This window comes from Polypterus senegalus, chromosome 17 (genome assembly GCF_016835505.1).
Source record: "Polypterus senegalus isolate Bchr_013 chromosome 17, ASM1683550v1, whole genome shotgun sequence".
Lineage (NCBI taxonomy): Eukaryota > Metazoa > Chordata > Cladistia > Polypteriformes > Polypteridae > Polypterus > Polypterus senegalus.
In genome coordinates, this window is record NC_053170.1 from 42,130,807 (window position 1) to 42,202,895 (window position 72,089).

General features: G+C 39.9%; 2 protein-coding genes across 2 annotated transcripts; one reads left to right on the forward strand and one right to left on the reverse strand.

Moving 5' to 3' along the window:
* Positions 1 to 403: 403 nt before the first annotated feature.
* Positions 404 to 51,636, reverse strand: maneal (mannosidase endo-alpha like). Its single transcript, XM_039740207.1, has 4 exons — positions 49,000 to 51,636; positions 44,585 to 44,694; positions 15,616 to 15,692; positions 404 to 2,048 (listed from the first exon to the last, which is right to left on the reverse strand). Exons 1-4 carry the CDS (start codon positions 49,505 to 49,507, stop codon positions 1,412 to 1,414), a joined length of 1,332 nt encoding a protein of 443 aa, XP_039596141.1. The 5' UTR covers positions 49,508 to 51,636; the 3' UTR covers positions 404 to 1,411.
* Positions 51,637 to 51,880: 244 nt separating this feature from the next.
* Positions 51,881 to 57,406, forward strand: LOC120518099 (general transcription factor II-I repeat domain-containing protein 2-like). Its single transcript, XM_039740702.1, has 2 exons — positions 51,881 to 53,318; positions 57,346 to 57,406. Exons 1-2 carry the CDS (start codon positions 52,871 to 52,873, stop codon positions 57,357 to 57,359), a joined length of 462 nt encoding a protein of 153 aa, XP_039596636.1. The 5' UTR covers positions 51,881 to 52,870; the 3' UTR covers positions 57,360 to 57,406.
* The last annotated feature ends 14,683 nt before the right edge of the window (positions 57,407 to 72,089 follow it).

Genomic DNA, 72,089 nt, shown 5'->3' on the forward strand with positions numbered 1-72,089 from the left:
CCGTATTCTGTCCTTCAGGTCATCGATATCACAAACTTTCCTGCTATACACGTGCTCCTTCACCATACCCCATAAGCAGAAATCACAGGGTGTCAAATCAGGGGAGTGTGGAGGCCATGGCAATGGTCTACCACGACCTATCCATGGACCTGGAAAGGTGTTGTTGAGATAAAAATAATCCATTAGTGTTAACATAATTTTGACTCACCCTGTATTTTTGAGAAGAACCAGAAAGCCGGGGCACCTGTAGAAAACCAGCCATAACACATGAATAATAAAGCAGCTGCTATAAAGAATAATGCTCCTTGATTGGCTCCAGCAGACCCCCGTGACCCTGTATTTAGGATATAGCGGGTTGGGTAATGGATGGATGGATGGATGACAAAAAAAGATGAGGCCAACATAAAGGTAAATAACACTTTATTTTTAAAATTGTCCAATATATCATCTTTAGTTATATTTAAATAAGCTTATTTATTGATCTTCTCACAAAACTATTATAAATAACATTTTAAATACATTTTTTTAAATAGTATCCAGTGTTGGTACCAAAAACAAGAGTTAAGCTCAGAACCCTCAGCAACATTCAATAAATGACCGACACACTTCAGGGCGTTGCATTGAAATGCAGAGATGGTCAACTGTATGTCACAGCAATCCTTATACAAGAAACGTTACCTCGTTTGAAGAGCAAAAATAACCAAAGGTTAAGGAGTATTTGTTTTCAATGACGTTATTGTGATAAATACAAACGGGTAATACTGTATTGAATTATTATAATGCTGATTTCTCTTATTTGTTCACAGTAGATACCATTTTGTTTTTTTTTTTTACAACAGGTTAAATGTCTGCTAATTTGCTTTGCTTTGTTCAGATTTAGTAGCTCAAACAAATACTTTCATGATATAGAATAGTTTAAATGTCATTTTTCAATTGTGTACAAATACATTTCTATTAAATGTATCCATTTAAGGGATAACATACTGTAACTAAATGATCGCAGCTTTCGTTATCACATTTTCATATTTTATATTCTTTTCCTCAACAAAAACATGATTTTATACGTTAGCAGGCAAACTCTCGTCACTTGTTTCCTTGTGTCTCGGAAAAGCAGTTCAGTCCTTTTTTGCTCTTTTACTTAAGAGATTTTATAAAGACTGAAGTGGTAATGTCTTCTTATTGTTCTTCCACCACCCCACCTACTCTAATCATCGTAAAAGCATACAGACAATCTCAAAGGGCTGCATATATATTTCAGGCGCCATCATCTTCTTTGCAGGAGACTTCTTACTAAAGTTCCTGGTCTTCAAATTCTAGTTTTGCTGACGATCATTTCATACTACACAGCAAAATATCTGCTCTGGACACCCTGTCTGTTTTGCTTCTTTGAATTCTAACCAGATGTCTTTCTTTACATGAGCCATTGCTCCTTTTCTTTGTTGAACTGCTCGGCCCATTTGCGTGTGAGTTCCAGGTATAATTCTGGTTTGTGTGGCAGATAATCTAGATACATGCGCGTCTGCGTCTTTTTAGGCAGCGCTTTTTCAATCTGAGTTCCTTCGTGCCATTCGTTGAATGATGTTATGGTGACGATTTCTGGCCGTACCATGAGTGCAGCCTGAAGAGAGGTTTCATAGTATTTGCCGTTGACACGGTTTCTTGTATTGTGATTGTTCCACGGTCGTATACTTGTATCAATGTATCCTGGGCCAACACTAGGTATGAACATTAAGTTGTTTACATCACAGAATGTTTTGATAGCCTTCCAATTCTGGTGAGATGAGCCAAAAGAAAATCCATTGGATGCAAAATAGGTATACATGCCATCAAAACCTCCAGAAAGTATATCATGTTTGTGTTTTTCCTCCACAATTAGTGCAATGAAGACACCATCATATGGTGTGTTACGGATACTGTGGGATCCAGAGGAGGACAGAAGGTTTGCCCAAGATTCAGGTGGTGTTAAGTAGGAGTCATAAATGTAAAACAAAGGAAGGTTCTTGCCGGTGCTCGATTTGTATCGGTAGAAGGCTCCATGTTTTCCATATCTGTAAAATGAAACAATAGATGTAAAACATTGCAGGGAAAGTGGACAAATGGAGAAAATGGCAGGGCATGGGGCAAGAGAAACAAGGACAGAAGATGAAGATGAAAGTTAAAAAATCAGGCAAAATAGCAAAACCAGGAGATCTACATAAAACTAATTTTCTTAACAAAAATTTCTTGAACCCTAAGACGACAAAAAAAGCACCTACAAAGGTTTGATTTTTATCCATAATCTTGGACAAGCTGGATGTTCACAACATTGACCTTTATACCACTGTGATTAGTGTCGTGTGTTGTGACTTCCTTCTGTCAGGTGACAGCAACCACTCAAAGCCCTCAAGAAGCTTTAAAACAGGGGTGTCGAAAAACAACAACGTTTGCAGTTCTGCCCTCAGGCTGTAAAATGACCAGGCTGTCTGCTGAGCTTACTCTTGAGCATGCAAAGTACAGTTGGCCATGTGAGAAGCAACCACGTGGTAGGTGCGCAGACAGCGGCTGTGCGGAAAAAGGAAAGGGGACCAGGGGTGGCCCTTGTGCATCTCTGCCGTGAAATAAATAGTCTGTTAATGGAAATTAGGAATGAAACCGCCAAAAGGAGAGGTCAGTTCCGAGAGTTCCTTACGGCAAAATGGTGAGAACCGCCAAAAAAAAGACATTATTTTCGAAAGTTCATTACGGGGCACAGCATGAAATGAAACATACTTAACGTTTGTAAGTACAGTGTAAAGGATGAGCATAGGAAATTTGGGCTTCCCACGTATATTGGAAGTCGCAGAAACAGTGAAGAGGGGTTTCCCCTATCTATATATACAGTTTAGGGGGTAAACACCCGTTGCAATAGGACATGAAACATACCTAACTTTTGTAAGTACACTGCAAGGAATGAGCACGCAAAATTTCAGCTTCCCACCTATATGGACAGTGGGAGAATTAGTGATGAGTCAGTGAGGGCTTTGCCTTTTATATGTATAGACTAGCAAAATACCCGCGCTTCACAGCGGAGAAGTAGTGTGTTAAAGAAGTTATGAAAAACGAAAAGGAAATATTTTAAAAATAACGTAACATGATTGTCAATGTAATTGTTTTGTCACTGTTATGGGTGTTGCTGTCATATATATATATATATATATATATATATATATATATATATATATATACACACATATATAAACATATATACATATACATATATACATATACATATATACATATAAATATATATATCTATATACATATATATATCTATATATATATATATATATATATATATATATATATACACATACAGACACATATATATACATATGTATACAGATCTACATATATATATACATATCTACATATATATATCTATATATATATATATATATATATATATATATATATATATATATATATACACTACGCAGCGGCAAAGTACTGCCTTAAAATTTTTATTAAGAAGAAAATTAAACCTTTTTAAACTGAGGGAAAATATACCAATAATTATTTGCTAAGGATCTCTTTGTATACCACATTGTGAGATCGGCCCTCCAGTTGTAATATGAACAAGTTGTGCGCTGAGCTTACTCTTGAGCATGTAACGTACAGTTGGCCATGTGAACAGTAATCTTGTTTCAAATCTTAAATCTGCTGTCATAATCGGTTTGAGTTTCATGGTTTGTTTCAAGTGCGACAGTATTTGTAGGACTTGTGTTGAAGAGACATTCGGCATCTGTCAAGCGTTGTAAGTATACAACCTGTTTCATCGATAACTTCACATCCAGCTTTTGAGAATTTATACATTAATAAACATCAAAGTGTCTACTACTGAAATCGTCACCTGTCAATCTAAGATGTTTAAGAGGCATTGGCGGTTGTCAAAAGGCGTAAAATATTTGGCCATTTTGGTACACTTGAAAGCGACAACCAAACAATTCACCGGCAGCCATCAACTCACATGCAGATCCATAGGTGAAGGGCTTAAGCATTTCATTCGTATAGTGCTCCTGTGTAGTATAATTATCTCCTGTACCGTCATCAGTCCACACCTTGAACCTGTCCCAGTCATTCAATACATAAGACACAATGTTCCTCAAGAGTGAGCCTGATATGGCCGTGCAATATGTAACAAAGAGAATGGAAAAGATAGATGTTGTCACCGGGCATGGAAACCACTCGGTAAGTGACAGTTCTTTGATCGATGGTGATCACCTCGATAGACATGTTAATGGGGGTACGGTTGGAATGATAAAGTAAATGGGTACCTGAACAATGTAAAGTAAGTCTAAAATACCTACACAATAACTATAATCGTAATAAATGAACAATAAAACAGCGGAGAAGCCGTGGATTAAATAAAAAGGCTGTAGTTATCAGCAGTAAGATGTGAATCCCGTGGCGCAGCAAGGAAGGGAATGTAGAGACTGGAGCGACAGACGGCCTTATATAGGCAGGCAGCCAATAACGTGGGAGGCGTTGGGATGGGGGACCCAACAGCACCTCACACAGTGACCGAGCTGCAGGCTATGGACGTATATATGTACGTAAGTAGGATTCAGTTAGCGTTGGGAACCCGCGTACCAAATTTCTTGAAGATGAGCCCATAAGTAACAAAGACCGTTGAAAAGTTCAATATGGCGGCCAACAGTGGCATCATACCACCGAAATAAGTACCAGATTTCAGCCTTCTACCTACACGGGAAGTTGGAGAATTAGTGACGTTTGGAAAGTTCAATATGGCGGCTGACAGTGGCGTCATACCACCGAAATAAGTACGTACATCGGTTTTGGTTAGCGCAGCGAAGTCACCTACCAAATTTCGTGAAGATGGGGCTATAAATAAGAAAGTTCAACATGGCGGACATTGTCAACCGTTATCGACCGTTATGACCGTTACGCGTAGAATTTCGAAATGAAACCTGATTAACTTTTGTAAGTAAGCTGTAAGGAATAAGCCTGCCAAATTTCGGGAAGTTGGAGAATAAGTGATGAGTGAGTGAGTGAGTGAGTCAGAGAGGGCTTTGCCTTTTATTAGTATAGATTAACAATGTTAAAAAAACTGTTATAATTCAGCAGGAAACCCTCCCCTTTTGCTTGTTCTGTTCAATGTTTATGTTAACATTGTTGATTATTTAGTTTATTTAGATTCATGTGGAATGTCTTTTGTGAGTGGTTCCTCAAGAGGCAGGACGGACGGTCATTCCATCACACCCAGAAGTGCTGCTGGAAATACACCATCAAGCACCTGGAGGACTTCCGGGGCTGTTAGAAAAGGGGCCAGCAGACACTATTCGGTGATTCGGGAGGAGGGAGACGAAGTTTGCCAAGGAGGAGTGGAGGAGAAAGAAAAGAATTGTGTGTGTTTGTGCTTAGTGGGACTGTGTTGTGCCTGTGGGAAATGGGCCAGGCGTTTCCCACGAGGTGAACAGTTATGTTTTTATAAGTGCCTCCTGTGTCCTGTCTGTGTTGGTTTGAGTGGCTGCTATGCCTTTTACACTTGTCACAATGGTTTTACCATATTGTTTGGGACTTATTGTGCTTTTGGACTCTGAAGTTCATATCAAAAATAAAACCAAAATACCCAAAATGTAAAATGAAAAAAAACGCAAAACCTTAAAACACTAAGAGAAACATATATTAAATACAAAATTAAGTATAAGGTTGAATCATAAATCTGTTAAATCATAACATTAAAAATCTGTATGTTTGTGTGTATGAAATAAACATGTAGATTCAGTTTGTAGCACTCTGGTGAGCTTTGAAAGGAACATTTTACCCAAGATTTACAATTTTACAGTCATTTTCTTATCTTGAGAATCAGTGGAAAAGAAGAATTTTTAGCATTCAGTAGTTCTTTCATTTTCTAAGTTTATACCTGAACCTTGTAACATTTACAGTGTACCTCAAGGTCTGTTGAACGCTGGGAAGTTAAATCAAAAGATCTCCACAAATCTTCTTATTGGTTATCTAAAATAATTGAGGATTTCTGCAAGTCACAGAATTAACAGTATACTAATATATGTCAAACTTGAAAATAGTCCTTCACTGAAGGGTTGCCACGGCTTTATTTATGCTGCAGGAAGATGATGGCGTTTGATGCAGTGCTGTGTTGAACAGTCCCCAAGAACTGTATGTGCCGATGTTGTTTTAGAATGTTAAGGATGTGTTTTGCTCGCACCAGGTTCTCAGTTTGTAACCTCATGCATCCAAAGTTAAAATTGGTATTTACATATTGTACGATATTTTGAATGAAAGTTCAAGATGATAAACAAAGATATGTTTTAATTTAACAACAGAGCCCATATTAGTGGTGGGCACTTTAAAAAATGCCCAACTTGTAGCAATTGACTTTCTATAAATTTCATCTCCTTTGGACATTACATTGAATTTATTTCTTTCACTATAAATACTAGCAAGGTAAACTGAACATGGATGCGACTTTCTGGAACACTTTTGCATTGCTGTCTGATTTGGAGCAAATGCTACCGTATTTCATCTCTTCTACCTTGTGATCAGGATTCTGATTTGGTTCATGAACACTTGCACCTGGATGCTTCTGATAGATCCCGTTTTGTAGTGTAAATGTGTCTAATAATTCTTTGAAGACCAGGAGGTAGCGGAGTGCACTGACTCTTTCTCTCGCTATTCTGTAGACCCTTCATGGGAAATTTCATCTGGCCCTGATGACGTAATTCCTGGTTCTGGCCCCTTTGACGTCACTTCCTGGTGTGAGCCTATGGATGAAGACCCTTTCGGTTCCTGCCCCTTTGAGGTCACATCCTATACTGGCCTTTAAAGCTGCCACCTTTCCTCCATCCCCTCAGTTTTGTTTTGGACTCCAATCTGTACACATCAGTTCAAACCTTTAAACCATTTTGCAGCCAGGGAATAATATAACAACTAATAGCCTACATTGACCCAATAAATCTACTCCGTTACAGTTATTTTGTAATAATTTTACACACACTTTACATGCTATTTTTCAAACAGATATGTCTTGACATTTCTTGAGTAGAGGCATTCCAGCAAAAAAGTGCCAGTCCCATCTTTCTTATAACTACCCATGTGTGGTACCCACTGCTGACTTTCACTCATGAAGTTGGAAGTGATGGCTGAGAAAAGTTTATAAACTTTTGCTTTCCTGGAGAATGGAGATAACAAACTTTCTGACAGAAATACATGTAAGTGTCTATGGAGAACAATGCTGGACTACAGCAAACGATAAACTCCAGTTCACACGTCAGGTCTTCTAATCATATGCTGCCAATGAGCGAAACGCATCTTGTGAAATAAATACGTCTGGAAACTCGGAGCAGTGCACACACATGAGTCATATTTACATGGAAATGTGCTTTTGAGTTGAAGACAGAACACATGACAAATAAATGAGGGGAAGAGGCAGCTCTTTGTTCTGCTAGCAAGGATTAGCTGGAACGAATAAAGTGAGCAGAAGATAAGACACATTTAGTACCCAATGCAATGAAAATGAAAATGACAAAACCTGGAAAATTAAGCAAGAATCTGTAATAAGTGTATATGTTTAATATGTCTGTGTTCTGTACCAAAAATATTTTATAAATCAGCTTCTTTTCACATGTACAGCTAACACAAGGCCAGATTTAGCACTTAGGGGCTCATCATTTAGAACTGCTAGGCAAGCATTAGTACTGGACAACTACGAAAATGGGCATTGTACTATTTCTGTGTGTCAGAGTCAGCATGACATTTGATCTTCTTTTCCTTGTTTGGAATGGCATGATTTACCTAAGTGGGGGCCTGCACATGGAGAAAGGGTATAAAACCATGGAACACTGCCTGGCACACCTTTGAAGCCGACAGACGGATGGGAGATAATGTCATCCGATCCTGAAAATCCTTCCAGCGCTGAGACAAAGATGGCAGACTGTATACCAGTGGTTCTCAAACTGTGGGGTGTACCCCCCGAAGCTGTACAAGGGGAGGGCGTCGATTAAATGAACAAAACATCAAAATTAATTTTTTACATTTTTATTTTAAATTTAAATTTTGCAAGCATATAATTACAACGAATGCATTATAACTAAGATTATAATAAAACATTTCTAAGGCCTAGATCTAATGACTAATATGTGCCTGCTTTAATGTACACAGCCTGTCCAGGTTTGGTTTGATATTTGAGATAGACACTCTGAGCTCCTCTTCTATTTGAAGTTTGTTTCTATGATGAGCGGCGCCACTGCTGCTGCATTTATAGTCGCGTATTTTCAATGCAGAAAGTTCGAGACGTATCGGTATCTGTCGCGAACATTCGGGTAACAGTAGATCATGTGATAATGCGGTGCAACTGCACCACATTGGCAGCGTAGCCAATATTTCCAATTTGAGTTAAATAATTTACTGTGTATTGGGTTATTTTCATGATACAACTAACAGTGGTATAATATTTGTGGGACGAAAATACGTTCGCCTCGCACAGATTGACTTCAAAAGTGTCCTCATTTACGAGATATTTAAAACTTAAAACATATTTAATCGTTTCTTTACATAAAAAAATTAAATAAGAATAAATATTTTATTCTTTGTTTTTGGGATTAGAATTACTACCAAAAACCACACAAGGCATCCTAACAGTTATTAAAGCACTTAAAAAAAAATTGCAAATATTTCATCGAAGTTAGCTGAACACATGCAAATCTTATGGAAGTAAAAATGTTAGGACACCGCACGAGTATCATACCTTTGTTAGTTGTATCATGCGTTATTCTCATCTATCTTGTATTATGCAGGGGGCACATAATTATTCCAGGTAGAAAAGGGGGGGGGGAGCGAAATACGAAAGTTTGAGAACCGCTGCTGTATACATTGAGCCCCCACTTCAATGATAGTCTTGCCATTGGCTTCCTCGTCTGTAATGCCACATAAATCGTCATTAAAGAAAGCAAAGTTATTTTCTCTTATGTGATTTTGTACCGCCGTATCACTAAGGGAGGGGTATTGCCACTTTATAATATATCTATTTAGGTTCAGGTTACTTAAGACGCCACAACTAAAAAAGGAAGCTAGCGCCCCATGGAGGAAAAACAGTCAAAAGTACAGATCAAGAGTTCAAAACCAGAGAGGTACTTTTAGAAAGCAAAAATCGATGAGGAAACAACATTAACTGCTGAGCTGTCAGCACATTGCATCATGACATCAAGGTCGCAACCTCAGAGGACACGCCCCCTTAGATACCAAAAGACGCCTCCTGACAACGAGTCCATAAAGCGGTGTCAGCCAGCACTGAGACAAAATGGTGTTAGAAACAGTACAAAATAAAATAAACTCTAAAGTAGTTAAATTCAGGGCGAATGAACACCATAATTAGAAAGTGTAACCTTGATAAACACCAATCAGATAATACAAACAAGCCTCCGTAAGGTAAGAGTTGAATATGATCGTAAACGGTCGTCATCTCAAATACATGATCACGTGTAAATGCGTTTTCTGTGTGCGCCCTGCTCCCGTGTCCTGCAAGTTTTTATTTACCAATATTTCAGCAAATAAAATGCATGCCTTTTGCAATCTGTGAGCATACAACTGGATGACTTGTTGTATGAATTATGTGGGATGAGATTTTTTTCACGCTTGTTTGCTGTGGTCCAGCGTTAGTCTCCATAGATGCCCATTCTACATTCTCAATGAAAACATGGCATTAAAATTTGTTTCTGCCATCGCCACAAACTACACATCAACAAAAATAATCTTGGATGGTGTATTGCTTAAACTATGGCGCCTTTTCATCACTTCTACATATTATTCTGTACAAACTGTAATAGCTTAAAAGTGATCATCTGAAGGATTGTGTCACTTGAAAGTAGCAAAGCAGTTCATAAAATGTAGCAGTCTATTCCTTTAAAAGACAGAAAAGATGTCAAGGTCACTCCAAATCTAACAAATTATTGCTTATATGCATTCTACAATCTTAAAATATACTGTACTTTGCTAAGAGGGCCATTTGTAGTGTTGCAGGTTTTACTGGGCTGAAGATAAATTTGATGCCTCAAACAAAGTGGCATATTGACATGCCATCAGCCCGTACATTACAGCTGATTTATCAGCCTGTCACGGCTTGAGTTGTGATCAGGCATACAAGAGCATTGTCCATTAATAACGCAGAAAGCCACCGACGTCTGGCTTCTCCATACATCATCATCTTTCAGTAGAACAAGTTCCTCGGCTGCTGCTGCTGCCATAAAAATTAAACTGAAGAGTTGCATTTACAAAGACAGGCCTTGCTGTTCATATTAGGTGCTGCATGTAGTGCTAACTAAAAAGAGACTAAAACACACATCATATTTGACAAAAGACTATGCATTTTTGAAAATTTCTGCTGCCACAGGCCTTGGCTTGTTATACAGTAGCTACGTGTAATTGTACACATGTGATGAAGAGAGGCGTGAGTGCATCCCCTTTAAAATGTCATGGTTTAAGATCCTATGTCTAATAAATATCACATGAGATTTGCACTTAAAAATAATAATGAAATGACACCAAGCTTAGCATCAATACCTTTGAATTGAATGTTTTTTGCAATAACTGATCAGTCTGTGATGCCAGATGTAACAAATATTGCTTTAATTTTTCTAACTTGACTGCTTTAACTCTGACATGTTTGAGGGCTTTCTTGACTTTTGGTATATCAATGGGGTTTATATCTGGACTCTGGCTAAAATAAATTCATTTTTACCATTGTTGTTGTGCTTTGGAGCGTACTACTCTTTTGAATCCATGTTTGGTTTGATTCTAATGTTTTTCTACTATAACAGTGTGCTCTACTGTGGAATTTAAGTTGTCCGAGTCACAAAGCAGTACATTCCTACCACACCTCAGTTGTCACTATTATGGACACTTAAAAAATGGGATCAGAGAGATGAAATTAATTGCAGGACCAAGTGCACATCCTAGCCATGAGAACATTCTGAAGCAAATCCAAACTCTTGGATGCCTGATGTTGTACATCTTAAACAGTCAGGGAGTGAAGTCATTAGAAGATCAGAAACATTTTCATGAGAAAAGGCCATTCAGCTCAACACAGCTTGTCAATCCTATCCACCTAATTTCTCCAAAATAACATCAAGTCTGGTTTTGCAGTTCCATAAAGTCCTATTGTCTACCTCACTATTTCAAGCATGTCGCCTCTTAATCAATATATGTTAATATTAATCAATATTACCGGAGGAGGTCTGTAATTTTAGTCCCATCTGAATCACTCAAATGATGGAATTTTACTGACGACATGTCAGCTGACACAGAACACCTTAAACCTGGGGTTATTTTTTTTTGAACATTGTATAGAAGGTAAAGGAGTCCATAATCTTTACAGAGATGTGAATGCACAGTGCGTAAGCAGTTACTGACTAAAATTAGAGGTCCTCAGGAATTCGTTACGTCACATGCCTCCTGTCTGAATCTTGCTGATTAATGGAATGAATTTTGACATTTTTCATAATGACCTGTAGGTGCTTTAAGAATATGATGAGATCTTTGTTAGGACGGCTATTCTTTGGTAGATTATCAAAACATTAGAATTTTCTCTAAGTTTAGCATAATTTCCTTTCCTTGAAGTAGTTGACTTTACGTTGTTTGGAAATGGTTGTATATCCTAAATCGATAAACTGAAACATTTCCTTCGAAGACTGAAGTACTAGGTTGTTGTACCGTGTTAGCCATTATGAATGTAGAGAAAAGCCAAGCAAAATGACACCTTTTATTGGCTAACTAAAAAGATTACAATATGCAAGCTTTCGAGGCAACTCAGGCCCCTTCTTCAGGCAAGATGTAATATTGTAATCTTTTTAGTTAGCCAATAAAAGGTGTCATTTTGCCTGGCTTCGAAGACTGACAATTTTTTAAATTTGGATCTAAAGTGAAAGGAAAAACTGATTAGCAAATAAATATGTATTTTCTAGTTTCTGATTTTAGATGCGAATATCCATCCATCCGTCCATTTTCCAACCCACTGAATCCGAACACCGGGTCACGGGGGTCTGCTGGAGCCAATCCCAGCCAACACAGGGCACAAGGCAGGAACCAATCCTGGGCAGGGTGCCAACCCACCGCAGGACACACACAAACACACCCACACACCAAGCACACACTAGGGCCAATAATCCCTGTTAATGGGGCGGCACGGTGGCGCAGTGGTAGCGCTGCTGCCTCACTGTACGGAGACCTGGGTTCACTTCCCGGGTTTTCCCTGCATGGAGTTTGCATGTTCTCCCCGTGTCTGCGTGGGTTTCCTCCCACAGTCCAAGTGCATTTCCGATCCTAAATTGTCCCCAGTGTGTGCTTGGTGTGTGGGTGTGTGTGCCCTGCGGTTGGCAGGCGCCCTGCCTGGGATTTGTTCCTGCTTTGCGCCCAGTGCTGGCTGGGATTGGCTCCCGTGACCCTGTGTTAGGATAAAAAGGGTTGGAAAATGGATGGATGGATAATTCCTGTTAATTAGGTAAGTATTAGTACACTATTTAAACAGGTGGGACAGGTGATTTTGGGAGCTCCATTCCCTCTCTTTTTCAGATTACAATCCTAAGGCATTACCACTACCAACTACCCCATGTTGGAAGATTTGTTTTTTTCAGTAGAGCTGGATTTGCCAGTGGAACCTGAAGTGCAGTCTTCACACTCCTGCTAGGGCTAAAACTAGTTATTCACTCTGGTATTGATGGTTTCTACTGCTGCTCAACACGACTAGCCTCCCTTTTTCGCTTTTCCCCCACACTGCCCCTACATTTTTAATCTTCAAAATGGAGAGTTTTGAAAACTCTCGCCAGAGCCTTATACTTCTGAAAATGTTGGCTTGTCGTTACAAGACGGTTGGGTGAAAACATATTTTTGAAATCCTAGATTCTAATCCCGCTAATTAGCTTGTTACGTAGCCATTCCCTGATTGAATCCTGTGCATTACAATCTTTAATTGGTCACCCTTATACCCCAACATGGCGGACACAGAAGAGTTGTTTCCATTGGGGTGTGTTGTGTTGTTTGCCTCTATGCATCTAAATTGTGTTTTGTACAGTTTAAATGCTGCATATGTGTGCAAAAGGCAAATAATTTACCGTTCATTACAGTCTGGTGATAAATCCCATGGCCAGCAGCATACTCCGTCCTTTCAAGGATTTATCCTCTGATGTGCGGATTGTGCGGATGCCCTGTGCGTCATGTGCGATTCTGGTTATTCAGTTTGTACTTTTATAAACAATGTGAATATGATAGTGTGGCAGAAAATCATTTTTGTTTAAAAATATCATTTTGAAATAAAAACATAGTAGTGTGGAAATAGCCATAGTAAGCTTTTGTGACTTAACATCAAACATTAGATTGACATTGAAATATGGAGGCACAGAGTATTAATCAAACAACTCAGAAATTGTCAAAAGACTTTGCTTGTTAACTGGACTGTATGAGTGCTAAGGAGCTTCAGCACAATCCAGCATTGTGGAAGTATGAAAACTGAAAACCAAAGTGGAGACAGCAATAATAAAAGCTATGCTGCTATATGGTCAAATGTCTTCATATTAGTTGAATTGCCTGATCATGCTGAGACAGACTATGCCCCCCAGACCGTACTAAATTGGATTAAGCAGTTTTGAGTTTGTGCTGCTTGCTTTGGACAAAGATGAGGCCAGATAGACTTAAGAATGAATACAGCGGCAGGGAATAAATGATTGCTTTTAAGGGTAAACCCAAAACAGTTTATATGTCAAAATATATAGTAATTCAGGCCAGGTTAGGGAGCATGCCCTGGTACAATGCGTTGCCGCACCCTCCACATGACAAAAGAAATGACCCTCTATCTGATGCAGCCAGGTGTTATGTGGGTGTCCCCTTGGCCTGGCCCAGTCACTCGGGTCCTCAGAAATGAGGATCCAGTGAGCCGCATCACTCTTGGGGAATCGTGCCACATGGCCATAGTGCCATAACTGAGGCTCCCTCACAATGCAGGTAATGTGCCTCATTCGGGACTCTGTGAGCGACCAGTCATTCGACAGAAAGTCAAACCAGTGGTACCCAAGGATTCACCGAAGAGACACAATACTGAAGGAGTCCAGTCTTTGTCTCAGGTCACTGGATAATGCCCATGTCTCATAACCGTATAGAAAGACAGGAAGCACCAGGACTCTAAAGACATGGATCTTTGTCCTTTTGCAGAGATATCAGGAGTGCCACACACCCCTTTCCAGTGACCTTTATGACCCCCATGCTCTCCCAGTCCATCTGCTGACTTTCAGGCAGAGTGATGACTCTGAGGCTAGGGATCTGTACTGGCAATCGGAAGGTTGCCGGTTCGAACCCCGTAAATGCCAATAGGTACTCTGCTCTGTTGGGCCCTTGAGCAAGGCCCTTAACCTGCAATTGCTGAGCGCTTTGAGTAGTGAGAAAAGCACTATATACAGTAAATGCAAAGAATTATTATTATTATTTATAGGAAGAGTCACCAGAGACATGAATGTCATTGCCGAGGTAAGTAAACCTCTCGACAAGATTGACACTCTTTCCACAGACAGACACACTGCTGATGGCTATGACCAAGAAGTCATTAAAGGCCTGGATCTTCTGTTTTTATCCAGGATGCTCGTAAGCCCAGATACTCAGACTCTTCGTTCAGTCTCTCGAGAGCCCCGATCAGAGCCTCCATTGACTCTGTGAAAATCACAGCATTATCAGCAAAGTCAAGATCAGTGAATCTTTCTTTACCAACAGATGCCCCACAGCCGCTGGACCCCACGACCCTGTCCAGCACAAAGTCCATGCAAGCAATGAACAGAGTAGGAGCAAGAACACACTCCTGATGAACCCGAGAATCAACTGGGAAAAACACAGAGGTTCTGCCTCCACTCTGCACAGCACTCACAGTACCAGTGTATAGTAATAGTAGTATTAGAATAATAATTAATAAACAAAAAATAAGAAGTTATCCCAAAAAAGTCAAAAAGCAATATATTGTTGTTACCAAATTAAACACTAAAGATCTTTGTTTTTGGAGATACTCTAGAGCTTCATATCATTGGGACGTTCCTTTGTTTTTATCCAAAGCTCAATGCTCCCCACTAAAAGCACGTCATCTTCTATTGGTGAGGCGATGATATCACACACAACACATCATTGGCACAAGCGACTTGCAATGGGCATTATTTACTATAAACAATATGGTGGCAGAATGTACAAATGGTGCTGCCAACAGAAAAACAGTGTGATGAAGTTACAAAATAACACAAAATAACAGTACAAATAGCAGTAAATATTATTTAAAAAGTTAAAAAAGTTAAGGGGTTCCTGACTGAATGTAATGTAATGTTGCTAGTTTCATCATAGTCAGGTTTATTTTGGTTTAAGTAGAGCCATGCTGATCTTATCTTCAGGTATCATTGTGCTAATGAAACATTGAAGACGTATCTCATTATTTTTTAAGCATGTCTTGCTTTCAAGGCTCGGTTTACTACTAGCACATTCCCCAATGCTAAAACTACTAGATGAATAATGAATGAGCTCAGAAATCAAGAATTAGAAATAATAAATACAGTATCATGTCTGCAATGTTTTATGAATTCATTGACATTAAAAATGACTTACTTGTCTATAATATATCTGATGTTGTCATGGACAGTACGGTCAGTCCTTCCCTTGTATGGCTGGATGTGAAATGCCACCTGTAATAACATTTTTGTGTTAGACATGGAGGAGGTCTGTTAAAGATCACTACATATGCTAAAATATTCTGTCATGTAAGAAGAAGCAGACCAGTTTCATTAGCAACGGTCGGTAACAATCCTTCATTGCTATTTTTCCAGTTTCATCTCACCAGAAAAGCAAATAACTTGCTAATAACTATTGCAAACTATTTGGCACAATATCACTATATGAAAGGCAGTTGGAAAAATAAAAGACTCTAAAAGTTCACAAAATGACTTCACAGAGCAGAAATTTTAAGTAAAAATATAGGCTTTTAGAATTTTAATTAAAATGAGAAGAGCACTGCTAACAATGTAAAACAAAATCAATACTATAAATCAAACAAAACAACAACATGCAGCATCACCCAGGGGACAGACCCTTCTTGTAAAACCCCCAATATTTGTTCTGTTTGGTTAAGGCCGATCTTTTATGATCTGAAGGACAAACAAGCATTTGTCGCATGTGACATTTACCAGAATAATGGCTCACTGCTAAAATTACCAACATTCCCGAGGCTAACAAGCAAGCCATGATAAAATGAATGGCTTTTTCTTCTAAACGCCATGCAAATGTGACCAGTATGCTTTTTGACTAGAGTGAGGGCAAAGGAGTTTGGGGTTTCTTTTCTAAAAGGCCATTCTAATTGAGCTGGTGGATACACGTTTCATGAGATGGTTACCTACCACTGTGCCTGCTGCTGCTGTGCCTGATACCAAAGTGTCTGTTCACTCCTAAAGCAAAACCTGCCATTTACTACACTACAGAGGTTGAGGTCTGGGCCAGTATAACTGTATAAATATACATATAAATATACGTATTTTAGCGCCCGACTTGGCACAGACTCACACTGAGGCACGTGTAAAAACACAAAAAGACACCTGTTTTGGCACCACCACTCCTCCCTGGCAACCTTGTCCTCTTCCTCCCGATTCAGACTCCTGAGTGGTGGTTGCTGGCCCTTTTAATAGCCCATCCAGAAGTGCTCCAGGTGCTTGATCACCTGTTTCTGATTGCACTTCCGGGCGAGGCTGTATAGTTGTCCAGGCTGGCTCAGGGACTCATGCAGCACCCCCTGGCAGCCACCCCAGATCCCAAAAGGGTTGGGGGAGAACTCCATCCCCCATGGAGCCCTGCGGGAAACTGAGGCACCATCATCAGCCAGGGAGGCTGCCACCAAGTGCCCTGCGGGGAGGTACTGAGACGCCCATGGTTGCTCCCTTGGGACATATGTAGAAGGGGCATCCCGGCAGGGCATGGGATCCGGCTGCCCGCCACAATATATATATATAGTAACGGAACACCCCTGTAGCAGAAGGACGGGAGAAGAGACAGTGTTCTGGGCACTAGAGAGCAGCTGCCCTGGCTTGCTGTACGGCCACGGGTTTGGAGCTTAGAAGCTTCACTCTGCCACCAGAGGGTGCCTGGAGAGCTATGGAGCCCTTAATTGCAGCATCTCTACCACACCCAGAAGTACTGCCAGAACTGGGTCAACGAGCACCTGGAGCACTTCCAGGTACATTATAAAAGGCCAGAGGCCAGAGTTCAGTGGAAGAGGACCAAGGCTGCTGGAGGAGAAGTGGTGGCGTGAAAGGGCTGTGAGGAAGGAAGGAAGGAAGGAAGGACTGTGCTGTTAGGGTGGGAAGCAGGGGGAAGCCATCCCCACATAAAAATAAAGGTGTGTTGCACCTGCACTTGTGTCCGTGCCTGTCTGTGTCAGGTAGGGTGGCTGGTACACCCCTTGATGGTCCACAATATATACATATAAATATAGCTAGAAATCTAAAAAGGGAGAAAATATAATGGAACATTGCAATGTGGTCAGAAAAAAGTACCAATGATCTCTGATTTTGCACACATACAAGTTTGACTGGACACACATTTAACTGGGACTCAGTGCAAGTAAAATTCAAGGCCAATACTAGCAGACATCTGGACATGAAGCCAGCATATGCAGGCTTGAAAATAAGAACATATACATAATAAATAAGACTTTATAACCAACACCCTCCGAACTCCACCTCATCAATCCCCAATCCACCCCCAGCCATACCTACATCCACCTGCCCTCCCCTCCTTATGTGCTATATATTGCCTTGGAATGCTGTAAATCTAATCATTTGCCTCTGATGATGATTCCTGATAGGAGTCAAGAGCTTTGGAATAAGATTTCTGATTCATTTTCTCCCTTTGTGGATTTCCAGCTACAAATATGCAAATCGTATCACAGACCTTCACTTACATATGTGTACACATACAGTATATATTATCAGTGTTTGTTACAACCTGGCCATGTTTGTGAGGGTTGTTAGAGTTCATCTAAGTACTATATCTGTGTCGAGCGATGTACCTCCCTCTATTTAGCAAACTATTTATTGTGGTAGTATGAGAAACAATGCTCTTGATGCACCACAGGGAGTTTTTCTTTCCAGTACATGAAAATGTAAATAACATTCTGATGACTCCAGCTTCCCTCTCACAAACAAGGAAACAATCAGTCTGAGTTGACTGACGAGCAAAGACATGTACAAGAACGGGAGAGACAGCCAAGCTTGTGAGGTGAAGGTACTACAGGTTTAAAATGTTGAAATGAAAATGATGGCTGCGGCACAAGAATGTGATCATTTTCAGGGTGTTATGAAGGGCAATTGAATTGGGTTGGGGTGTTTGCTGTATGCCGTATACTAAAAGCAGTTTCAGTGGGCATGGAGAAGTGTTCTTTGGTTCATTGTGTGTTTGCTGTTACAACATACTTTGAATCCAAATCTGTCACAGAGGAGCAAGGCAGATGTTGCATTAGGTTTAATGTGCCTTGGCGAGGAAGAACTCCTTCTCCTAACAGTGTTTTAAAGTGGTTTGATATCTAAAGATTGAGACAGGCTGTAGATATTCGGCATGATGTCAGGCAGTAGCACTAAACATTTCAAACTAGACCGTTGACCAAATTATTCATCAAGATTTACCAACTGATAAAATACAAATAGTGCATTCATTTTGTAGGAATACTTATGCTTCTTTTTGGCTCAGTTTATTGAATTGTTAAGTGAAAAGCAAGATATGCGGAACTATTTGTGAAGTCGTTTACAAAAATGTATTGTTAATGGTGGAGCTCATTTGAAAAATGTTATTTTAAGATAAGGTAAATAAACTGCATTGATTGTTTTTTGACTAGTTCATTTCTTATCCGATGCCATGAATGAAGTTAACAAATTAAATGATCTGATCATTCATACTGTCTTTTCAAAAATGCAAAACTAGAGAAGAATCAGTCAGGAAGAGTAAGGAGAGAGCAACTGTCTGTGGCCACCACCTGCAAATCCATTCTCTTTTTTGGGGGTGTCTTGCTGTTGCTTCTCCAGTACACCTGTTGTCACTTTCCTTTGCACCAAAGAAGATCAAACTGATTCACAATCGCTTATGCTTCCCAACTGGACAGATCGATATCCGTGGAATACAACTGACTTGGTGTTAGATTGGGATGATTAAGTCCGGGTGCCTTTGTGCGAATGTTTTGAGCAGTGTACTACTTCAAACAGGATTATACGGTGTTGTAGAGTCGGGATGTATAAATAAAATTTAATTTCAACGATTATATATATATTTATATATATATATATATCGCAATCCCGTTGAGGAACGTACGCGTCTCACTGAAATCTATCAAAAATGCAAGTTAAAGGAACACTTTGAAAACACATCAGATCTCAATGGGAAAATCGCTAAATCCTCCTGGATATCTATACTGATATAGACTGGGTAATGTGTTAGTATGTAGCGTGTAAAACAGTTTGCCATGGAGCACGTGGTGGACTGCTCACTTCATTGTGTTTTAACCTCAGTTGTAAAGGAAAGGATGCCACATCGAATTTCCATAACATTGAAAGAATTGTTGTTTCCATTGACGTGGCTCACAGCTGAGTTTGGAAATGAAAATGCCTGCGAGGGTAGACGCGGGCGGTGAAAAAGGAGTGTTGGTGGGTAGGAAAATCAACCATACTTACTTCATTGTGTTTTAACCTCAGTTGTAAAGGATTGTTTTAAAGAGCGATTCACCTCCGAGAAACCTGCACCGCATGTGGCCTCCACGACAGACGACTTTTTCTGTGTCCTTGTGTCCGATTCAAACTGATTTAAAGGAACACTTTGAAAACCATCAGATCTCAATGGGAAAAAAAATGCCACATCGTTTGATGGAAATGAAAAGAGCCCTGAATTCAAAGGCGCCCCAAAAATCAGAGTGAAAAAATGATGTGGCAGGCTAGTCCATTTTGCCAAAATTTAATTGCAGCAACTCAAAATTGTACGCAGCACTTTGTATGGCCCCTGTGTTCTTGTATACATGCCTGACAACATCGGTGCATGCTTCTAATGAGATGACAGATGGTGTTGTGGGGATCTCCTCCCAGATCTGGACCAGGGCATCACTGAGCTCCTGGACAGTCTGAGGTGCAACCTGGTGGCATGTCCCAGAGGTGTTCTATTGTCCTGTACACTACAGGAAAGTGTGGTGGCCAGTCAATGGTATCAATTCCTTCATCCTCCAGGAACTGCCTGCATACTCTCACCACATGAGGCCAGGAATTGTCGTGCACCAGGAGCCATTGTACCAGCATAGGGTCTGACAATGGGTCCAAGGATTTCATCCTGATACCTAATGGCAGCCAAGGTGCCTTTGTCAAGCCTGTAGCGGTCTGTGTGACCCTCCATGGATATGCCTCCCCAGACAATCATTAACCCACCACCAAACTGCTCATGCTGAATGATGTTACAGGCAGCATAATGTTCTCCATGGCTTCTCCAGACCCTTTCATTTCTGTCACGTGCTCAGGGTGAACCTGCTCTCATCTGTAAAAAGCACAGGACGCCAGTGGTGCATCTGCCAATTCTGGTATTCTATGGCGAATGCCAATCGAGCTGCATGCTGCTGGGCAGTGAGCTCAGGGCCCATTAGAGGACATGGGGCCCTTGGGTCACCCTCATGAAGTCTTTCTGGTTGTTTGGTCAGAGACATTCCCACCAGTGGCCTGTTGGAGGTCATTTTGTAGGGCTCTGGCAGTGCTCATCCTGTTCCTCCTTGCCCAAAGGAGCAGATACTGGTCCTGCTGATGGGTTATGGACCTTCTATGGCCCTCTCCAGCTCTCCTAGAGTAACTGCTTGTCTCCTAGAATCTCCTCCATGCCCTTGAGACTGTGCAGGGAGACACAGCAAACCTTCTGGCAATGACACATATTGATGTGCCATCCTGGAGAAGTTGGACTACCTGTGCAACCTCTGTAGGGTCCAGGTATCGCCTCATGCTACCAGTAGTGACACTGACTGTAGCCAAATGCAAAACTAGTGAAGAAACAGTCAGAAAAGATGAGGAGGAAAAATGTCAGTGGCCTCCACCTGTTAAACCATTCCTGTTTTGGGGTCATCTCATTGTTGCCCCTCTAGTGCATCTGTTGTTAATTTCATTAACACCACAGCAGCTGAAACTGATTAACAACCCCTCTGCTACTTAACTGACCAGATTAATATCCCATAAGTTTCATTGACTTTATGCTATACTCTGATTAAAAAGTGTTCCTTTAATTCTTTTGAGCAGTATATATATATATATATATATATATATATACTAGCAGACCTCGTGTGCTTCGCTGCAGTCGCTATAGTTGGAATAATTATGTACCTACATGGGAGTTATAGAGCTTGTTTATATACAACATTTTTGGTTTGTCCTCTTGGATCCAAAATATATAAATTTTCTCTATGATTAATTCGTGAACATGCTACATATAAAATAGAAATGGGAAAAATGGCAACACCGCCAGGAACAACAGTAAATGAGATAAAGTTAAAGTCTAGCAAACGATAAATGAGATAAAGTAAAAAAGGGCAACACCGCCGGGAAGAACAGTAAAAAACAACAGTAAATGAGATAAAGCAAAAGTCTACTAAACACTAAAGTACAAAAACAAAGTAGAAAGTAACAGTAAACCGCAACATTGCCAGGAACACCGGCACACCGCGTCTACTAAACAATAGTAGAAACACTAAAGGAAAAAATACTATTCAGTAAGTACAGCGTCTAGTAAACAGTAAATCAGTAAAGGAAAGAGGACTAAACACTAAGGAAAAAGAACGGAAAGACTGCGTCAGCTGCGGAGCTAAGCTCGGAGCAAAATGAAGTGAGTGAAATGAAGTGAATGGGAGGGGAGATGATCACGTGACTCCCCCACCCGCCTTAACTCTCCATCCCTCCACAAACACACAAACACAGTCTCTCGGATCCCAACTCTCCTTTATATATATATATATGTGTGTGTGTGTATATATATATATATATATATATATTTATTTATATATATATATATTTATATATATATATATATATATATAGGTCAGTATATATAGGTAGATTGATAATATGATAGATAGATAGATAGATAGATATGGTATCTTTTCCACATTTGCATGTGTGTAGCAGTCCTCATATTAACATTTTTGTAAGTGAAAAAGTTATTTAATAAAAAATTGAATGTACACTAATGATGCCAAGAGGAAAAAAAACTTCCAAATGTCCCACTAGCCAACTGTAAGTATACATCATAAATAAAATAGGACAGGGTTTGAATATGTATAAAAGAGAAGTGTGTGGTGACCAGCTGTCTCTGCTATCAAGATGTGCCACCTCTAAATTAATAATGAGTGATTCACAATAAACTAACCTAAAGGAAAATGAACTTTTGACCACTCAAGAATTTATTTGGAATGCGCTTTTACATAATGATTAAAGTTTAATCTCTGTATTAATTTCCACATTGGCATTTACATTACTACATAGCGGTTTCTATTTCAAAACTGCTGTCCTTGCAGTGTATTACAAGAACATAACACTCCACATGTAAAAACTGCACAACGTTGAGTGTACTTGTCTCTGCCCACAAGCAGGAGGTCATCAAAACTGGAGCTTTTCTTATTATAACTCGCTGTGGACTTTATTTTCTCAAGCACTGGTGTCAACTGCAGTTTATGTCTTCACTTCCTCAACTAACAACTGACTGTATCTTAATTCTCCTGTTAATGGGACTTAAAAGGTCCATGATTGTGCCATTCATTCTGTTGTAGAATTTGATTAATCAGAACTCATTGAAGAGTGCTATATAAAAGTAAACTGAACTGAACTGAAGAAAGAGCCAAGACAGGGTGTGCAGTGTACCAGGCTCCAATTTCCCATGATACTGCAATGAACAAAACAAGCTCAGGCGATGGATTAATACATGGAGTAAATGCCATAGGCACAGGTTACTGCTAACCATGTAGTCCTTGTGGGTGACTGTCAATTAATAATTGGATATCTCGGAGGGTTTTGTTTTCCATGAAAATGTATGGATCAAAACAGATGTACCTTTCTGTTTCTTTTTTTTATTTTTTTGCCATATTAGTAGTATAGATAGATAGATATGAACCTTGGCCTTGAACTTTGGTGTTGGTCTTAGTCGAGAGCTTCTGACTTGATATGTGTGACACAACCCTTGAATTAGAGGTGCAGACTACGATGGTCACATAAATAGCAAGCGGCAAAACAGCCAGCCACTGTGGCTAACAGAAAAGGAACAACGGCTGACAAGACAAGAACTGCTTCAATATCTGCAGGCTGTGAAGCACATTGCACTGACTGGCTGATCATTTTCATTGCAAATGCAAGTCATACACGCTGAGCGCTAAAGAAAGTCATACATGACCAAAGAACTGGAGGTGTGGGCTACTTCCACCCCATAATGAGGTTGGGTTTCTCCTCACAGCAAGTGACAGGAGAACAACCAGCTGACAGTGTAACTCACTGCATGGGCCGACACCCTTGCCAGAGGGACCCAGAGTGCTGTGTTTCGAGAGCAGTGCATGAACCACCTTTCTTCAAATACTGCAGGTTTGAGTGGTTCCTAGTAAATAAATAAAAACACAATGACATGTGAGAATAATTAATTAAATGTTTTATGAAATAATCTTTTTACTTTCTCATATACAAAGTATAGGAAAAGTATTGCAATCGTCCAAAAATTTTCGAAATTTTGATGAATCTGGACGTTCTTTGAACATACCATTTTTGGAATTATGCCTGTGTGTGTGTATGTAAACACGATAACTTGAGTACACTTTCACGTAAGTCAACTAAATTTTGCATACAAGTTTTAGGTACAAAACATAGATTTCTATTAACTATTGAGCTATTTCTGCTAACCGGAAGTGCTACTTTTTTATTCATGCAGCTGTAGAGTCTGATTTATTCAACTTTACTTTTATAATAATTGTTCAATACTGTATATTACTAATTTGGTTTGTTGTTGATTTTAATTTAATATACATAATATAAAAATATAATCATTGTCTTGTGGTTTATCCATCCCCATATCTGAGTATACGAGAAAGTCTAGGGGAGACCACTCCTGCTTTTTATTGCTTATTTCTTTAAGTATTTAAGTAGTTCATTATTTCATTTATTTAATTATTTGTTCATGTACTTGTTTCAGTGACACTGTACATACATTTCAGCAGTTAAAGCTGAGAGGGTGGGCTCTAGCAAGTCCTACATTTATCTGGGTCTTCTTCGATCCCTAGCTGGCGTTTGGTTTATTTTGACTCCTAAGCCCATACACACTGATATGGGTGCCAATAGTCGTCAGATTTCTCATAATGCGTTTCTGTGTCTGGCAGTCCATGGCCGTGTTTCTAGCCTCCTCAATGTCAAGTCTACGATTTTGCACATCTTCTTTGACCTGCTTCATCCAGGTTTTTCTTTCACTAGAGGAGTTTATGCACTAGTCGATTGTGGTTCATTCGGCACATGTGGCCAAACCAACATAGTCATCGCTTCTGGATCTGCTCGTCAATGGTCGGCAGTTTGATTTCTTAATTTCTGATATGATCTCATAGAGAGACACATAGAATCTGGTGTAGACAACACATTTGGAAGACCTCGAGCTTCTCTAAATCTAATTTGAGTAGGATCCAGGTCTCTGATCCATACAGGAGAATTGGCAGAATCAGAGCCTGGAATAGGTGAACTTTGGTCTTGGTCGAGCTGTTGGTTCGTTTCCACAGACACCACTTCAGGGAAGCAAATGCTGCAGCTGCTTGACCAATTTGGCTGTGGATTTCTGCTGTTGACTCAATTTACATGGACACAATTTGCATTTAGCTGGGTAAATCATCAGAGAAGCGCAAGTTCAAAGTAATGACTGTGCATATCTGTGGAGGAGGAGTGCAAGCATAGGCTGCCCAGAATTTCTTCATGCAGCGATTACTTTAAATCATGAAACTCTGACTTCATCATTGGGAGTTTGCATATGAAAGTTTTGCTGTAAATATTACCCTTGATGATGGAAGACTAACATTATACCCTACCGACGATACACCAATCAAAACCCAGTAGTCTCAGTAGGGCTCACCATCTCAGCTTTGATGGGTATGGTGGGATTTTAGGTAGGAGACTGGCATCTCCCCTGCTACAGTTCCCAAGAGAGAGCTGCCAGTTAATATGTGTGGCTTTACAGTACACAGAAATTAAATAATGAAAGTTGAAGTGCTGGTACTAATTACTTGGCGCAAACTGGCTGACTGAAGACATTACCAGTACACAGAGAAAACTCCCAGTACTCCAAGCAACAAACACTGAAGCACTAAACTTCATCGATATGCATAGGTTAAAGGACACCAAGCAAGTCAAACCAGGATCAAATCATCTTACCATGCACACAGTAATTATGCACAGTAGTTTTTCCAGTAGGATTTGCAAGTTGCCCTGAGGAAATTATTTAAACATTTGCAGAAAACAATTCTGACCTGAAATGTACATCCTCCGGAAGACTCCAGGCCCTCCTGTGAGTTCTTTTACTTTATTTTCTAATTAGGCTTAAGCTACAATGTATGTACAACATCTGTCCTTCTTTCTTTTTCTCTTAGTTTTAAGAAATTTAAAGCATTTTTCCCCTAATTATCACCTCCCATGCTTTCATCATTCGTGCATGACATTCAAAAACTATAAGCAACTATAAAGCTTTTAAAAAAATCAATCATTTCAGTTCATTAGGTTTTGCACAAGTATTGATTGTTTTTCTCCTCTCCATCTTTAACATCCTTTTCTGCTGTTATTGATTGATGGAAAACAATGCACAGTAAAGTCTGTTTTCATTTAAGATCCACCTGAAGCCCACAAGTACTTTGTCTCACATCTCTCTGAATTTTTCTTTTTAACATTTCAAAAACAGAGCAACAAAACTGTGGCAGAGCTGTTAAAGTGTGTTTGTGCCTCCATTAATAGCTTGCATTGAGTCATTCCTTTCTCCGACAGGATCATTGATGCAGCAGCTTCATTTAGCAGAAGCACTGATTGAGGCTGACAGTGCCTCCATGTTCTTCATAAAACCTGCCAGCGCCAATCCTGAAGCCTTTTGAACATCACATCGAGGCACTATACGTGTGCATTCAATCACTGAAACGTACTGGAGAGAAAATGACTAGTGGCTACACCTTTTTTTCTTTTTTTTTCATGGTGTACAGCACCATAAGTGGCTGCTTCTATCTAAAACAAAAGTTCCAATATGGTAACCCTTCAAGTTGTTGTCTTGCATTGAAGCTTTGGAGAAAAGTTGCTGGTGACATCATTGAGTTCTTCCGATAAGATGTGAAGGATAAATGTGTTAACAGCAGGAGAAGATCTATTAGTCCAGAGGGCTGACTGTCCAGTTTCAGTTAAGAAATATAGGGTGAGCCAAAAAGAAGTACCACATTTCAAACATTTATTCTACAAAAACGCTACAAGATAAATTAAACTTCATTACGACACAAGAAAGGGTATACAAAATAGATTTTTTTCCACTGTGTTTTAAAAATGATGTCTTCAAGGTGGTGTCCATCTTCGAGACGATTTCTGAACACTCGCATGACTCGTTCGGCCTATTTCAAAGGAAATAACGGTGATTTCATGGCGCATTGCGTCCTTGAGGGCTTCAAGGTTTTGAGGTTGGTGTGTGTATACCTTTTTCTTGAGATAGCCCCACAAGAAGAAATCGCATGGAGTGAGATCAGGTGAATGTGGTGAATGTGAAGGCCACCTGACATCGCCACGCAGGGAGATCAGCTTCCCCAGAAACATCTCCCGCAAAAGTCACATGGATCTCCATGCCGTATGAGCTGTTGCTCCATCCTGTTGAAAGCAGGCATCCACCACATCCATTTCTTCCAGTTTTCTAGCATTTCAATGTAACATTCTGAAGTGACGGTGACCATTGCTCCTCCCCCCCTCAAAAAAGGAAGGGCCTACAATGCCAAATTCTGCAATGGCGCACCAACATGCTCACTGTGCACAGGTCTCTGATGAAGTTCACAAGGGTTGGTTTCAGCCCAATAGTGAACATTTTGCTTATTTACACAACCATTCAAATGGAAATGTGCCTCGTTGCTGCACATAAAGATGGATCTTGATGAACGATTTGCAGAATGTTTGCGCACAACTCTCTATGGCTCTCCCAGTGAGTTTCTGCACTACCATCATTTTGTATGGATGGAAATTAAGGTCCTCATGCAAAATCCTCCTCGAAAACATGTTGGAAATGCCTAAGGCAGAAGCGCGTTTGTGCGCTGAATGTGTAGGAGACTGCAAAATTGTTGCCCTTACAGCTTAGATGTTTTCAGGCGTTCGTACAGCCCGAGGACGGCCTGGAGATTTTCTGTTCAATGTTGTACCCGTCTGTCTTAATTTAGCCACCCACTGAAGAATTGTTTTCTGACTTGAGACATCACCATTATGAGGAATCCTGAAGTGCATTCAGAAGATTCGTTGCGTAGTGATGATGGATTAATTGTTTTTGAAGAACGCTTCAACAGCGAAAGCATGGTGCGTACCTGACCAAGGCATGTGGCCAACTGAAAACAACAAGGGATCGCCTATGAAAAGACCCCCACCCACAGCCCACTTGGATGCCTCTACCTCACACAGTGACCTTGACAAATGTGGTACTTCATTTTGGCTCACCCAGTACAAAAAAAGATTTCCAGAGCTGTAGATAAAAAAACTAACATCAGCTGTTTGCTGTTTCATTTCATAAATGATAATTTCTTAAACACCACTGCCATACAAATATCTCCTTCCAAAACATCCATTTATATCCATTTTCTACCCTGATTTCTAGGTCATTGGAGGCCAGTGCCCATTCCTACAACATCGGGTGCCATCAATGAAAAAGCTGCTTTAGATGGAGGGGAATAGAACTAACTTGCCTGTGAATTCATTGTATGTTGTGTTGCATTGTGGAATTGTAGTTTTTGGATTGGATGGCTCTTTTATTTTATTTTCAGTAACTTTTCTGTAAAAGCAATGTCAGGTGTTGTCTTAATTTACACAACCTTAGTGAGTTGGAGGTAGTTGGCGAGATGCTCCTTTGAAGATCATTCTCCTAGTATGACAAACCCAGCAGACTCGCTCCAACTAGTCCACGACTCGCTCTACTAAAATTACAACTGGTTTGCTATTGTCTTTAGCCATAGGGGTGGGCTCTGTGTGCATGGCAGCTGACAACCAATGAATGAAAGGTTACGCAGAAGTGCCAATCATATAATGTAACAACAGAGAATGCCTCAGATATCACAAACAGAAGAGAAGCTCGTCTGTCTGACATCTCAGGTTTTACTTACCACGGCAGAATGAAAAAAAGAAAGCAGAGGGCAGAGATTGTGGCTGAACTCACCATACCTGTTAACGTTAACCCTTTGGCTCTGTTAGGCAGCATATTATTGGTTATCACATAAAGGGACGAACACGACTGTGCTGGAAGGTCGGCATAGCGACAAGATGAGCAACTGCAAATGGTAAGTCTGACATACCCAACGACTAGCACTGTTATCATGTAATGCACCATTGTAATTCAGTATTTTCCCTTAATTGTGCTTTACGGCCTACAATATATATATATATATATATATATATATATTTTAGCTTTGAGTGAAATGGATGTTTATAACAAAAGCAGCCACGTTATATAGGGAAGCAGGCTGATGGCCATCTGGAATAAGTGTTGCTGGTGACAATTACTATTCAGCCCTGACTTTATTTTGCACTCAGAGGCTTCTGAACACCCAGTTGCCCTTTTGTTGAGGTGCACTTACAGCATAAAGCAAAGAAAAAATTAAAATAATTTCTTGCTAGTTCTAGTTAATGACTTTGACAAACTATGAAGTATTTTGAATCTGTATTGTTACCAGGTATTCTGCATAGTCTATCTGTTGATTTTCAGAGGTGATCCATAGTGTCCAACTGTCCCTCAGGTTTTTGGGGGTATTGGTGTAGAATTTATTACAGCTGGATGACATGCCTGACACCAATCTCCGTTAGCCATCTTTTATGACATGCCAGAGGGACGCTGATCTTATAGATCATGAAGGTAAGCCTTCTGCATGATGGATGTGTCCTACAAATGATTATCTACTACCCAGTCACACTGTGAGATCCAATTTGTCAATTTGGAGCTGTACCAGCGTCAACTGGACATCCTGAATGGCTTCTCTTGTTGAGTGAGTCTTCTTCTCTCCGCCAGCCCTTACAGATTTGCACTATTTCCAGGCTGAAAAAGCCTGCAGAAAAATCAATAAATGGCTGGAATGCATCCAACTAACCTTTAGCTCTTGTATTTTAGAAATGCCAATGATTTCTTTTTTTTTTTTTTTTTGTTCCGTAACATGCTGGTAAATCCAGGATGGTAGCCCGATTCTCAAGCCGTACAAGCCATGTTTCAATATTGTGTAACTCCGAAAGGGTCTGGGTGCACTGCAAATAGATGATATGCGATCCCAAGTCACATTCTCCAGAGGTGTTAAATCAAATTTTTAATACCTTTTTATTTAAACAAGTCCTGTTTTGGAGTAAGTCGCTCTGATGTTGTACCAGACAATCAATCCATCACACTCTTGGCAGCATTTGTTGCAGCATTTAGGCTATTAAAAAGCTGTTAAAGTATAAATTTATGGGAATGTTAAAATGACATTGCTAAAGTTATTGTGACTGGGATTTCAGTGTAGCACTACTGGAAATTTCTCTCTGCTGACTTCATTTTAAATATCACAAATAGTGGCACATGGGCACCGAGTGGCTGGCACTGATTTTCCTCTCTGTGTGGAGCGTGGACATTCCCCATTCTATCCATGTAGATGTTTGTCCAACTTTCTGCTCACATCCCCACACTCTGGATGTTAGGTTAGTGCTTTTCCTACAAACTGGCTTATTTAAAGTGTGATCATGAATGAGCGATGGTGCAATCCTGAATTGGTCAGTGTGAGCACAGATAATGGATAGAAGAGCAATTGTTGTGAGCGTGTACCATCACAAAGTGCTTAACAGAGCAAATAAGATCAAAGTGATGCAATCATATCAACCCAATAATCTAAATAAAAATAAAATATACCAAACAGTCACACAACAGTATGAGATTCAAAGGATACTTGGAAAAAGTCTATTGGCAAATATCAAAACTTATAGTTATACAGTAAAGCTAAATACAAGCTACCACAGCAGAAGAGACAGACAACAGAACATCACCGGTGTGGATGTGACCTTTCTAGTGGTGAACATTCTGTTAACCCATCAAAAAGAAATTAGTCTTGAGCAAGCACCGGGCCTGATAACAGAACAGATATCGTGTCAGAATAAAGAAGTGAGTAACAGGTGATGGTGTCGTTTTTTTACATATATAACTAATGACAAAAGTGAAACCAACAGCGCAGTGGTTAGCAATGCGGCTTTGAAGGTTGTGGGATGTGGGGTTGAAAAGCAGCCTGATAGCTGTCTGTGTGGAATTTGGGCATTATCCCTGTGTCCATGTGGATTATCTTTGCAAACTTTATTTTCCTCTAACATCTAAAAAGTGTGCATGACTGAGTGTGTGTGAGTGTGTCCCATCTAGCCACCCCATCTGATGTTGCCTCCTACTTTGCACCTAATTCTGTCTGCTTAACAGATTTGGAAACTGGAAGAACTAAAGAAAAATAAGATAAACGGAGATGTTACAAAGTACTGTTGTTCCACTTTTATGCTCACTGCAAGGTGGCATTATGATGTGCAGTGTACTGTTGTTACCATAATGGGTGCAAGATAGGAACCATTTTCATAGTTATCATCAATCCATCACATCAATAAACATGCAGGAACCATTTAAAATTATGAAAGGAATCAGCACAGTGTACTCTTAAAATAATAACCTCTTCAGTTGCATTTTATGGTTCATTACTCAATTGTGTGGTTCCTTGTAGAACCATTGCTTGACAAAGCAACATTTCATTCTGGTAAGGGTGTTTTGCATATGAACTTGTTTTTCTGTGCTTTGAAAAATATGTAGAGAAAAGCTAAAATCTTGAATGTATGGTAAGCTACCTAGCAGGACACTAACAGATTAAGAACTCCTGGACTTAGCCTGTGTGGTTGTATGCAGCAAGAGTCCTTTTAAAACCATGACCCATTGGTATTTCACAAATCTGTTACCACCTATTCATGATTTATTACTGTGGGGACCCTGTTACAGATCTAAATAAGTAAAGGTTCTTTCTGGAACCTTCATGTGGATGGGTCTTTTAGAAACCAAAACTGTTCCCCTATGGCATCGTTCTGAAGAAACACTCTGGCACCTTTTATTTTTAAGAGTGTGGATTCAAGACTGTTACTTTAAAATGAGTTCAACAAGAACATGGGGACACAACTGAGAACTTGTTAGGGGGTAAATCAGAAACATTAGAAGATGTTTTTTCACACAGAAAACCACAGACACATGGAATACGTTACCAAGTAGTGTGGCAGACAGTAGGGCTTTAGGGACCTTCGAACCTCAACTTGATGTCATTTTGGAGGAATCAGGTGGATATTGGAGAACATGTGGAGAATTCAGATGGATAGGACTGGTGAGGTTTGTACCCACTGTACTTGAGCTGTGACGCAGCAGCACTAACCACTACATGTTAACTTTTGGTCATTACCAGCCACCCTGCACGTAGTTTATAAATGTGCTTCTAAATAGCAAACTGCAATTCTCTGGCAAGGCAGGTGTGTGCTTGCCTTTATTCTTGGGACTCATTCTTTGAATAAACAAACAGAATAAAGAGCATGTCTGTTCTTGAATTATTTATATCACCCATAGCAAAAGCAATGTTTATTCCACTGCTTTATGACACCCACTTCATTTTAGGTTATCCGGCTCCCTCGATACACCTATTGTCTAAAGCTGTTCAGTCCATTACAAAGCGCAGGTGCAGCGCAGGTTCTCAGAACCATCTCAGAATGCACTCATTCACACGTTTAGAGTCACTAATTACATTAATATTTATATCTTTGAGATGGTGAAAGAAACACTGGAGAAAATCCATGAGGAAAATGTTCAAATTGCTCGCACAGCGGCCGAGCTGAACTGAATCCAGGCTACTAGGACTGGGAGACGGTGCTAATCAGCGCCCCGCTCCATACTGCATCTTGCAGAATAATAAAGAAGAGAAGAATTATGTCTTATTCCTTATCCCTAAAGAAATAAAGCTGTCCATTTGAATATATAATGAATTAATCAATGAGAGATTTAATTTATTGGTTAATCTTTACCTCTTGTTAGGAGTTTTGGGTCGAGCTCAAAAGAGTCTGATTGCTGGCAGAACTGACCAAAGTGCAGTTCTCACTGTTTAAATAGCAGCCATAACTCCTCCTGATAAAGCTGAGCCTGTTTAGCGTATGCTCCCATCTATTGAGGCACAATCGACTTGGGGAAGACCTGGTGTAGATTTGGGGGCAAAGCTGAGAAGCCTGGCCAGCATGTTAACACCTTAACTCTTAACACATAAGACAAAGAGGTTAGAAAATGAACAGATAAGATAGAAAATGAGGATTATTTTGGGCTCACCTCACAGTACATACCGCTATTTTAGATTTATGATTGGGAGAATTACAGTCGTTAAAACAAAGCAAGAATGCGTACAACACTCACAATGGACCAACATAGAATCAGAAATTAAATTTAAATGATAAGTTCAGTATTTTTCAAATCAAAGTCATTAATTCACAAACATGCTACTGTATATATACATTTGACACAAGATATTTTGTTCAAAAGTGAAATGCCTGCTATAAATGAACAAAATAAGTACTATGCTCTAGTGCTTTATATTGTAGTCTATGGTTACATGTAAGAAAAGGTTGGTTAAAAACTTGCCGTAAATACGTTCGTTTTTCAAGCTAAGACAGTTTTAGAGTATTGATCCGTGTGTTGCGATTACACACGCTGCATATAAATTGTTTACACGTCATTTTTTAACAAAAAACACCAATATTATGAGATGTGGCTATTTCAAAAGAAGACCAGCTGTGTGCAATAGCTCAGTTCTTAGTCCTCCTGTGCAACTACCTTTCACCCCCGCGCGTGGTTTCTTCTCAAAAAGACCAAATGACAGTAAACTTTTCATTCCACATGGTTAGTTTAGTTTTAGTTTACTTCCATATCTATGTGAGAAGTCGCACAAGCAAATAGAAAACATATCCTTACCTCGACAAAAATAGCACCAGAAATATGTGATGAAATTAATATTTCCAGGTATATTTTGTTTCCACAAACATGTATTTGAAACATGGAAGGTGCGGATCAATATTTGATAACTTTCTTAGCTTAAAAAAATGACATATTTGGTAAGATTTGAAGCTTTTCCTCCATGCCCTATAGCCTCCATTGTAAAGAGCCAAATCAGGCAAGATATTTTTCTACATTTTTAGAAAACGTTCGACGAATAATATCAACTAACAAATACATACATAGCATGTTTGTGAAGAAATAATTTTGACTTGAAAAATACCAAACTTATCCTCTAAATTTAAACTCTGTCTTTAAATTGGCCCGTTGTGAGAGACTTGCTAGTTCTTGCCTTGTACCCAATGATGAAGGGAGATGCTCCTCGGAATTAGATATATCAGGTTTGATAATGGCTGAATGGAGTTATCTCCAATTCCCATCAGACACTCCTCAAGGAGACAACACAACTGTCCTATGTATTTATATACTGTATATACTAGCTGTGTGTGATATTCAGGTCGAAAAACAGCCTGAAGACTCCCTAGCAGTTTTACTATATTGGTGAACTTGTAGAGGTGTCAGCTAGCTCTTAAGAATTACCAAGGGCAGAGGACATGGACCTTCCTCTGCAGCCGGCACAGGTCGTATCTCATCTGAGATGGACATGTAGTCAAGTGCAGCTGTGGCACAGATTGAATGGGACAGGCTAGAACCTGTCTCAGCCAAACTTATGGTAGCTCGTTAGGTGAACATACAATGTGCATGTACCACAAAGCTAAGTTTGTGTGCTTGGGTTGAATGAAAAATTTAAAATTTAAAAGTGCATGTATACGCCACCTAGTGGCTGTGGTTCAACAAGAGCAGAGCGGTCTAATATACATATATATATATATACATACACATGTATATTTTTTACATTCACATTGCCTGCTAGATTAAAAGGTGACTTTGCAATGGCCCAGAGTGAGGGTGCATGTCTGAGTGGCAATGGACTGGCACATTATCCACAATTGGTTTCTACTTTATGACTGGCCCGACTGTGCTACACTTTGATTACATAGGACTAGAGAAAAGAAGGGAACTGGCTTGACTTTTTTAAAGCATATTTACATCACATTAAATAAGTAAGTCACATTTCATTTTCTCCATTACATGCTGAATTCCTACAACTAACTGTTGACTTTGCAAGTAGGTGTCTGTCATGTAATCCGCAGTTTTGCTGTTTATTTAAGGTAGCATGGCAGCCCAATGTGTTATGCTGCTGCCTTACAGACTGTTAGGTCCAAATTCTGGCCTTGGTCAGATTTTGCGTGTCCACCCTGATGTCAATAACAATGGCTCCCTCTCACATCCTGCACACCTGCAGCAGACAGCAGTAAATGGGTCCAGTAAGGTTGCTGACTTATTCTTCATGGCTTTGGGATAGGCTGTCCAGCTTCCTGACAACTTTATTAGAATTAGCAGGTGCAGAAAAAGAATGAATGAACTGGTGCATCTTCCAAGACTTTAAAGAACTGCAAACATTTCAAATCAATGCATACATTATAGTGGGAATTACAAAAATAGTAGGCCACCTACATGTATTTTATGGAAATATCTGTGTTTTTTAATATTAAAACAATTATAATTGAAATACTTCATGAAAACTAAAACAAGAAAGAAAATGTATGCATGGCATAACATTCAGGAGTGACTGGAGGCTTAGTTAGCTGGTTGGAGCATTCTTAAATGTTCTAGTCATTTCATCAGTTTGTCATGAAAATGTTGTTAGTTCCATATTTTTTTACAGTGAATCACACTTCAACTGTAATAACAGAATGGGATATAATTGCATGTGTACATAAAATACTGCTTTACTTGCTTTTAATATTATTTCAGAATATAACATGGCTGAAATTGCCTTCATAAACTGTTAATAATACTGGTTCTGGATTGTATGGTTCCTGGTAGAACTATTACTTGACAAATAACCACTTCATTCAGGGACAGGATTTTGACAATGAATTTGACTGTTTGGCCTTTAAAAAGGTTCCTTATATGTGGACAAAGCAAAAATCTTTAATGTATAGTAGGCTACCTAGCAGACCAAAAAAACCCAAACTTAGGGTAGAGTGTGATGTTGTGTGCACCAAGAGGCCTTTTAAAATCATGAATACTGTATTTTGGTGTTTCACAAATCCTTCATTATCGATTCATGGCTGCTTATGGATCCTGTTACAGATCTAAATAAATGTAATTGCTAGGACCTTCATGTGGATGAATCTTATGGGAACCAAATGTGGTTTCTCTATGGCACTGCTCTGACGAGCCATGTCGGCAGTTTTATTTTAGAGTGTAGATGGCAGATTCCAACTAAAGTGATGAACAGAATTATTTGCTTTTGTTAGTTGTTGGATGTGGAGAGGTCTGTGGCTAACTGCAGCTTAAATTTCTGAAACATAAAGATTTTTAAAGACATACCTAATGGAGATTTAACTCGAGTTTGAATTGGCGACTGTAACCAAAAATGACTGTGGCATTTTGCAAATAAATTATAGTGTCAGAGAAATGTTGAATCATTATTATCTTTAGATAATGCAGCAGGTGGGAGGTTGATTTTAATGTAGCGGAAATACCGAGTTCACTTTTAGTCAGTGGAGCATAAAGTGTGACTGAGCCATCTTTCATACATTTCCACTTAAGTTTAATTGCCTTCATTGTTTTACTTTTACAGACATGAATGTCATGTCATTTACTATCTTTGATTTCAAGGAGTAGGAGAAGTGAGCTGGTGCGACTGAGGTTTCCACCACATGCTATGCAGCCACATAAGACCGACTGCTATTGTATAATGAGACCCACCCCTGCATTCTGACACAGTAGGAGAAGGTGCTCACCTTGAACAGTGAGAAATAAATAAAGAGCATCATTACTACCGTATTTATCAAATAGAGAATATAATGATTAGTCAGTTGAATAATCACATACGCATCTAATGTTGTGCCTTTCTTATAAGATAACCCTCTGTCATTTAACCCCGCCCACAATCTGACCCCACCCCGTCCCGTGTCCTGCATTGAGGTCTACTTGCTGTAGTGCTCATGACTGCAGGAGCTTCACTGATTTGCCATCAGGGACAACTGTCGAATAAGTGAAAGAAAGAATTATAAAAAAGATACAACTTAAAGTAACTGCTCTCAAGGTAAAATTGAAAAAGAAAACCAATTTGTAGTTGAAGTCACCAGAGTGTTTTTCCAGTTTGGGAGCATGAGCTGATAACACATTGACGTACCCACCATGTGACATTACTCTAGTTTTAGGATATTTCTTTTTTAGTTTTAATTTACCGTTTCATTCTGCTTTATGGTTTTAATTTAGTTTTAGATTTCAGCAATTAACTTTTACATTATCTCACATTTTATTAGTTTAGTTTTAGTCACCAAACTTGTCCATACAGACAGCTGAAAAAGCACAGTTCTCTTTGTAGTAGAAAACTGTACATCATTCATATCGCATACCATGGTAAAGCTCAGTTGTCTCATGACGTAACAGGTCAAGGCTTTCAGTTTAATGAAAGAAGGCCAGAATCAAATAACTAGTGTGCTCTGATATTGCTTGTTATTTTAACCTGCAGTGAGTTTAAACAAATGGCTACTCAGCTTCAGAAACACTTTCATTTTTATTTGCACGATTTCCCTTGCAAGAAGTAGGATCGCTGCACACATAAACTCCTTTATGTTACATTTATTTTTCATATTTATGACTATACCAGCTACTTCCTGCCCTGTAAAAGTTACACATACTAAAGATGAAAACATGGGTTAAAAGAATTATCGCTGTCCAGTAACGGTGCACAGCATGATATCGTGCAGTGAATACACTTGACTTGAGCATTCCTAGTTTTCCTCCTCTTTCTCTATACGTTTCACATTTATTTGCTCAGAGGTTGATGCGCTTGCTGTTTCCTGAGCAGCTCTTCTTTTCTCCACCCTAGAGGCCCGCGTCTTCTCTTCTTTCGTCAGCATCTTTTCGCGTTAAAACTGATTAAGTCAGTGTTTGTGTTGCAATTACTTAGTATGTTTTCCTTAATTTTTCACTTAGCTGGCACTTAAGTCTTCAATCTGCATCAAGAATGATTTAAGATATGAAGAGGTAGTGGAAGTGACAGCGAAGGTGGTAGGGATGAAGAACGGTGCCCGTATGCATGCGCAACATGGCCGCCCTGCTGTTGGCTGCCGAGAGTTGATTCTACAATAAAATAAAATAAAAATGAAAAGAGAATTAACCTTTGAGGTCAATCATCACTCTGAAAGTGGATAGTAGAGGTCACGTAGTATATGTGTACCAAATTTCAGGTCAATAGGTCAAACGGTTTGTGAGCTACAGGTGATTTGAAATCCTGGACAGACAAACACACAGACACGGTTGCGTATTATATAAAAAGATATTTCCAAACTTTGAAAGTGTGTTTTTTCCAGAGAATTTTGACTTTGGTTATTTTTTTTTTAATTCTACTTAAATTGCTACTTGAACTGTGTTAATAATAGTAATACAATTATGAAAGTTGATGAAATGTTTTCCATATACATGCTGCATTTTTCTTTTTGTTGCATTGTTTTCTTAGACATCTTTTAAAGCTTGTCGAGTTTCATGTCTTGTATGAAAATGTGCTTTAGAAATAAATGTTTTTGTTGTTGTCGTTCTGCAAGCATATTAACATTAAATACTAAAAATCTGTTAATGCAACATCTTAAATCATTCACTCCGTAAGCAATATGTGAAACTTGGGTAGCTCCCGCTGAGCCTAAACATGGCGGATGTAATTTAACAACAACAATACGCGCAGGAATAAACATATTTTAGGAATCGAGAGTTCTTAATAACGCAATTCTAAGATCCAGCTGTAAAGTGAGTAATCTTCTGTAGCTACGCACACTCAGTCTGTGTACACATGGTGAGAACATGCAAACTGACCCTGGCCAGGCTAGCAATCAAACCTGAGCTGATGGTGCTGTGTGACGGGAACACTGGGCTATGCGCCACCATTCTGCCCCCCTTGAAACATCAGTATTAAATAACCTGATGAAACCAAATGTGTATGTCTAACGCCACCTCAGTTGACACCGTCATCTGTCAATGATGCCACTAGCAAAGTGGCAAAGAAACGTAAATCTTTTTTTTTTCTGAGTAACGTAAATAATCAGCCATAGTTTGCTCTTGCACTCTGATCCACACACTAAGAAATTTGGGGATTTGTGTTACTCTGATTTGATAGCTAGATATTCCTATCTAATATAATCACAAAACCAGCACCAGATTGGCCACCTACAGTAAACAATCGTTATGATTCTTGGGGTCACCATGAATAACAACATATAAGCGCGACTGTAGGTTTTCCAGAAAGTATCAACTAAGCATTAAATATATATAATGCACGGCTGTTAAACAGATACTCTCTCGCATCAATTTAGGAAATCAAAATGAATCTTCAAAACTTAAACTTTATTTATTTATTTGCAAATAGTAAAGCTAGTGACCAAATGCATGTTTTTATATAGTGGAAGTGCAGATCATTGATGTTGGTCACTGAATTTCCTACATCCTTTGGTTTTTTTTCCAATCTAAATACTGACTGAATTTGAAGCCAGGGTTAGCCATATAAGCTTGACAAATCCGCCAAAGCAACAGGTCACATATTTTTAGCACCTTCTGCTTGAAGTTGCCACTCGCTCACATCTAGCAGAGCATCAGCGACTGGCAGTGAGTTACGGCCAGTGAATCTCACAGAATAAGTCACTGGAAAGTGGTGAGACATCAGTGTTCAGAGGGGGAAGATACGTCCAATGATATTGAGATTCTGACAGTTGCAGCAAGAGATACAGTGTTCTCTTCTAGGTTAAAATTACACCTACATGTTTTTAATTAATGTACCTGTGGTAGTAACAGGTTACGAGAATCAAAATGAATACATTTTCACTTGCGTTTCATACTTGATTGAAGTATTGAGGCTTTTTTTAGTTTTTAGTAAATGGAAGCATTATATTTTTTACTTTATTTATTTTTTTGTTAATAAGAAAAACACTGGGTCACACAGAATGTTTCTCTGCTTAGACGACTTTCCAAATTCCCCAAGGTTTTTCTAAGGAAGATTTTGAACATGTTTCAAATTCGTATAGTGTGCAGCATTTGAGATGCTGAGCTGTCCAAACAAATTTCCATGAAGAATAAGCGTGCCAAATTTCCACGTCATCCACTAGTTGCCGGGCTGTCTCATAAATACAGACAGACTGACAGACAGACAGACATGGTATCTCAGTAGGTGCTTTTGTATTACATGTGAACGCATCTAAAAAAACACAAAAACAGCCAAGAGATTCCAGCGCCTATGTTACATTATGTGACTCCATAAACAAAATAATCTTAAAACTGCTTAATTCAGTTTAGAGTCAGCAGGGCCTGAGCTTAGCAACATTACGAACAAACAACCCTGGATGGGATGCCATTCCATTGCACACAATCACAACAAGATATTCTTAAATAAAATAATGAAATAGTATTTTGTACTCATTTTAGTAAAGACTGTTAAACCCTTTCTCTTATCCAGTGCACATCAGAATACAAGATTTAGTTTAGAATTCTAACAAATGCTAATTTTGAAAATGTTTCACAACTAATCCCCTTTGATCTTATAATAACTGTCAATCATAAAATAAAGAGACACTGTTTAATAACAGAAAATAAGGCAAGGATAACTTTTCTATAAAAGATTTTTTTATGCATTATGTGTGTGTTTAAAGTGAAGTGAATGCCTGTCATTCTTGTCCTATGAAGAGAAGCAGATTGACGCTGGGTGTCAGTTGCACGCCCAGTATGTGAACCTTTAAGGGCTCCTACATATTTGAGTGGACGCTGTTAGGAGCCACCAGCTCACAAAACGCTGATCACTGCATGCATATAATGTACTGCTGAGTGTTCCCAAGGCAGGAAAACTCATTTCAGTGCTGAAGCTGAAGCTCCATCCCTATGGAAAAGCTTGCAAGAGTTTGCTTAGCTCAACTGACTTTAGGGAAGCCAGACAAGAGTCACTGCCTCAATCAGACTAGCATCACAGAGCTTGACAAGTGTCACACTGTGCACATTCATGGCCAATAAAGCTTTTATGCTACCTGCCAACAGCCATGGGGGTAGCAAAAGTTGGCACTCGTTCATTGACCATTTTACAGGCTTTCTGATGTTTGTGCATGCTTGTTCAAAACATGTGGTACACACATCGTACAAGTCTCAGTTTATTATTGCAGGTCTAGAGATTTGCCAGGTATGGGCCAGTCACCATGCCATGTAAGGTCAGGACACCACAAACCCAGCACCAGATTGGTGAGTAGGGCTGCCTGACCCCCTACAGTAAACAGTCACTTGGGGTCACCATGAATAACAACATATAAGCACGACTGTAGGGTATCAACCAAGCATGAAATATATATAATGCACGGCTGTTAAACGGACACAAAATGTCCACACACAAATGTGCACCTTCTGCCTTGTGGCAGGACAAAGCAGGTCTGGTCAAACCAATACAAAGCACAAATCTCCATAACATGCATTAGGCAGCCATGACTCACTGATCACAATGGCATCATGCGGTGATTGATGAAGGCTCAGTGATTCACAGACTACCATTCTGTTAATTACTTTAAAAGATCCAAACTGGCACAGATTAAAGAACGTTTTGAAGGCTGTAGCACCAAAGGCCTGGGTGTATTTACTAATTAAACTAGAGCTGTTGTAGATAGGAAAAACTATCAATTATAAAAACAGAAAACTTCCACATTGCATGCCTGTCACCCTATGTAATACGACAGCAATATGATGAACTGGCGTCCAGTCTTGATTTCATATACCAAAGCTCCAAACTTTAAACACTTGCTTTACTTATTTGAATTCTAACATGATGTGTTTTAATAAATAGAAAGCATTTGTCTTTTTTACATAGACGGCTTGTTGCCATTCAGATGTTTTGTTGGCTTTACTTTGACTCCAGATTTAAAAGACTAGGATGGCTTTAGGGCCCTGAAAAACAAGCTTATACTATTTGTTTTTTTTTTTTTTTGCATTTTTTATTGTTTGTTTATTCCTCAGAATCTTTACTGCAGCAAATTTCCTCACAGATGAGCTCTGCTGCAACTCAGCCAATGTCATTCCTCGTGACCGGCCTTTGGAGAAGCCGCTGAAATCACGCTCCTTGTGGAGATTTGTCAGATATATTGAAATTAGTCGTGCTGCTTTTGAAAAAAAAAAAAAAAGATGTTTGTGATTTAAGATGCTATGACTTGTATGTAATTACATCAGTCATTTTCCACAGATACAACATAAGTCACTATATCCTCATTCATTATTACCGATAATCTGTAAAGCATATTTTAGGCAGCTTCTTTAATTAGCATGCTGTTGGGCATTTTAACTTATATGAGGAAGCCAAATCTATAGTGTGCATTGACGAAGAACTGGAAAAGTGAAATTGAAAGCAGAATAACTAAGAACACGTGGACCTGGTGAGGTGTGTCAGATCTTCCATTCACTTCTATATATATGCCTGGTTCACAAAGGTTTGAGATTTTCAAGATGATTAACCTGGAAGCAGCACACCATTTGACCTAATGCCTTTGGCTGGTGGGACAATGGTATAGCATGTGTGAATCCCCTCAGATTTGTACACAATGCAGTACTATCCCTCACCATGATCACCTTCACTTGAGTTTAAAAATGAGCTCTGATGTATACCCTTTGTGACACCATTATTTTTGAAAGATACCAATTGACTCTGTCCATTGTAGCACAAAATGGGAATTGTCAACTCTGCTAGGCTTTTGTGGCACACCAGACCTGCTAAGAAAGCAGATTTGACAGGGATGCAGCCATCCAGCTACCCCAAACCTCAACTTACATTCCAAACTAAATGACTGATCTCTATCCTGTACCAGGATCTGCTTGGACGTCATCTGATAATAAAGGTGTAAATCAGAGGTGACCTGACATCTCTCCAGAGGCCCCTCTGCAGACCTCTTGAGCCAGAATGCCCAAAATGGACTCAAGAAAGGACAAAAACCTATTCAAGGAATGACAACTAAGATGGACAGAATAACCCACCTGTTAAAAGATACTGATTTTGTAGCTGGAAGCAACTTTGTAAATGTCCGGACCGGAAACTACACTGCCAAGACCTGTGGCCCGGCAATCTGAGGGGCGTTAGACTTAGACAAACCGTACTTCCTCCAAATACTTCACCAATCGGCGATCAAATAGGCAAAAAAGGCAAACAGTAAGTAAGCTAATAAAGTGAATATATATCTATATTAATGAAAAAGAAGTGAAACAAAATGCCAAACATTATAAATATCTCACCTCTCTCCTCCCCTAACACCCACAACCCCACAAGTGAACGTCGAAATATTACAGTAAACGGTGCAGCACTAAAAATACAATGCAAACCCTCCCTTGACCCTACACTGAACATAAAACAGATATGACACCCAAGAAACACATATCACATACAAAGTCCAGGGAATTTTCCAGAGAATGATTAATGGAAATGACCTTGAACCAGTTAGAAAAACTCCAGCGGTAACTGCAATATGGAAGCACTTGACAGTTCGCTCGCTCCTTTCCCGAAATAAAAAAGAAACGGTCTCACCATATGGTCCTCGGCAAGTCCTGATATTACTGAACCCTGGGGTTTTGTGAGAAAGGCGAGATCATTACAGGTCCGGCACTGAGAGCAGCAAGCTGTGGACAGGTATGTGACGACCCTGATCGGCGTTTCTCTGTCTCTTGTGATGAGTTTAGGGGTTATGTTCTGATTTGTTTCCTTCTCCTTCTCACCTCCTTCCTTTACTATTTCCCTCCTCTCATTTATATAGGAAATAGCCCCGATGGATTTGATGGGTGGACAGGAGAATTACCTTGAGGGGTCACGGTCCTGCAGCGTTCTCCGTTCCCCTTTGTTTTCAGGAGACAGACGCACCATAGACTACATAAACAGGACAATGATAACGAAAGACGCGACTCAGCACAAAACACATTAAAACGTCTCCATTCATGTAGCACTCCTACAACTTTAATACAGTCATGAAAAGGTTCAACCATCTATTAAAACCACATGCGCTCCATCTCTCAAAGTAAGTGGAAGAAGCAAAGAGGAGAGAATGGAAACTCACTGAGTTCTCTCAGGTCACCCTCTCTGGGATTCACTGAAGGAGAGGGAACTCTCCAAAATCACTGAAAACACCTGTTTGCTGATCTATGAGCTGAAAAGCCATGAGCCGCTTTTGCTCGGAGAGACGAATTTGACAAACTCTTATCTTTGTGGACCAGAAGCTAAGACCAAGTCTGTCAAGCCAAAGATGTGTGCCAGTAGTCTGACGAGACTGAGAAGCTGCAATCACTTCAAGAAGGGAACTTCAGCATCTCAACTCTTGGGCCAGAACAAGTAATGACATTTCTCTACGAAGTGGCAAAACACAGCAGAAGGCAAGCTGAGGAGGCAGCAGCACAGCACTGACAAGGATCATGCAACAAAGGCAAAGAGTGCACCCGGAACCCGGAGCAACAATAAAACAACAACTTCACATAACATCGGACAGGATCCATAAACACATGGTATCGTAAAACTATTTATCTGTCCCAGGATGAAGTAGAACTTGAAATACCAGTAAACAGCCAGCCTGTAAGTTATGTGTGTCTGTCAAGTCTGTCTGTGTCAATATATATGTGCAGTTATCATCCTTGTGTTTATCAATAAATTGTATTATTCTGTTTCTTAAAATGAGTGTGTCTCAGCTACCTTGATATAAGTGTAAAGGATGGAGGCCTGCCTCCTACAACAGAGAAAGGTAAGGTAAATAAAGTAGGAGCCTTACCAAATTATTGGATTAATTACCAGTATTGCCAAAGGCACAACTGATAATTAACAAAAGTTAAAATGTATTTTTCAAATACCCCATTATTATGTGGGTTACCACATTATTGATTATTAATCAATCGGAAATTCCTACACCATCGCTTCACATTGTACAAAGTAAAAAAAAAATGTATATGTTTCCACTGCATAGAACAATACACTTAATGTTAAGATAAAATCATCAAATACTCTAGAGAGTTCTTGTTATAGCATTTAAGTGCAGGCAACAAAACAACCTCTGAAACAATTAAGATGCACAATTCAAATATGTGATAATTTTTCAGGTAAAAGAAGATAAATATCAAATATTAAGACATATAAATCTAAACAGATATCTATACACTCTACTGAATAGACCTTTTCATTTACCTTGATGTTGCGGCGGTTAGCAGAATCCAGTATGGCCGGGACCAAGTCCTCCGTTGGCTCTCCATTGTCGTCTGCTACACCTGGGGGATACCAGGATAAAACCAAGACACCTGACAAGAGGATAAGGAGACAATCAGCAGTGTGGTGGGAGCACTATACTGGCAGGGTGAAAGTGGAGGGCATTTGTGTGCAAGTGAATGACTCCTGGGATGAACTGCACTTCCACCCATTGTTTGATTCCGACTGCCTAGAGCATAGGTTCCCCACCTTTATTTGGTCAGAGCCCACTTTTTCAAAGAGTGATTCGATGGCTCCCCACCTGGGTGAACTACTGTATATTATACTATATATTGAAAGACAAGGACAGATTTTACAATACAATGTACCAATGTTAATATGGATGGGTCTTTCTTAATAGACATTTAGAATAATTGGTTGAAACATGCGTTTGATGATTTTTAGTATTAATCAAACTTTTCAGTGCGTTCTTTCGAGTATTGCCCAAGGGGGTGGCGGCTGGACCAGAAATGCCCCCTTAGATTTCTTCAGTGCCCACCGATGGGCAGTGCCACCCCCGTTGGGAACCTTAGGCCTAGAGTGTAATTAACGACCCACAAGCTTCTAATAAAATGTGTTACAAAATGAATGAGTGATCTATTACAAAAAGCAACATATTTGCCTTGTTTAATACAGTCGACATTGTGTATATTAATGTGATATCAAAAATATAAATATTGTCAATGAGAAATATAAACATTTTTGTAAAGCATAAAGGCATAGATGACTTTGAAGTGCATGTGTTACTTTATCTGCTGCTGTCTTTACTGGCTTGACTCACAACTGTTCATATAAATGATACGAGTTTCCTCCACAACACACATCTTGCATGTTAGTAGAAATAAGACACTAAATTATCTTTAAGTTATAATTAGAAGATTAGACCGTCCACGTGCGTACTCTTTTATTTTTCAACACCGATAAGATCTCTTTTATTTGGATTGTGGCACTTTCATTTTGTAACAGTTCAGCTCTTTACTACTCCACTTGCAGAGCGCACGTCCTAATCAGCTTTGCTTCAGAAGATGTGAGACTTTGGGTCGCAGAATAAAAAACATTGTGGTTTAGTACGGACTACTCAATCCTTAATGTACACCCTGCAGTCACATGGCAAATGTATTCACATATGTTGCAACGTTTCAATGCTCTACGTCTCAGTCCATCTGGTGATGTTATTCTTCAGTTGGAGTGTAAAATGTGTGACAATCAAAATGATGAATATTCATTTACAACATGGATTCATCTTTACCTTGTTTTTACAATAACAGAGGATGCCAAGATATAACATTGAAGAAATGCATAGATTCTGTATATCAAATTTCTATGTTGAAATTTTCATTGGGACTTAATATTCTTAAAATTTTAGAAAAACAACACAAAAACTGCACCATGAAATGCCAAACCATACAGAGACATCCTTTTGATGCTTTAACACTGTCTTTGATTCTTTATCATTTTGTACCTCCATATTCCCCAATGGCTATCTCTCCTAACCTCATGCATAACAACTTTGTGTGTTACAAGAACTCCCAAAATCTCAACCATCTTTATCTGCTGCCCATTTTGATTTCCTCACTCTGCATTCCCAGCTTTAACTCGCTGGTTCAACTGACGTAAAAGCACAGACCAGCTTTCTGAATGTGCCCACTTCATTACAAAGTGGTGGAGCTGCAGCCTTGCCCAATTGTAGGGATGTATTGATGCCAGGATTTTTATATTCAGTACCATAGCCAGTGAAATTGTTCAACACCACATCAAAAAGCAAAATCCCTTTCAGTAACCTTTTATTGAAGGTACCTCCATTATTTAGGTGAACAATATTGAGCCTTTTACAGAATATAAAATATACTCTATAAATACTAACATTAACAGCAGCTTTAAAATACTGGTATATCAATCATGTAGTTACCCCATTATTGTTTAGGTCAACTAATACTGGCATTCTGCAAAATGTCATAATGTCAGTCTGCATAATGTCTCACTGCGACCATGACAGCCAAGTCAGAACTTTTTCTTTCTTTTGAATTTTTCTTGCTTTATAGAAATTACAGTGCGTGTTCAGACAAAAATGTGTCTGTGTATTTATCTATTTATCCACCTATATATGTATTTACCTATTTAAAGAGCTTCTGTAAAAAGCCAAATTTCCCCTTGGGGATCTATCTATCTATCTATCTATCTATCTATCTATCTATTAAAGTATATAGTGCCCTTCATATCTATCTATCTATCTATCTATCTATCTATCTATCTATCTATCTATCTATCTATCTATCTATCTATTACAGTATATAGTGCCCTTCATATCCATCTATCTATCTATCTATCTATCTATCTATCTATCTATCTATCTATCTATCTATCTATCTATCTATCTATCTATCTATCTATCTATCCATTCACAGGGGCTTAATTTTAATATGCATTAAACTTCACAAACCAGCCATTTCTATATGTAGTTTTTACTCACATTTTTCTCACAGGGTATTGTGTCATTTATAGTGATTTGTGCACTTTAGTGTAATATCGACTTTCACTCTGTGCTACTGAATCTTAAAAAAAAAAAAAAAGCTACTGCCTTTACATTTTTGGAATTTTAGTATCAACTTGGCACCGAAATATTAGTTTTTGTTACTTCCCTATACTCTTAAAAATAAAGCTGCTGTAAGTAGTTCTTCAGAGTGATGCTATCGGGAACTCTTTTTAGTTCCCAAAAGAACCATCCACAAGAAAGTTCCAGAAAGAGCTTTTATTTATTTAGGCTCACAACAGGCTGCATAAATAGTCATGAATGGATTATAAGAAATTTATGAAATACCACTGGGTTTCCTGATTTTAAAAGGATTCTTGCTGCACAGGCAAAGTCTGAGTTTTCTTGATATGTTCATGTCCCACTAGGTATCTTACTATACATTAAAATTTTTGCCTCGTCCAAACGTCCAATAACTTTGTCCAATTTCATATGCAATGAACCCTTCCTAGCATGAAATGGTTCTTTGTCAAGTAATGTTTTTACAAGGAGCCACACAAACTCCATAAAATGCCATTAAAGAACCATTATTTTAACAGTCCTGCCAGCAGTATTGGGCACAAGGTAGGAACCAATCCTGGACAGGATGCCAGTCTACCTATGTGCCCACATTAACTCATACTGAGCCCATTGACAATTACCAATTAACATAACCTGTGAAGGTGTTGAATGTAAGAGGAAACCAGAGCTGACAGAAACAACTCACACAGACACGAGTGGAAGGTGTATATTTCAAAAAGCCATCGACTAGTCCAGAATTAAAACAAGGAGCCATGAGTTGTGAGGCTCAGTGTGCTGTTCTCTGAAAAGCTGGAAAAAGTGAATCTCTTATTTGATAAAAGTGTGTATTTATTAAAGGAGGTGGGTTAACATTTGCATTTATTTGCTTAGCTGACTCTTTTATAGAAAAGAGGTCAACATAATCAAGTAAACACCAGTCTAGGAGACTGTCTGGGAAACAAGTGTTTTAGAACAAGGTTACTGAAGAAAGATGTTTAGCGCATAACAGTATTAAAAGTGCCATTTTCTACGATATCTTCTGCAGTGATACGATTACTATTCGATAATGGCGCAATTTCCTTGTCATTTATGCTGCACTTTGCAATCTTTGAGTTGGAGTTAGGAGTACTAGAAACTCAGTGTAACGGTTTGTCATCCCGCTCGCTCTTCGCCCAGCCCTCTGCTGTTTCACCTCCTTTTGAGATTCTGCACTGGTGCTGCAGTTAAGCGGCGGGCAGCTGAACTACGCGTGGAACTATCCAGGGCACAAAGTGCTGAAAGGCATGGAGGCCGCGGACCGGCACGACACGGCCCGCCAGGGCATCGGGCTGACCTCCCACTGCACCGCACCAGCACGGCAGCGGCTTAGCGCTTGAGTTCAACTTAAAATGCCGTTCACGGTAAATTTGAGCTGACTGGAGATGTGGGCATTATTGGAGTGGTTTGCGCCAAAAACGTTTAAAATCATGCCTCGCGGATTATTCATTCTTCAAAGTATTTCTTACTTTTTGACCTAGTGTTTCTTCAGTTTACTTAGAAAACTTTATTTACTCAAGCGGCTATTATGATTATTATTCATTATTGTGTTAACGTTTTTGTGTTATTCGACTAACATTCATACTGGAAACACTGCATTCTTATTAACAGCTGGCGTACTTTTCTATATCTCAGCTTTGCGTTTCTCTTTCGGAACTTTTTAGACTGCTACAGCAATGCCCGAGTTCCGCACGCCCAGTATTTTTAGTGGTCTCGTAATATCCACAGGTCATGGTGCTCTGTAATCCCCATTGATCATCAACAGACAGATTGTCGAGACTTCATACTGTACCTGCAGCCGCCGCTCGAAGTTGCTCCATGTGAGATTCCAATACAGCTGGATCCCTCGAGCTGTAGGGCCCCAGTTCGGGATAAAAACTGGAACCGATGTCCTCCGGTGGGATGTGTCTGCCTTTAGGGTAACTCGCGGCAATTTTGGGGTCCCAGTGCGGCACGAGCACGTGGTCCCAGTGTACATATTTACCGTCCACTCTAGGATTCCCGTACCAGACATAGTAAAAAATGTGGATATCGTAGTAGATGCTGCCATCCGAATCGGAGTTGGCGTAGACGATTTTGGTGTTAGCGACGGCGTTACCGTGGGCAGAGGAGGCGAGCACGTCGCTGGACACCGAGCGCCGATCCATCCGGTCGGCTGCTAGGGGCATGAGCTCCAGTCCCGGGGCTAAATCGGAAAATCCGTCGCTCGGTTTCAGTGTCCTCAAACCCATCATCGTCCCGAAAATGAACAGCGTGAAGAGAAAGAGAGCTACACACGCTTTCTTGCGCAGCCTAGCCATGATCCGACGGCGCTTCAATTGGAAAGAGCCCACCTCCTCAAACAACTTCTACCGCCGACGCCGCGTTGCTGCTGTTGCTTGCGGAGGAGGAGGAGGAGAAGAAGAAGAAGGAGGAGGTGAAGCGAAGCGATCTGCGTTTAATAAGCTTTTACCACAGGCTCTAACCCGCAAAACCTGCGGTCCCATGCAGCGGCTCACCGCCTGACCATTTCGAGCGCTTAAATGGCAGCCCCACCAGGCCAAGGACATGAATCATCTATAATTAATTAAGGACAGGTTGAATAACGAATTGACAAAAAGAATCTGCATAGGAAAAGGCCATCTGGAAGGGAAAACAAAAGGAAAACAATAGCCATTATCATGCAGGCGGCTCGGCGCTACTTACAGTAAAGTTGGATGCTGTGCACGCAATGATCATTAAAACATCTGTAGCTGCCGGATTGTAACTTACGCGGCATTGTGGCAATCGACTCGAGTTATCGACCTTTCTATTTAACTGGCCGAACGGGTAATTCATTTATGGAATGTTTTTTGTCACTTCAGCAGGCGGACATCATGCACATCGCGATTTTTCTTTTTCTTCTTACATCCTCCGTTCGGCTCCGTGCACTGTGTACAAGCGCAGATGACATTGCGCAGCACTGAGCTCTGCTTGTGCCGAACTTGCTTTACATTTGAAGATGAGACTCTTTCCCCAACACCATAAAACGCTGTCTTATTTGCCATAAACCACTCCTCCTCCCCGCCGCTTTTAACCCTGCTCGTCCGCAGATATGTTTATGAGCAGCTACATTTACATGGAGAACGGCGACCGTCTTACGGGGTACCTTCACTCGGATCGTAGCGACAGGAGTGAGACGGAAATCCTGCAGGGTTCATTACTCATTGAATCCACGTCCGACGACGGCTCTTGATCGACAAATTATGTCACAAGACGAGAGGGACTCGTTGTCACTCCGTGTTAGCGACTGCGAACGGAAGCGAGCGGCATTCTAGCGGTCCGTTCACTCGGGATGCGCTCGCTGGGCTCTCCTCGCGTTTCTCTGCAAAAATACGCAGATCACTTCAAACGATTGCTGTTTCTTCGAGGAGGGTGTTATTTATAGAAGCTGAGATTCGGTGGTTGTTGGATGTCACCTTTCGTTGTTTATAGTATGTGTCAAAGGATTCGTTTTATATTCCGCGTTGGCTTTTGTTCATTTCGTTCCTTTGGAGGTGGAGTTTTCCAGCTCGCTGGCTCATTGAATGATGCAGGCAGAGTGGCTGGGGGAGGAGGTCTGCGCTGACAAAACGAAAGGAATCCTTTCACACACGTCTGAGAGGCGCTTTGAAATGACAATGGATTCGGATTTCCACTTTGGCTTTCTTCAAACCCTCGTTTTGCTCAGGGACTGTCGCTCTCGCTTTCATACACGCGCCCTCTTTATACCAGCGATTTACGGATGCTTGGAAGAAAAAGTTCTGGTTTATATTCACCTTTGTTTAGCCCAGATATATGATAGTTGAATTGAGATTTTTTATATGAATTGTTATTGAAATTAAATAATCATCTTTATGCATATAAAAGGGCCTAACTTATATTTTTCATATTACAGACGCCTTACTGAGGTGCTTTGATGGCCCCGTGTATTTGTAAGCATTTACTTGTAGTTAACACTGAGCAGTTTCCTCATAGTTTATGACTGAAATCAAATCATCTGTGGCTGGATATGTATTTAAATATACTTTCCATCAGCAAATGACGACAGACTCGGTTGTTTAAAATTCATTTCAGTCCATCAAAACTTTATTTGATCACTTTTATATATTTAATAAAAACCATAGGCTCTGTAGGTGATCGTCCTCTTGATTTGTCTACTGAAATTCGACCACCGCTGTTCAGATAAGTATAATCCACAAAAAAGTAAAAGGAAAGCTGCAAATTTGCCATCTTCTCAATAGTTCACCGATAAAAAGCTAAAGTATTTATGTCAAGAAGTGTGTTAATAATTGTGTCATTGGATTATTTGATTAGAGAACGTTTTAAAATTCCTATAGCCCCAAAATAATTATTTACACTAATCCTTCATAACCCCAAATAGAATAAATAATCCATAAATATCCATTCATTATCCAACCCGCTATATCCTAACTACAGGGTCATGGGGGTCTGCTGGAGCCAATCCCAGCCAACACAGGCAGGAACAAACCCTGGGCAGGGTGCCAGCCCACCGCAGGGCACACACACTAGGGACAATTTAGAATTGCCAATGCATCTAAGCTGCATGTCTTTGGACTGTGGGATGAAACCGGAGCACCCGGAGGAAACACACACAGACACGGGGAGAACATGCAAACTCTACACAGGGAGGACCCGGGAAGCAAACCCGGGTCTCCTAACTGCGAGGCAGCAGCGCTACCACTGCGCCACCATGCCGCCCATCCATAAATATATAAACTCAAAACTCCGGCCATCCAATCTGTAACCATGCATCATCCAGTTTAGGTATTGTTAAGTCTTGGGTGTAAACCAACAGCACTGGGTGCAAAGTGGGAACCAGGCCTGGGTGATGTGCCAGTCTGTTCACGGGGCACAGTCTTGATCACATCAGGCCGATGAAGTCCAGTTCAAGTTCAGCTTTATTGTCATGTGTGTATGATACAATGGAATTCTTAACTGCACATCTCCTCATGACAGAGACAATAATAAAATACCTGTGCCACCAAAAGATATACACATACTGACAAAAAGAAGAAGATAAATAAATAGTGCATAGATGTCAAACTCAGGCCTGCGGGACAAATCTGGCCCGCAGAGTAATTATATTTGGCCCGTGAAAAAATACCAAATGTCTACTAGAGCTGGCCCTCCAGTAGACAGCACATGCACAGCTGATACTACAAATCCCAGAATGCTCTGCTGGTGCGTTGGCACATCAATCAGGACCTACAAGTGCCCACTCCTCTGTTGACATTCATTAGCGACCTCATGCTACCAGTCACATTGGGCCACACCTCACAAAAAAGGCCAAACGAAAGGTGGAAAACAGAAGCTTTCTAGAAAAGTGGGAAGCAGAATATCTGTTCACAAATGTAAAGGGCAGACCTGTTTGTCTTGTGTGCGGAGCCAACATAGCTGTAACCAAAGAATATAACATAAGAAGACACTATCAAAAGAAACAGCATGACAAGTACAAGGACCTCGACATAGCGCAAAAGCGCCAGAAAGTAGAGGAGATGAAAAGAAGTTTGGTTTCACGACAGACTATGTTCACAAAAGCCATATAAAAAAGTGAGGCAGCTGTAAAGGCCAGTTTTATTGTGGCAGCAGAGATTGCAGAATCAGCCCGGCCCTTTGATGAGGGAGAGTTTGTCAAAAAGTGCATGATCAAAGTTTGCGACGTCGTGTGCCCAGATAAAAGGCAGGCATTTTTAAATGTGAGCCTTAGCAGAAACACAGTAGCTGATCGTGCGTGTGATCTTGCCACAAATCTACACGAACAGCTGATGGAAAAGGCAAAAGATTTCATTGCATTCTCCCTTGCTGTGGATGAGAGCAGCGACACATCTGATAATGCCCAGCTGTCAGTCTTCATCCGTGGAGTGGACTCAGATCTGTGCGTTACGGAGGAAACTTTGGGATTAAAATCAATGCATGGCACAACCACAGAAAAAGAAATCTTTGAAGAGGTTTCCAAATGTGTAACTCAAATGAGGCTACCTTGGGATAAACTTGTGGGACTAACGACAGATGGTGCGCCAGCAATGTGCGGTCAAAAGAGTGGATTGGTGGCCGGGATTCGGGAGAAGATGCAGGGAGAGAACTGTGCAGGTGAGCTAACTGTTTACCACTGCATCATACATCAGGAATCAATGTGTGGCAAAGCCCTGAAGATGGAAAATGTTATGAGCACCATAACACGAGTAGTTAACTTTATAAAGAGCTAAAGGTTTGAATCACCGCCAGTTCAAGTCTTTTCTGGAGGAGTGTTGTTTGGAATACACAGACATGTCGTTTCACACAGAGGTGAGATGGTTAAGCAGAGGAAAAGTACTGAACAGATGTTTTGAGCTGCGTGAGGAAATTTGTCAGTTTCTAGAAAGCAAAGGGAAAGGCACAGCAGAGCTCCGGGATAAAGAGTTCCTGTCTGAGCTGGAATTTCACTGTGACATCACGAGCCATCTTGATGTGCTGAACCTGCAGCTTCAGGGGCGAGGCTGTGTCATCACAGACATGTACGCCACAGTGAGGGCTTTTAAAACAAAATTGTGCCTGTGGGAGACTCAGATTCTGCAAGGAAACCTGGGCCATTTTCCTTGCTGCTAAACCATGAAAATGTAGATCTCTACCACCGTGTTCCCAAGTGCACAGTTTGATGAAAAACTTGGCTTACAAAGCGCCGAGTTTACCCGCCGATTTGCCAACTTTGATGTCCAGAAATGTAGGTTTGAACTGCTTAGTAATCCGTTTTCAATTGACGTGGAAAGCACACCAACTAACCTCCAAATGGAGCTGAACTGCAGTGTAGTGACACGCTGAAGTCAAAGTATGACTCTGTGGGTGCTGCACAGTTGCCACGTTACATACCTGACACAATGCCCCAGCTCCGTACCCAAGCTGCTCAAATGCTCTCTATGTTCAGCAGCACATATCTGTGTGAGCAACTATTCTCCTTGATGAAGACGAACAAAACATCACACAGGAGTCGTCTCACTGATTAACACATTCACTCAATCCTGAGGATTTCCTCAGCTCAGAGGAATTCAAGAAGAGATGCCAGGGATCTGGCTTGGACCAGTGTGCATCAGAGTAGATCAGAGTGCAGCAAACTGAGCTTGAATGAAGGTTTTCTTTATGCACTTTTCCTTGCTACTCCAAGGCATGGACTTGAATGGTTGGATTTTCATTGAAATTATTATTATAATTGTTAGCCTGTGAAAAAAGGGTTAGCATTGAAATTTAACTCAGAAGGCAAATAGAAAAAGAGGCATAAGATTTATTTTTAATTTTATTTAAGAAATGAATGCCACAGATGTGTCTTTTATTTGACATTTGATTTCACATGTGTTTATAGTATTAAGCTTTGCTTGTTACAGATTCAATGTTTAAGCAAAACTTAAGTTTGTTTCCATATGAGAAGGTTCATTGTTATATCTGATGAGTAGGAAAAACTTCCTCAATTGTAGACATTTTTTTCAATAAATATCAAGGTTGGCCCACAACTTTGTTCAAGTTTTTGATTTTGGCCCACTGTTTATTTGAGTTTGACACCCCTCTATCTATCTATCTATCTATCTATCTATCTATCTATCTATCTATCTATCTATCTATCTATCTATCTATTGTCACACGCGTACAAGTAGGAGACAACTAAAGGACCTGAATAATAGTAATTCCACATCTGACCAGGGGGCAAGCGGTGTGCACTGACTGTCCTTCTCAATCCCTTGCAGACCATTCTCAGGAAATCCCGCCAGGTTCTGACACATTAGATGACCTCACTTCCGGCTCCGGCACCTTCGACAACGTCACTTTCGGTTCTGGCACCTTTGATGACGTCACTTCCAGCTCCGGCACCTCAGATGACATCATGTGCAGTGCCGACATATAAAGACACCATCATTGCTGGCATGAGTCAGTTCAGTTGTGAACTTGGATCTGTAAAGATCTGTGCTTATTTCAATCATTTTGCAGTCAGGACATGATATATGGATGGCTGCCCCAAACCTTCATGATGTCTCTGTGTAATCTTTGTGACACTATCTATCTATCTATCTATCTATCTATCTATCTATCTATCTATCTATCTATCTATCTATCTATCTATCTATCTATTGTCACACACGTACAAGTAGGAGACAACTAAAGGACCTGAATAATAGTAATTCCACATCTGACCAGGGGGCGGCGGGGTGCACTGACTGTCTTTCTCAATCCCTTGCAGACCATTCTCAGGAAATCCCGCCAGTTTCCAGCGCATCAGATGACCTCACTCCTGGCTCTAGCACACTCGACGACGTCACTTCTGGTTCTGGTGCCTTAGATGACATCACTTCCAGGTCCAGCACCTCAGATGATGTCACTTCCCGTGTCGACATATGAAGACGCCATCTTTGCTGGCATGAGTCAGTTCAGTTGTGAACTTCGATCTCTAAAGATCTGTGCTTATTTCAACCATTTTACAGTCAGGACATGGTATATGGATGGCTGTGCCAAACCTTCATGATGTCTCTGTGTAATCTTTGTGACACTATCTATCTATCTATCTATCTATCTATCTATCTATCTATCTATCTATCTATCTATCTATCTATCTATCTATGTAATAGTGAGACAGAGCATTTTTTGTGAAGATGAATTTTAATTTTACAAAGATTAAATGCTTTCCCTTATTACTTGCCAGAGTTTGATCGTGATATCCCCCTCTAGTGGGAATTATTAGAAGTGCGTTTGGATGTTAGTATTTTTGTGTTCTGGGACTTCGAGTTCAAGACAGTCTGTTGGTCAATTGACGATGGCATGAGGAGGAGGCAGGTTTATATCCTTTCTGCCTGGGAGGAGCGGGGCCATAGGCAGAGCAGACATCATGCCATTCTTCAAACCTGTCATGTCATTTGACATCCACAAAATCTTAAGTGGTTGAGCAGGCTCATGTGTGTGAGTGCTCACAACCAAAGCACTTACCAGGAAGTACAATACTGCTGCAAAGAAAGAAGGAAGACAGACATTTTGGACCACACAAACAGAAGAGATGCTCGTCTGTTTGGTGTTTTTGTGTTTGTCCAACCACAAAAGAATGGAAAACGGATAAAGAAAAGGCCAAGCTTGTTGCTGTGGAAGTATAGGAAGCATTCATGCAGCCAGCGGTAGTGTGAGGCTGCATGATATTAGGTTGTCAAAACATGATGAGCTGGCAATACTTTGGAAATTTGAAGCTGAACTAAGACATCTTAAGGGTGTCGTGTGATCAGTCTTTCTTGCAATTCCTAATTGTGTAATCTGACATCATCAAGACAATATGATCCAGCAACTGCAGCTATTAAGTTTGCCATGCTCTGCCACTACAAGATATGCCGTGTGCCGCAAGTGTGTAACATGTACATTTTGAAATATGACACGGAAACTGAATCCCTCACAGAAATAGAGAGAATCTGCAAACCCTACAAAGACATTGATGGGGCAGAGGATTTGTATTCCAGAAGCTGGGTCCTTAATGCAAAAGTGGTATACACTGCTCCACTATGCTGCCCCCCAGTAAAATAAAACACAACAAATAGCATTTAATTTGCAGTAAAATCTCAGCCTTGAACCCACCGCAGTATTTCCGTGAACCCTGTACATTGTCATATCTTTTGGGTATCTTTCTTCTAGTGTTTTCTTTAAGCAAAATGCATTATCACTGAAAAATGAATACCATTCACTGTCTGTCATACAGCAATTACTTAGCTTCTTTTACAAATAGAGTTTATTATAAAATAGCCATCTGTGTTCCCATTCATTGGGATTTCTTACTGTGTTTTATTCAGCTCATGCGCTATTGACATTTTGTCCGCAAATTAAATGATTACATTAAGCTATGCTGTTATTTTGAAGCCAAGTGCAGCCAAATTAAGTTAAGCATTCCTTTAATTAAAGGCAGTTATACGTTGAATGTGAAAAATGTTTGGCCAGAAAAGATAAAACCCAACTGAGATAAACATACTCTGCTGAATAAAACATTCATAAATAGGATACTATGAAAAAATACAGGCAATCTTACATGGAAGGGAAAGACAGTCCTATCAAATTTCAAATGAAACGGTGCACAGCACACCCCACCAGAAAAATTAATCTTTATACATGTGCTTCTTTTTTATAGAGAGTAGGCAGTAGGAAGCTTGACTGCATTTTGGCATTCATTTGGTGGAAACAAAAGACGGCAGATCTTCCCAGTGGAGTACAAGGCGACATGGATGAGGTCCCCAGCAAGTGCGGATTTGTCAGGAGATTTTCTTGAAATTTTGCCAGTTGTTGGAGACTCAAAATCCTCTCAAGAAGACACAGAGTGAGAGAGACAGAGAATGAATAGAAAGGAAGTCAACCTGCAAGCTTTGTGTAATGGCCTTTTCTTCGAGGTTTCAAAAATTCTGCAGCTACTGGAAAAGATTCAGCATGACACATACACAAAAATATCCAGTAGTCCAAGTGTCTTTGTTGTCAAAGTTTTAGTGCAATTCAAAGCAAAAAAAAAGCACACACAAAATTGAATGTATTGAAAAATTTATAATACAGAAAAACATATTTTCTTGCTCATGCTATTTCAGTTTTAAAGTCATATCTTAGTTAAGTTTCTTTAAATTACAATATACATTGATGATTTAAAACATTATGACCACCTGTCTAATAAGCTGTTGCTCCTCCGTGTGCTGCCAAAACAGCTCTGACCCATTGACGCATGGACTTGACAAGACCTCTGAGGGTGTCCTGTGGTATCTGGCACCTGGACATTCACAGCAGATCCTCTGACTCCTGTAAGTTGCGAGATGGACCTGTTGTTCTAACACATCATACTGATGTGCGATTGGATTGATATCCGGGAAATTTGGAGGTCAGGGCAACGCCATTAACTCTTCATGTCTCTCAGAGCATTCCATAACATTTTGTCCAGTGTAGCAGGGCACATTATTCCAATGAAAGATCGCTTCCATCGGAAATATCTTTGTCATGCCTGGTCAGCAATGATGCCAATGATCAGGCGGCCTTTTCCTTTGATCCAACGTCCACTTCCAATACTGTAGGCACTTTCAGTGGTCAGCAGGGGTCAGCATGGGCGCTCTTACAGAGTCCCATATGCAGCAGAATTTTGTTGCACTGTGTGTTGTGACACTTTTCTCCCGTAACTGTCATTAAAATTATTTGAAATTTGTGCCACAGCAACCTTTGTTGGTTTGTACCATATCTGTCCGACCTTCTTCACGTTGCCATTCCCTCCCATAACCTTAGATTGGGGTGCCCACGCTTTTTCAGCTTGCGAGCTACTTTTAAAATGACCAGGTCAAAATGATCTACCTACATTAAAAATTATATATATATATATACAGTACAGGCCAAAAGTTTGGACACACCTCCTCATTCAATGTGTTTTCTTTATTTTCATGACCATTTACATTGGTAGATTCTCACTGAAGGCATCAAAACTATGAATGAACACATGTGAAGTTAATAAAACCATTTCAGGTGACTACCTGTTGAAGCTCATCGAGAGAATGCCAAGAGTGTGCAAAGCAGCAATCAGAGCAAAGGGTGGCTATTTTGAAGAAACTAGAATATAAACATGTTTTCAGTTATTTCACCTTTTTTTGTTAAGTACATAACTCCACATGTGTTCATTCATAGTTTTGATGCCTTCAGTGGGAATCTACCAATGTAAATGGTCATGAAAATAAAGAAAACACATTGAATGAGGAGGTGTGTCCAAACTTTTGGCCTGTACTATATATATATATATATATATATATATATATATATATATATATATATATATATATATATATATATATATATATATATATATATATATATATATATATATTGTTAAAGGCGCTATATAGCGCCCGACCTGGCACAGACTTAAGCAGAGGCATGTGTAAAATAAACAGGCTTTTTATTTTTCTCTTCAGCCGTGGGGCACGTCTTCCCGTGTCCCACAGGCCCAACACAGTCCCAAAAGCACAAAACACCGTCTAAACAACCCTTCCTGGCACCACCACTCCTCCCAGGCAACCTTTTCCTCCCGATTCTGGCCACCTAGTGGTGGAGGCTGGCTCGTTTTATACCCTACCCGGAAGTGTTCCAGGTGCTTGACCACCTGGTCCTAATTGCACCTCCGGGTGGGGCTGAAGATTCGTCCAGCCAGGCTCTTGAGTCGTGGCAGCGCCGCCTAGCGGCCACCCCGTCTTCCAACCAGGCTGTAGAGGACTCCATGTCCCATGGAGCCATGTGGGAGAGTGGGAAATGAACATTGGCCAGGGAGGCTGCCACCTAGCATCCCGGGGGAGGTAATGAGCTGTCCATGATGGCTCCCCCGGAACATATGTAGCAGGGACGTCCCAACCGGGCATGGGACCCTGCTGACCGTCACTATATATATATATTCTGTATCCGAGATGGGTAGCAAAGAGTTACTTTTACTCCACTACATTTACTTAAGTAACCTTTTAAAAAAATGGGACTTCTAAGAGTAGTTTTACTGCACCATACTTTTTACTTTTACTTGAGTACATTTGTGAAGAAGAAACGCTACTCTTACTCCGCTACATTGGGCAACACTCACCATTTGTCCTGTTCTCTCTTGTCCTGTGCAGACTGCCTCTGATCTGGTCCCAGCCTCTGCTGCGCCTTTCTATCCCCAGTTGAGATTTCTTGAAGAAGTCACCTCTACAGGTTAGTTTAAACTCAAGAATTGTAGTTGTTGTAACTAGACATTTGCTGCACATATGATTTAAGGCTCCTCTGTTGAATAAAGCTTGAGTGCTGTTCCTGCAAGTGCAAAACTAAACGTTCAGTTTGCTCAGTCCTCTCCTGCTTGTGTTTTGTGCAACTTAGCAGGCCAGATGTGACAAAATATAAACACTTGGTATGTATTTTTCAAAAGCCACTGCACAGTGAAGAAATTCCTAAGGACTGGCAAACAGTAAATATTATCTCGTTATACAGTATAAGAAAGGCGATCAAATAAATCCAAGCAGTGCTTATTCACAAAAAAGTAATGAAATATGTCAGATAGCTATTATCTACATTAATGAAAGGATAAATGCCTGTGTGTGTGTGTGTATCTGTGTGTCATTTTAGATGCTATCTCAAAAATTTGTCGTAGTAAAATGCATTGCATTCACCATTCCAACAGATGGTACATCAAACACATTAACGCTGCCTTTACAAATCCCTACCAAATGTCATTTAATAAGGACATATGCACTGCATTTGTCATTCCAACAGATGGTGCATCACATTTATAGTAACAAATGGAATGCATTTTATTACTACATCCATTACAAAATATATTCCAATAGATGCAGCACTGCAAACGTCAATGCTGAGATCTATGTTAGATTTCAACGTGTCTTAGGCAGGTAGCACAGCTAGTAAAACATAATGCATCACAAACAGTGCTTTACTTTTCTGTTAGTTTTTCTTCTTTAGTATCAAAGCTGCAAATGTCTTTGGCCAGAACTTGTTTTTAAATTCTAAACCCATGAACCATCATAAACTGACCAGAGGCACAACCAAGTTTGATCATTTTTGTTGTGTATTGTAAGTAAGTTTAGTTCTTCATGTGCTGCAAAGTGACATCCATCTCCTTTTTCTATCCCCAGCATAAAATTATGAAAATGTATGGTATGAACACTGAGTGCTGTGTCATCAGATCAAACAGTTTCAAATTATCTGCAGCAAATTGAAAGATTAAAACTAAACTGACACTTTATTAATAGGTTTCCTCTACTGAATTGCACACAGCACACTCTTTTCAGATTGGCTGTGCAGCTAAGCCCGGCAAAGGATCGATGCACCACATTTACGTCTTGCATTATGCTAGTGCTGCTATGATAATCACTGACTGTTTGTGACCCTAAACTGGGCCATTTAAATGTACCCCTCAGCAAATGCAGGAGTAAATGTATACTTCAATCTTTTGTTCAGTTCTTTTCACTTGATTGCATGCTTTGCATGTGCTTAACCCCTTCCTCGGATATCACAAGACAGCCAGAATGCACCACACATGATGTTACACCATCAGCAGCAGGCAACATCTTTGTGAAAATACTTAGATAGATAGATAGATAGATAGATAGATAGATAGATAGATAGATAGATAGATAGATAGATAGCATTGCCTCTTACACTTTGACACATCAGATTTGTTCAGATACAAAATGGCTTTTTTAATTTAGGATCCATAAAGCACGGCTGATAACGATTTACACCTTACATCACTACAGATGATTGCAAACACACTTGCTCCCGCGCAGTGGGGTCCCAGCTTACTTTTTAAAAGCACTTGACCTGAAGTGATTGGCAATTCAAGTGATGACCCATCTGGATTTATAATATGTGACATTTTATACATTTTTACATTACATTAGAAAAACCTTTACCCTAGCATCAATGGAGTACACGAGATACATTTTACTTTGCTGTAAAAGTAAAAGGTGGCAAGTCTATTGCTTCCAAAAAAACAGATGCTGCTGCCTTGAAAGCATGAAATATTTAAGGAGTACCAGAAAGCAATGTGAATCCTTAATGCATTAGAGGCAAGTGTGCTGTGTTCAGATTTTGTTTTTTTTCTTTGTAAACAAAAATCAAGTTAAAAAATTCCAAGGTGACAAAAGCTGGAATTTAGAACATGGTTTGTTTACAATGTATAGATGATTTTAAAGTTGATGTTGAATAACTGTGAACACTCCCCAAGTACCATAAGGCCATAATGTTTTATTCACATTTTGCGCTTTGATTGCTTCACATGCTACCCTTTATTACTTGCTCCAAAATCTATAATGGCCGATGTTGGCAAACGTTGAAGGAGATTAATTATTACCCAGCATGTGCAGCAAATAGCTCATCAGTATACTTACACACTTGTGTACTGCTGCTCAGTATCTTAGAAATATAACTTTGCATATATTATAAGAAAAAAATCTTAATTGTTTATTCTGAGAAATCCTGTGTAAAGCAGATGCACGTCATGAAGATTAGAAGAGTGCCCTAAAGACTGCCTGCAAGAGAAGTAGCTTTAAAGGAAAGATTAAGTTCCCCCAGGGAAATCTCTGGCACAGCCATTATGGATCCAGGCTCCGTTTTTTGTAGCTGACAAGAGTGGAGCGCCAAGTGATCACTGAAGCAGTGAAAAAGGTTTACAACAATAGCACCAGTTCAAGCCAATGGGAAATGTAGGTTAGAGGAACATTTTGTTTTCTTAATTGGGTTTACAGCAGGATTCAGTTACTGAGCAGGGCAAACAAGACGTGTACATTTCTCTATTGGCATTTTTACACTAGCTAATGAAATAATGATTTTTACATGTAAATTGGTTGAGGCTTCTGTTGCATTCAGTGCTTTACTGATGAAGATAATTTCATTTAGAGATGTCAGAACCATACAGGATATTACCGGATCAACTAATCAGTGAACCTTGACAGATGTTCATCCTGACCATACAGAATTAGTGCAGCTTTTATTAATAAAACATAGATGTAATTTTGTAAGAACATTAGAGATGCCATGCAGCGATCCCCTTTCATAAAAAATATGATTATTCTAAAGTTGTTTTTTTTTTTCCCTTGAAGAGGCTAGCCTAGTAACAACTTGCCCTAGGTGGGATATCCATCCATCACAGTGTCACATCCACACCATTTAAAGATAATTCAGGGTCACATGGAGTCAGAGGTGGCAGTAACAGATTCATGGCAGAAGCCAGCCTTTGATGGGATGCTGTCAACATAACATGGCCTAATTGGAGGGGTATTGATCTTTAAAGCACAAGGTCACCAGTTCAGCCTTTGGCTCTATGACCCTAAGTGAAGTTAAGCCACCTTTAGTCAGCTTGTAAATAATATAAGTTAACAGCTGGGGTGGGAACTGACAGGGACACCAGGAAACAATATTAGCCATGAACCATGGGTTGTGAAAAGACAATCTGGCAATTTTGTTATGTTCTATTATATTAAGTATTGTGATTCAGTTTAACTATTTCTGGGCTCTCTGCAACCAGCAGCCTTTTATAGAAACTCCATGTTCTCCACCTGTTTTTCTTGATTTACTTGATTTCTAGTTTTGATAAGATTAGATTTGATCTGGCTTCTGGCGTATCACTGATAGTAGCTTCTAGAAATCAGATAAATGGCTTTTAAATTTACAGATGACCTGCTGTAGTCATTCAACTCCAGGTGCCAGCTTATCTCAGCCTTCTTTTAGATGGGTTGTGATGTTGATAAGGTCATGAAGGGAACCTGAAGGTGAACTTATGTCTGCAACACCTGAAAATGTAAGCAAAATTTAAAGCAGGGTGTAATAAATACTCTTGTAATCAGCAACTACCACTGGGATTGTGGGCACCTAATCTATCTATCTATCTATCTATCTATCTATCTATCTATCTATTGTGGCAGTAGGAGGCACTAATGCTCCCTTGAACCCTCAGGGATGACTCCAAACACCAGGTAAAAGTCCAATACTTTTTATTATTTTCTACAGTGCACCAAGCACCTTCCACACTACTCATAAACTCACACAATAAACCACTTTACTCCCAAAACACTATTCACTCATCCTCGCCCAGACACTTTGCTCCTCTCCCACCCAGCACAGCTCAGTGTCTGGACTGAGGCACCGTCCTTTTATAGCCCCTGATCCGGAGGTGTTCCTGTCCCAACAGTCCACAGTTCCTTATTCCTTCCGGGTCAGGGCAAACAGTCCTTTTCTTCAACCTGGGAGCACATCGTTCCTTCCTGTCACATGACCGTGACGTACTCCCGGGTTATAGGGCACACAAGAGCCCATGAGCCCCCCTACAGCGGTCCCCAAGGTATCCAGCAGGGCTGTGTAAAAACACTACATAGTCCATAAGGCCCTGCTGGAACTCGGGGCACGATCCTGCTGTCGGGAGAGCTCCTCCTGGCGGCCTGGGGGTGTGGACCGGCATGGGAAGCCGGCAGTCCTCCACACTCTCTATCTATCTATCTATCTATCTATCTATCTATCTATCTATCTATCTATCTATCTATCTATCTATCTATCATGCTTACACATCAGTGGGTTGCCTTCCAGGCTCAGATTAGATATGCAGTACCCCATATTTCGCTAACCTTATCACCTGTTTCTATTTCTACTGTTTGGAGAAGACACCCAGTTAGGGCATCTGACTCCACCCCTCCTGGGCCAGGTCCCATAAAGCTGTGCATCGCCAGACAGAGGGGTGTCATTTTGAGTCAAGCCAACTGAGAGGACAAAGCTCCACCCGCTCAACCAAGCAACAACATTTATTAAAGGGAGGTCTACTCCTATATTTTCAGCTTTGTAGCACCATCAATGCTTTTGTTTTGTTTTATCTGTTGAAAGAATTAAATGGGAAAGCCCGGTGGTTGGTGTCTCATCACTTCATCCTTGAACCTCGGTTTCACTACCGTTCAACCACATCATCTATCTACATCATAAGGCAATTTATTGTTCCAATTGTATTTGTGTGAAGTTTAAATCATATCCCTAAAGGCAAAAATGTGTCAATCTAATGTAATCAATTTAATTGTTGACTTGGATTACAATAATGTCAGAAATGTACAAAGAAAGCCTGGAAATGTTCATTTATGGTACAAAATACATACATTGTTAAATTGTCTAAATTTATTTCTGTGTGAATCTTTGTGAAATGAGCCATTGTGTTGTAGCCTATACTAAAAATTATGTTTCATATTTAAAACATTGTTTATATATAGAACTCTGCATTTAAAATTCTTGGAGTTATATAAACCTGTATCACCAGGAGGTACATATCGACCATTACCTTGTGTGGTGAACAACCAGGACACCCTGATTATGGAGGGACCGGGGGAGAGAGTATTTCCAGGGCAGTTTCTCCCCCGACTGAAAGAGGGCAGCCCCCTTGGTTTCCAGCGGGGCCACAGGTCATGATCATAGAAGCTCAACCCTGTTGGGGCCCATGGCCACTGCCAGGGGGCGCATGGATGTGTTCAGGGCAGCACTTCCGCCACACTCAGAACTGCTGCTGGAAGAAGTTTGTCGGGCACTTGGAGTCCTCCCAGTTGCCAGAAGTCATTGACCAGAATCGGGAGGAAAAGGACAAAGCCTGTAGGGGCGACAGCGAAGAGACTGTGCTTGCCTTGTGTGCTGTGAAAGGCAACTGTGTAAATAAATTGCATGCTATGTGGACTAGAATTGATAATAATAATAATAATAATATTAATAATAATAATCATAATAATAATAATAATAATAATAATAATTTATTTTATTTATAGGCTCCTTTCAAGGCGCACAAAGACACCTTACAGAGCATATTAATAATAACAGTCACAACATAAAATTAATAAAATATTAGAGTACAATAAAACCAGAATAAATACAATAATAAAATTAAATTTAAATTTATCAGCTAAAATTATCAGACAAAATAAGCCAGCTTTAAAAAGATGTGTTTTAAAATGCGATTTAAAAGTAGAGAGTCGATATTACAAATGTATTGTGGGAGAGAGTTCCAGAGAAAAGGGGCTTCTCAACTGAAAGCTCTAAACCCCGTGGTAGTCAAGCGAGCAGAAGGTAAATTAAGATTGATTGAGGAAGAAGATGTAAGGATACGAGAAGGAACGGAAATGTGAAAAAGATCAGAAAGTTAAGGAGGTGCCAGATTATGAAGGGCCTTAGTGTCCTGCCTGTCTGTGTCGGGGTTGGGGCAGCTGTATGCGCCCGGGCATCACACTTGCTATTTTCTCAATCGATAATATAATATTCAGAAATAAGGAAATTGTGTTGAACACTTCTCAGTTTTCAAGTACTGAAAAAGTTTCATAGTAATTAATCATGTAGGAATATTTTAATTGAAATAGATTGCTTACTTCTCTATGACCGTCTAAGCTTCATTTAAACTCACATGGAGATACATTGTGGCCAGTCAGGATGGGCACAAACAAAGCACCCGGAGGAGCCTGCTGACACTAATGGTTAAAAGATAAGCATGCAAACCGTCATACCAGTGTGGGGCCATTTCTGTGTTGGTAGATCACACTGAAGGATCTCTTTCCACTCACCCCGATCCTGAGCCCTCAGAGAACCGAGTCTGAAAGTTACATGTTAAAGACCTGAAGTGACCTGCTGGTGGATGTACCTGTGTGCTAAACTTGAGGTCTGTGGTTTAAAACACAAAGCTGTGTCTAAAGGGCAAGCAAACAGAGATTGTGTTTTATAGATGCAGAGAGTGTGTTTGCTTTCCGAAGTTTTAAAAATAGAGCAAAGTGAGGCCGGGGCTTCCTAGTCACGCAGGTGTGTCTTATTAGAGCTGCCACCTGGGATTATTTAAGGCCTCCTCTATCCTCAGTCTAACCACTGGGACTTTCAATTCTACTCCCTGGTGTTAGCCTCCTTTCTCTTCAGTCTCCACTATTGATTTTTGGCTTAGCAGAAGGATTAGTATTAGTGATGTGGACTTTTTCCTTTTTATTATTATGTCAAATTTGTGGAGCTTTTGTGTAAGCCATTTTTGAAGCCAGCATACTTCATTTTGACTGTATTCATTTTTCACTTTAGGCTAGTTGAAGCGTTTAAAGGCATGGACACTATTGAACTTTGAAACTTTAAGAACTTAACAATCTTGAGTAGCTTTACAGGTTTAGGCACCAGCCTGCTTAAGACTGGAATTTGCACCTTATATCTTGTTTGCCATGTTTAAGTTCATTACCTAATTCAGTTTAATTTATCTGACTTAAATAGTTTCAATTTACTTCTGGTTTCATTTCTGAGATTTCAATAAATTAATTATGAATCAGTTAGCACCCTAACTGTCGTTACTCCTTCCTCATCCCTAGATTATAACAGTGGGATGAACTGGGAGTGCTAAAGACGTGGAGTGCTATGGATATTTGGAGAGAAAGCACACTGAACCCTGGAGCTCAGAGACAGCCTGCACTCTGCTCCTGTTGTACAGCTCACTTTTCCACAAATGTGGCATCAGTTTCTACACACATTTAAGCAGAATTCACTCATGGTTGTCGTCAGACATATCTATTATATGTCTCGCTCTAGAATCACTTCCGAGGTTGTGCGAGATTCTAATTTTACAACAAGGAGACCAGGCTAAAGGCACCTATAGTGGACCCATGAGTCCTTGCAGCCCAATATTTACTTTTTAACAATATTAAGTTAGTTTTTAATATAATTTAAATTAGGGTTAGGGTTAGGGTTAGTAACTTTATAAGATTTTTATGGCTTTGTAGGTTTTTGCATTGCTATTTTGTGTTTTTGTTTTTTCATGGACATGGTTTTATTTCTAGTCTTCATTGGTGCTGCTGTTTTATGTGTTTGGTTGTTACGATGGTGCATTGTTTCAAGGTCTATAATTTACAAAATGGTTTGTTGAATTAAGTAAATGCTGAATACTTGGGGCATTCATGCAAATTATAAACAACTAGCTGTAACAGCATAAGTTGTTTGTGCAAAGAAGGGTCTAATATTGGACGGGTGCATAGCTGTTACGGTTCTAAGTGTAAAAGAAGGATGAGAAAATACATAAATAACTTGTATGCTTACATTAACACTACTGTTGAAAATCTATAGGAAATTCTACTTAATTGTGTACAACAGACAAACCAAAACAAAAGCTTGATCAAAGTTTCACTGTACATGTTCCCCTTAGGGTCAATCTTTAAAAAATATGGTATCTCCTTCCACTGTTAGGTTGATGATATGTAAATCGTCTACCATTGAAGCAGGGTCACTCCTTATTGGACTCCATATTGGACTCCATATCGAACTGAATGGAATCTTGTCAAGTCTTCTTGATTTAAATGTAGAGAAAACTGAGATTGTGATGTTTGGGCCCTCTGACCTCCATAGTGCCTCTGATTGTAATTCTAGTTCACTGGCACCATCCATTAAATCCTGTGCTAGGAACTTTGGTGTGACATTTGATAATGACCTTAAATTAGATAAACATATAAATTGTATTGTTAACTGGAGCCCAGCCCGGGGTTTGTTTCCTGCCTTGCGCCCTTTGTTGGCTGGGATTGGCTCCAGCGGACCCCTGAGGCCCTGTGTTAGGATATAGCGGGTTGGATAATGGATGGATGGATTGTATTGTTAAAGTCTGTTGTTTCCAACTAGGAGTGTTAGCCAAGATTTTTTGTCAGTTGCCAATTTTATAAAAGGTGACTCGTGCCTTTAGTTCTTTGAGACAGGAATACACAAACTCTTTTAACACTGGGGGTGCCCAACAATCTCTTTGTCATCTACAACTGGTTGAAAACTTTGGTCTTCATTAGTTGTTTTAAATTGTAACAGCCGCACTAACGCTCAGATGGTGGCAAGTTGCACACTCTGGTTCCTGTTATTACTTTGACTAATCAATTATTTTGTCTTTCCTTAAAGAAAGATATTCTTCACTTCTTCTGCTCCAAAAATTAACATTCAGTTTGATGGGAGATTAAAAATTCAAACAGTTCTTCTGGGGCTTCCAGGAGAGTTACTGGGTTTACAGCCCCTTGTCCACCATGCCCTACTTACCTTCTACACTGGAAAAATGTATGCCATCACTGGCAGCTGATAGTTTGGTGTCCCTCCCACAGTCTTACCACACCACACCATGCTCTGTGCTGCACCAGCATTTTTTCACTGTAAATCACTTGTTATCCAAGTCACCCACCAAAAATATTTTAGGGAAACAATACCAGAAGCATCAGGCACAAGGCATGAACCAGTGCTGGGTAGAATGTCAATTCATTCGTAGACACACAGCGATTCATAGTGTAGACATAAAGTTTTTTATTAACCTAATATGCATGGGTAACCTAAGAAATCCAACAAGGAGAAAGTTTATACTACACAGAAACAAACAGAACCAACTGTAACTGGAATCCAAAATCCAGCTATGATTTTGTATTTATAGCAACATAACATAACGTAACGTAATGTAACGTAACATAACATAATATAACGTAACTTAATATAACATAACATAACATAACGTAACGTAACGTAACATAACATAACATAACAGAACATAATATAACGTAACATAACATAACATAACATAACGTAACGTAACGTAACGTAACATCACGTAACATTCTTAAACCCAGTTAATCCAACTCAGGTTCACAAGGGGCATGAGTCTATGCTGGCATCACTGGGGGTAAGGTAGGTAACAGCCTTAGGCAAGGCACCAGTCCATCACAGAACCCACTCACATGCATACACCCAGACAATGTAGAGTTGCCATTTAAACTAACAACAGCAACAACATTTATTTATATAGCACGTTTTCATGCAAATGATGTAGCTCAAAGTGCTTTACAAGATGAAGAAAGAAAAAAGAAAAATATAAAAATAAGATTAGGCAATACTAAGTAACAAAGAATAAAGTAAGGTCTGATGGCCAGGAGGAAAGAAAAAACAAAACAAACAAAAAAAAAAAAAAACTGACTCCAGGGGCTGGAAACAAAAACCAAAATCTGCAGGGGTTCCTTAATCTGCAAGTCAATGGGGATGTGGAAGGTAAAACAGAGTACCCAGGGAAAATCCACTTAAACACAGACTGAGGCTAGGATTCACACCTAGGACGCGAGCAGCACTAACCCCTGTTACTATGCCACTTTTTATTTTTACTTTATTAATTTCCTTAAAGCCATTCAAAGAATTAATTGTAACTGCCTCCAGTTTACTCAATGCAGTTCCTCACATGCTGTTCTTAAAGGTTTCTAAGTGTCCATTCTGGTGTGCTTCTCCTATTACTGTCATTGGGCAGATATGCAATAGAAACTGAATATTTTATAATTTCTGAAATGCTAAATTCAGTAAAACAGGTTGTGCTTTTGCTTCTTGGAGTTATCACTGTTAAATAAACAAGCCTCTTAATTTCCAGTGTTTGGGAGTTTATAATTTAGACTCCAGGGGGCTTTTCTGTTTTATCAAAAATGCAAACATCTTAATGAGCATAATAAGAATGGATTAATTAGGACAAGTCATACACTCAGGTGTGTTTAATACAAATCAAACTGTCACGAAACAGTAGTTCCTGCAGAAGGAGAACGCAGATGTCAGTGGTTAGTCGCACAGGAGTAGTCATCGCCAAACTTATGCCGGGTCAAGTCGTGTCCATTCTTGGTTTTAGTGTGAACTTCTCAGTTGTGCTCCTTGAGTGATATCTGAGGACCAATAAGGAACATTTTACAGACAGTCCTCTTAAAAGCTAAACAATTCTAATATAAGAAAGCACTTCCTTTGGGACAAGATTGTCAAGGCCTGCTGTGCCATGATATAAATTCAACTGACAGGCCTTGGACTACCTCAAGATGTTTAGGGCATGGTGGCCTGGTGGTTATGGCTTTGTCTGCCAGTTTAATCCAATCCTCTTACTCATTCTGTGTCCCAAGGCAAGTTACTTCTATTACTTTGTTCTTCAATGGTAAAGAAAAAAGTAAAAACTGGAAACAATTGTGTTTTAGAATTTTATTTATAAAGTGTTTTAGGACCATTTATTTAATATAGTAGCTTTCATAGAACACAACACATAAAGAATCAATAAAAAGGGGATAAACTGACTCTATAGAAAGAGTCATTCATTCATTTATTTTCCAAGTCACTTGTTTGTTAAATGAAACAGTAAGCCAGGGCCTGTCCTGAAAGCACTGACAACAAAATGGAAACCTACTCTGAACAGGGCACCAGTCCTCATTATACTCCCTCATTCAATCAGGCCGGGCCAGTTGGGAGATGCTAGCATGTTTGTATCCATGGATAGTTTAAAACCCACCTAGACACGACAAGAGTATACCAGCATCACACGGGCCATGTCCTGACCCCACAATTTGGGAGCTGTTCTGCAGCTGTGCTAACCATTTGACCACCTCAAACCCTCAAATGTGAGGTCAGCCTACTTGTATTGTGCTCTCTTTATATCTGTAACACAAGCTTAGCAGCAGACTAATCACTGACAAATCCGTCCACCAGTTAGACGACGAGGTAGCTAATGAAACAAAAAGCACAGGCTGGGTATTTACAGTAAATCTAGGCCTTAATTGCCTCAACGCTCTTGTGTCAGACTTATAGACTGCAGAACAGGGGAGGCTTTTAGCCTAATATTAGTAATGAACCAGCAATCTGAGCAAAATTGAATTAGTTTTGCCTCACAAATACTATTCCGATAGGCGACCAGTCAAATATGTACCTTTGTAGTGCCCTGCGAGGAAAGAAAACATGCCAGACATTTTCTTAATGCAGGCAAAAACTACTGACTGTTTATTAAACTATATACAACTGCTGCCTATTCCCTCTTCACTCCGCCTTCTCCCACACTGCAGTGCGTGTGAATTGTGTATTTAGAGGTGCAGCGCTTCCAGCCGCTACACCATTGAGCCAGGAAGACTGGTGTTTAATATCTATAAAATATTTTTCCCTCCTTCTATGTTTCATCTCATCTACAACCTCACAGCAGTGCGGAAAACAGGGCTACACTTCAAGTCAGGCAGCAGGAGTGCGCTGTGGCTGATGGGAGGCAGCCTGATCGGCATGTTGCACTTAGTGTTTGAATGGAAGACCACAGGTAGTTTTTTTTTTCCCCTCATTACAACTTTTGTTTTGCACAACAGCTTTTTGTCTCATCATGTACTGCATTTCCAAAATTTCTGTTTATCTGGAACCTTTTCTGTGAAATTGAATGGTCCAATGTGGATGTACGGCTTTGCTAATTTTTGCTAGGAACAATGTTTCTTTCCGCTCCCCAAAAACCTTATATAAACTCCAAAAAAATGTTTTAGTGAGTTTTACTGTTGTAAAATTGTAAGTTAAGACTATTTTAGTGTCAATTTTGTGAAACTATGCAAAGAAAAATTTGGTTCCTTTGCT

Bases quoted from the DNA above. Each gene is read 5' to 3' on its own strand.
- maneal (XM_039740207.1), bottom strand. From the start codon at position 49,507: ATGGCTAGGCTGCGCAAGAAAGCGTGTGTAGCTCTCTTTCTCTTCACG. The intron at 15,693-44,584 runs GTAAATGAAAAG...ATGTTATTACAG, and splicing joins CTAACCGCCGCAACATCAAG to GTGGCATTTCACATCCAGCC. The intron at 2,049-15,615 runs GTAAGTCATTTT...TTCATTTTACAG, and splicing joins ATCAGATATATTATAGACAA to ATATGGAAAACATGGAGCCT.
- LOC120518099 (XM_039740702.1), top strand. From the start codon at position 52,871: ATGATCAAAGTTTGCGACGTCGTGTGCCCAGATAAAAGGCAGGCATTT.